Source organism: Hippopotamus amphibius, chromosome 3, assembly GCF_030028045.1.
Source record: "Hippopotamus amphibius kiboko isolate mHipAmp2 chromosome 3, mHipAmp2.hap2, whole genome shotgun sequence".
NCBI lineage: Eukaryota > Metazoa > Chordata > Mammalia > Artiodactyla > Hippopotamidae > Hippopotamus > Hippopotamus amphibius.
The window spans coordinates 45,721,792-45,793,880 of record NC_080188.1 but is presented as its reverse complement, the minus strand read 5'-3'; the positions used below and the strand labels follow the sequence as shown (position 1 = coordinate 45,793,880).

Here is a 72,089-nt window from a genome sequence, read left to right as displayed (position 1 = left end):
GGCAGGGAGATGGGAAAGCGCTGGGGGCGGATTAGTGAGCCCCCCTCAGGGGTGGCGAGATAGTTTTAGAGACACTTCTGTTTCTTTAGTTATCAGACCTGGGGGAATTAAAGAGGAGTAAGTGGGTAGATTTTGCTTAGCTGTCTATCCTCTATCTCTATATATTCTGTCTCTCTAAATTTCGAATTTTGCTTATTTCATACATGTGGACTGAATGCTCCCTGTCAAAAATACAGCCAACATCTCGGAATCCAGAGAAGAATGTTCGGCTTGTTCCTCATGTTGCATATTCTCAAATCCCGCGTAGAGTATCTTGGTTATGTTTTCCGTTTGGTGGGAACTGGAATCAGTGTCAAAAGTTGAATCCGGGGTTAATGTCAGTGAAAGCTGAGTGCTGTAACACGACCTAGTTTTTTGTATCCTGCTCAATTGCCTTCTCTCAGCAGTGTTGGAATTCCAAAATTCCCTGCAGATCTCCTTTTCCACGTATGAAGGGTTCAGAATTGACCTAAGAATATGATACCGGTGGTCACTCTGCGGGCGGGCTAGTCTAGGTCACCCCTTCTGGTTCTGTCCTTCGACAAAATAACACATGGACACCAGAGGATGGGTACCTGTTGCATAGCACCCTTACTCCGCATGTGCGCGAATGAAATACGAAACATCGAATCGCACATAAAATCCGGTTCCATTCACTGAAGGGGGACCTTCAGTGTTGGTCTTCCTTTTTCTTGACACAGTGACATGTCTCTCTTTCCTGACCAGGAATTTCAGTCTCTTTGCCTAATGCCTTTACCACTTTTTTCATCAAAAGTTTTAGAGCTCTTGCATTGACTCAACATTAAATCTAGAGGGTTTAACTGTAATTTTCCAGGTCGGATTCAGACTTCTTGGAGACATGGGATATGATAGGAGTGGGAAGAGGGGAAAGAAATGGCCTCTGGCCCAGGGATGGGTGTCTAGGGACCAGGCTCTGGGTAGCTCATTCAGTGAGTGAGAACTTGGATCCCACAGCTAGCCACGCCGCCTACCATGAAGCTGCTTGCATTTCGTTGCCACCTATTACCCGTACATTGCTGAATGTTTCTTTGCCTACTTCACGGTGATTATGAGAAATGAGTCAACATGTGTGAGAGCTGGCAGGGATTAAATGCCTTATAAGTGTTTATTAAATAGATAAATATTAATAGCTTTTTCCAACAGTGCCTAAACAGAAACTCTGCCTGTTTTGAATCCTTCTATATCCTCCTATAAAGAAGCCAGGAAAAAAAAAAAGTAATCGAAAGGTTCATTCCCAATTTTTCTCTTTATATTTAAAAAATTTCTGTATCGGGCTTTCTGAAAGGAAGGCACATCTGCAGTCAACTAGGAGATGTACTTACATATGATTTCAGTTCTGTTGTTGTTGTTTTTACTTTTGAGACCTACCACTGATTTATTTTTAGTCTTACTTTCAATCACCTTATCTGTTAGAAAGGAGTTTGAATTAAAGACTTTCCACCTTATTTATTGGAAAGGTTTTTAAAATGAATGACTGTCTTTAAAAATACTCTAGTGTTTTTCAGTATGACCCTGAGAGACACACTTGGGAAATTAAAGGGATAGTAACATTTGTATTAAGCAGTAGGAAATGAAAAATAATCTGAAGGCTATAAAATATGGTGACAAGCTCAGGAATAACTGAGAGTTTGTGTGATCCCTCCCCTTGTTATCAATGGGTTTTGGGGGGGATTTCATAGGAAATTGGCCCAGATATACAAAGTTAGTCTTTAAAAGTTCTAAGATGTATTGTTTTGTTTTCTAATTGTAAGTAATGCAGACTTGGTTTCCAAAGTTTATGCAAGTCAGAAAGGCATGAAGAGATTATTCTCCCTCTAATCTCTCTTAACTTTTGTTTGTGGAACAAATTTTAACAGGTCACTGAAAATTGGCTTTTTTCTTCAGCAAACATGGTACCTGACAAATTAGAAGAGTACACAGGGTTCTGAGTAAATATGAAAGCAGGGTTGTGCTGCTTCCTTTATTCAGTTGCCACATACCATCAGCAAGTTACTAAACCTCTGTACCCACTCCGAGGCGCAGCACGATGATTTTGTGCTAAATTCCAGGCTCTCTAAGAGTTTTACAAATATTGACTCATTCAATCTTCCAAACATCTCTGTGAAAGCATTTGTCATCCTTGTGGTACTTTAAGATTACAAATAAGGAAACTGAGGTGCAGAGAGGTTAAGGAACTTCCCTAAAGTCACCAGATATTGAACCTGGGGACTCTAACCCAGAGAGAATGGCTTTTAACCCTTGTGCTATGATAAAAATGCTCTGTGATATATGGTTAAAAATTGCCAGAAAGGGGTGATTTTTAAAAATCTGTTTATAATTTTACTAGTTGAATGTTTCAAATTTACTTATTCTAAAATGCAAACTCAGACAATGGTCATATACCTCCATAGTTTGGTTTCACTAACAGCATAACTCTCTCCTGTGGCATTGAAATAGCTTGTTATATTTTCTCAAACTGTCCAATTCTGAAAAAATAGTAACTTTCCCATAGAGAAATCTGGCAAAAGTCCCCTTATCCAAATGATGATGATGAAGGTTAATATCATCAGTGTGAGGTCACAGAGATATTGTATACCCTTGATATGATTTTGTGATGAGAAGGGCACTTCATCTCTTTGGTATTCTTTCCAAAAGTTCATAACCCCAGTCCAATCATAAGAAAGATATTTTTCACATCTAAACTGGAGAATATTAAATAGCTGACTACCATTCTCCAAAAATGTCAAGATCATGAAAATTGGGAAAGACTAAGAAACTGTCACAGCCCAGAGGAAAGTATAGAGACATGACAGCTAAGCGCAATGTGGTACCTGGATTGAATCCTGGAACAGAAGGAGGACAATAAGTGGGAAATCTAGTGAAATTCAAATAAAGTCTGGAGTTTCATTAGTAGTAATGTGCCTGTGTTGGTTTCTTAGCTTTGTCCAATGTGCCATGTAATATAAAATGGTACAATAAGGGAAACTGAGTGAAAGGTACACAGAAGTTTTTTAAACTTCTAAATCAAATCAAAATTAAATTAGAATCAAAATGTCTAAATCAAATTAGAATATCACTACAATGAAATCAGTGGACATGCATGCTTTACTTGGTAGCTTCCTAAAAAGGGAATTACATTTTTGTTGAGTTCATATTTGCTTAAATATGAAAATCCAAAATATTTGCTGCCCCATTTTGGACACTTCATCATGTTTCATAGGCTTAAATAGTTTGTCTTCAACATTAATTATGCTATCCAAATCTCTCATCTATTTCTTGTAACTGATGAAAAACAGAATGTGTTTGCTGTAATGGTCTCCAGACCCAACCGCAAACTGACATAAATAAAAGTGTTCAGGGAGAGTAGAACTCCAGTTTATCCATAGGAGCTGCCAAAAATAAAAAAAATAAAAAAATAAATTAAAAAAAAAATGAAGTAAATGAATCATGTCAAGAAGTAGCCAACATTTGTAGATCATGTAGAATTATATTCCTGAGAATGACAGTCAAAATCACTTGTTTTGGAAATGAAGCAAAATGGAAAGATTTCTTTTGTTGTTGTTATTTTCTCCTTCATATGCCACTTGAATTCCTGAGATCCTCATCAACTAAGGTGCAGAAATATTTATAAACAAAGGAATGTTTAGTCTAGTACAATAAATTTGTTTTCTTGTTTGAACAAGTGCTTCTTTAAGCCAATTACATTTGCAAAAGTTGAAGACCAGGTTTTTGTGCACAGTCTTTAAACCCATGCAAGCAAAGACTCAAAGAAATGGAATAAGCTTTAAAGTGGAAGCTTTGGTGGTGAAACTCCATTTTCCCTACAATCGTTATGAATCTTCTGGAATTGACAATTAGTAAGATCCAGAATGCTCACATCTTGTAGGCCCACTCTTTTACCCCAGTCATTGCTGCAGCAAGCAGCTGCAAGCAGGTGTGAACTTACGGCTCTTCACCTCGGCTCTACTTGCTGCACCATAGTTTCTTTGTCACTGCAGTGAAAAATCTCTTGCCCAATAAGAAACAGGAGAAAATCAATAAATATTTCCCCCCTTTTGCATGTTTTAGGCAGATATTCTGCATGCCTTCTCAAAGTGTCCCCAACAGCATTGGACCCTGGTTGCCCACATTCTCTTTTCCTATTTTATTCTTCCCAGTTCTCCAGGGAACATTTTCCCAAATAAATCTGCCTGCATTGTAGGCTGATGACTGAAGCTCTGCTTTTTGAGGGGAACACCTTGGCTAAGACACTGTTCCATCCTGAAAACTAACTATGCTGACCGGCAGGAACATATGGGCAGTGTGGCTTTACCCCCAGCTCGCTAAAATAACTTATTCCCTCTCAACTTCCATCCCTGTTTACCCTAGAATGATCTCATCTGATGTAATGACTCTGGATCTGAGGGGAGAAAAACAAAGATGCCTGAACATGATATTAAATTCCTGGATCCACTCCATCTCTACAGGCCAATGGCATTAGTGTGTACCAGCATCAAGGTGCAGGGGAGGAAAATGTTTCCCTTCTTCTCTTCTTGGTTCTTTGGCTGGCTTAATAATTAATTTGACATAAGACAGAGTAACAGGAGAAAAACAAATTTAATGTCATACACACAGGAATCTCATAAAAGTATAAGACTGAAAGAAGCGACCAAAGTAGGCAGCTTTTATACCTTTCAGACAAAAATAACAATCCATTTGTGAAGAGCTGAGAAGACAAAGGGGTTTGGGCTTGGGGTAATAAATTAGGGAAGAAGTAACAAAGTTTGCTGATATACCTTCTGGGCCCTAAAGTCTCTGTCTCTCATGATAAGAATGTCTCTTTTTCTCCTTGTATAGAAAGGGTGCCTTTCACATGGGAAATTTACTTCCTGCTTTCCAGGGAACAAAGGAGGGTCAGAGTGTCCTTCTTGCACCAGCTGTTTCTTAAGTAACTTTAATTCAAAGTAATCAATATGCTAATTAATCTCCTAGTCTTGAAAATAGATCAGTTCAGTTAAATATATGTGTCTCATTTCAGGAAGGGGTGATGCGGCTGGGCTCCCAAAGTTAGGTCTATATTGTGGGAGAAATTAGGTAATTAATAAGGCATTAATATGGAAACAAAAGAAAAAACAACAGTTAATGATTGTAGCAAATTGTAAACCAATTTCTGAGTTTTGAGGATAGCCAGTTGAGAATATTTCTGGATGCCAGGCTTGAAGCATCTTCAGATAGATTGAGGAGAGGCAGTGACAACATGACAGATTTCTCTGGTTTACAGTTTAGATGTTTCTGGTGATCTTTCTAAGTGGTACACACAGCAACAGGCACGAAGACTGTTTATATGGGAGCTGTTGTGGGGATTTCTCTGAAGTTTATGTCAGGTTGTTCAACTTTAGTTTGTATGGCTCTGTTTTTGTTTTGTTTTGTTTTGTTGGTGTGTGTGTGTGTGTGTGTGTGTTGGCCAGGCCATGAGGCTTGCAGGATCTTAATTCCCGACCAAGGATTTAACCCAGGTCACGCCAGTGAAAGCGCAGAATCCTAACCACTGGACCACCAGGGAACTCCCTTGTGTGGCTTTGGAAAAAGGGCAGTTTTACTTCTCAATGATTTCAAATCAGAAGGGTGGGAGAAAAATTGGAAACATTAGTTTGGATAGCTGTAGCCAGATATTGGAGGAACTAGAAGAATTCAGAATCCAGTTAGTTTATAGGTAGAAAAGAAAATCTCAAAGGTAATTAACAGTACTAGAATCTAATATCCATAAAGGTGTATTACTGCAACATAATTTTTCTCTCTGTAAACATTCCAATTTTTATCAGAGATAACTAGTTTCAATAAACTTGGCCTGAACTTATTACATAATTTCAGCAGTAGTAATTGGCTATATAAGCTCTTTTATGTTTGCTTTGCCGGAACTTTTCGTAAAGAATCTCAGATTGGACTTTTAAAATGCCTCTTGAGGCTAGGAAGCCAAGCTGAAGACTTGCTATCAGGTTTCAATACCTATAGATTTAGGTTAATTCCTCTCTTCTCTAGGTCCCCCAAATATCCCCCAAATAGATGAGGTTCCTGTATCTGCCAGGGAGTGCCCTTCCTTACTTACCTGATAAAGCTGCTGTGAACCCTGTAAGCAAGTAGCAGGCAGATTTTTCCAAGGAAATTTATTGGCTCCATGAAGTCAACCTTAGTTCCTTAAAGCTGTCTGGTCATATCTGAGTCTATGTATATCTCTCCCAAATATGTCATTCTAGTCGAAGCCTTGGTAATATAACCAATGTATTCAGTTGTGTTCTGTTCAAAGGAGAATAGAATCTTAGTGAACTTATGCTGATAACTATATTGCCATGAACCTAAAAATACTCACTGAAAGTCACTTAATTCTGGAGGAATAAGGTAGGGAGAAAAAAAGAAATGTTTCATCGTTGTTCACAAAAGGACATTTTACTAAAGTTCTGTAAATCATAGATAGCTTAAGAGGAAAGGTTTCCTTATATCTGGAAAACAGAAGATTAAAGAACCAGCAATATTTTTTAAGTCATAAAAATTAGGATACATCTTTTCCAGTCCTTTCAGCCCCATGTAATTGATTCTTGTTGATCTTGATATTTTGTTAGCAGTGTTATGAAGCCATCAGTTTTGTTTTGTTTGTTTGCTTGTTTCATTAGAATTCTGTAATTTCTTACCCAGTTAAGTGGTATATTCTTAAAGACATCAGAAACGTGTATTCTAGAGTATTCATCAGGGTCCTTTCCATGAATTTCTTTGAAGATGAAATACTTCTGCAGGAAAACTTTTGCAAAAGAGTCAGAGTAGAAGAGTAACTGTCTACACATGACAAAAGACTTAAAAATTGTAATGGTTAAAGATCAGATGAGAGTTTATTACAATGCAATTGACAAGGAAATTTAGTTATTTCTGTGACACACAAAGTCTTAGGATAATTAGAATTATAATAACATTATACCAGGACATATCAGATTTTTTTGGAATTTCATGCAATTTCTAGAACACATATTAATAATATTCACCCATACAATATAACCGGAGAAGGTTTATCATCACTTTTTTGGCAATGCTTCTCATGTAATTTAATGTACCAAATAAGCCTAACAAATGTAATATCTCTCTCTCACTCTCATTCTCACTCTCCCTCTCTATTTTGATATGAAGAGAAAATAAATCTTTAAAGATGTTCCAGGGGCCCTCTGGAAAATCCCAAAGTTAGGTTGAGGTCAAAAACATTTTATTTAGAATTTGATTTGAGGAAGTTTGTCAAAAATATCAAAAAGTTTTGGGCACTTGACTAAAAAGGATCACAGATTATTATGAAATAGTATCTAATTATCCATTTAACCAATAAAACAATAAAACATTTCAAAGGCAAATCTAGAAGGTTACATAATTCTGAGCAAAACTTAGCTCTTTTAATATTGAGAAGACTTTGTTTATTTAAGTGATCAAAGACTAATGATAAAGATAACATGATGCAGGGGAAATTATTTTGAAAAGAACAAATTCTTTGTTTTCTAAGCAGATCATTTAAAAGTTAAAGAAAAACCTTTCATAATCTTATCAAGAGCAGAGCAATAGTCCAAGAAAATTTGTCCTCTTAGCAGATGAAAGAAAATCAAGTTCCAGTTTTACGTAAGTACACTATTGATATAAAGTTTATGTTTAAAAGCCTTACAATGCATTCATTTAATCTTATCCAGCTTGATCACACAAAAAATTCCTTTCCTAAGATTCCCCTTTTACAAACCTTCTATAACTTTGTATGTTCATTTTAATTTGTCTCTTGTTCTCTTTCCCATCCTGAAATAATCAGCTTTACTTTAGGACAAAATTATTTTCCTCAACAAAATGCATCTTCAGTCTTCATACCTTTTCTTACCAAAACACACATCTTATTTTTCTGGCATACAGTAATGTTTCCTTTATTTCTAGTAGTTTTAATTACATATATTAATTAGAATTGTTAACCTTTAGAAACCTTGATTTCTAGTGAAAACTAAGAGGTAAGCAATTGTGAATGGTTTGTTATACCAGCATTCTGTAGACTGGCAAATTTGTGAATACATTTTACATTTTTTAGTAGCATACACTTCCTCACAATATAACAATTTTTAAAAATGTAGCACAAGACATGATTACTAAAAGACCCAAATATCTTTAGTTTTTCTGTAATAAGAAGCCAAAAGTGGACAAATTTTAAGTTTAATAATCAATGTTTCTATATTTTATCTTACTTGAAAATGATCTAGACAGTCAATGAAATTTCATCATTTAATTTAACATAGCAAAAGTCTTAATAGTGGAAGTAATCAAAGAAATGAGTGATTATTTTTTTAAATAAATTAACTTATTGGCTGCATTGGGTCTTTGTTGCTGCATGTGGGCTTTCTCTAGTTGCAGAGAGTGGGGGCTACTCTTCGTTGCAAGCGTCTCAGTGTGGTGACTTCTCTTGTTGGGGAGCACAGGCTCTTGGCACATGGGCTTCAGTAGTTGTGGCATGCAGGGTCAGTAGTTGTGGCACATGGGTTTAGTTGCTCCACAGCATGTGGGATCTTCCTGGACCAGGAATCCAACCCATGTCCCCTGCATTGGTAGGAGGATTCTTAACCACTGGGCTACCAGGGAAATCCTGAGTGACTTTTTTTTTTTTTTCTATCTTTATTGGAGTATAATAGCTTACAGTGTTGTGCCAGTTTCTGCTGTACAACAAAGTGAATCAGCTGTATTTATACATATATCCCCATAGCGCCTCCCTCCTGAGCATCCCTCCCATCCTTCCTATCCCATCCCTTTAGCTGAGTGACTATTTTTAAATAGGTATACCATAGGACAATCATTGCTGAAAATTTCACCAAAAAACTCTCTCAAATCTGTTTAATTTTTTTAACAATCATATTTAGATTACTCCCAAATATATCATGGCTCTAAAGCAGTTAGCCATCATCTTAAGTGTTTAGTTTTGTTTTTTGTTTTTTGCTGAAAAATTTTATAAGAAAGAGAACATGAGCTTACTTGACTTTCAGTAAACCTAAATAGAATAAAAGTATTACAACTTAATGCTGATTACTATAAGAATAAGCCTGTGTTAATTAAGCTAACAAACTCAAGCTACCTTTTGTTTACTGAAAATTATCTTAGCTCATGTGAACTTGAAAAACATTTGGATTTTGTTTCCGCTAATTTCTGAGATTTAGAAATACCTAATTCATAAGTGCTTATTTTTAAGCTAATTAAGTAGAGCTCTTTATGAATTAATTGTAACAATACTATCCAGAGGAAGAAAAATAATATATCTAAACATACATACATAGACATATGTAAATATACAAACAAAAATCCCATATCTTTCATTTCAAAACTTTAGTCATAAATCAGGTACAATAAAAAAGCTTACTACTTTATAAATAAACATGTCTCTAGCAGACTGAAAAGTTAAGGTATCAGCTTAAAAAACTTTTTGCTAATATTTGTCGACAACTTTTTAAGATTTATATTTGTCCTTGACATGTAATCTTAAGGAGGCTATGGTACAGAGTTTGTGCAAAAAGCCTTTTAAGCAGTTGGTTTTAAAAACCAACCCTCACCAACCCCTGTTTTTTCTTCAGGCTCTGGTGAGTGTGGGCTGTGCTTTGGTTACCTCCTGGGGTGTTTACATTTCAAAGACATGGTAAGATTTACATCTTCAAGGGACAGAGAAAGAATGCCAGGTTTTCATTGTTGTTTGCTGTTTTTGTTTGTTCTTTTCCTCAGCCTTTTAAAATTTGGTAGAATCTTCTAAAATGGAAGCAAAAAGACTTTATAATTTAAGAGATTCATTGCTGTCCAGGGGACGTAAATTCTTTGTGGTGGGGATCTAGGGTATATCCACAAAGGACATTGCTTAGGAAAGTCTGAAGCTGGCAAAGCCAGATTATAGAACCCAGCAAAGCCAGCCTTACTGTCCTTCCCAGGGGCTTCTGCTAAAATCATTTCCTGACTTTTAGTATTTACATGAGTAACCTGTATACTCTGGGGATTAGACTGGACCAGTCTCTGTATTTCTTGTAGCAAAAGGGAAGCAAAAACAGGCAGCTGGACATCTAAGGGGTTTTCTGGGGAAGGTGGAGAAATTTGAGGCCTTAAGGGAATTTGCTGAGGAGATGGGGCTGGATTTTAAGAGGGGGAATTTACACTGACTGTGAACATTAATTCTGTTTTAAGATTATTTTTTGTTTTTTGTTTTTTTCATCTTGTTGAGGGAGTCGTAAGGCTCGGAATTCTTTATATCTATTTTTAATATGGTCTTCCACAGGGAGCAATAAGACAATTGTTTAGGATGAGAGCACTCTAAATTTTTCTTTTCAAATATAGAAGTTTTTCCAATTCAAAAGATCCATTGTCTGGCCATTGATGAGTGGGATATATTAATCTCAATAGTGACTCAAACCAATAAGCCTTTTTGTGGCTTAACCAAGGATACAAGAGGCATTCCACAGTAGAGTGAAAAAAAAAGATGCAGCCCTTACAAGATCCAGAAAATTAATTCTGTTAGCCTAAAAAAGAGAAGGCCTTCTTTGTCACAGGTGATAAGAATTATGTAGTGAAAACAGTGTCTCTGGTCATTCCTGGGAATGTGAGATGTCTCCAGCCACAGACCTATTAATCTGTGATGCTGGGCCGGTGCTAACGGAATGGGACTTTTCCAGCACTTAACAAAACAATGAACGTTGAGACAACAAAGGCCCCTTATGGACTGGACCCCTTATGACAAACTCCTGACAGCTGCTTGTGACTTCATGTCTTGAAATCCCAGTCTATTTGACTGGTTGCCACCTGCACACTGGTATACCAGATGGCAGAGGCCAGAGACAACATTCTCCATGGTCACAAAGCCATGTTCTTAGGGCACAGAACACGACGAAAGGAAAACCTCATCCAGTTTGTACACAGAGGACCCACATCAAAGTTTGTGTAAACAGATACTGGTGTGGTGAGAACTGTGAACTCACCACTCTGCGAGGCCAACTCCAACAACAGGCTTATAGGACCTATGCCTGCCTTTGCCTTAAGGTTTTTCTCCTTATGACAAATGGAGCAAAAGACAGAGACTAAAGAAAACACTGACCATCTCTGGGAGGAAAAGGGTTAATAGAAAATGAGAGTGCTCCTAACAAACCTTTATCAGAGTTGCTGTGTTTAAGTAACTAATTCAGGCAAATATTTTCTCCTGCTAATCTAAATTTAGAAAAAGAAAAGGACTCTCACCCCTCTTGCTTCCACCAGGCTCTACAGGCAGAGACTTGCTTCCACTCTTGCTTCCACCAGGCTCTACAGGCAGAGACTGAGAGGCTGGCCTAGTAAGACGTCTTACCTTCTGCTGACTCTTGTCAGTGGTCCCAGGATCTCTCAGCTACAGCAGCCCTGGAGCGAGCAGTGTCCAGCCAGGGAAGGGCTCCAAGTTGGGCACCAAAACTGTAGAAGAGGAAAACTTTTCCCTTTTCCCCTTCTTGGCTCTTTGGCTGGCCTAAGGATTAAATTGACATAAGACAGAATAACAGGAGAGAAACAAATTTCGTACATACAGGAGCCCCATAAAAGTATGACTCAAAGAAGTGACAAAAGTAGGCAGTTTCTATACCTCTCAGACAACACAAAAGTCCATTTGTGAAGAGTGAACAAGACAAGGGGGTTTGGGTGTGGGGTAGTAAATTAGTGATGAAGAGTTTTGTTTATACAGCCTTCTGGGCCCTAGATTCTCTATCTCGGATGATAATGCCGTCTCTTTCTCTTCTGGTGCAGGAAGGGCACTTTTCACATAGGCAGTTTATTTCCTGCTTTCAGAGGGACAAAAAAGAGTCAGAATGTCCTTGTACTGGCTGTTTTTTAAGTAATTTTAATTCAAAATAATAAATATGCCTAAGTGGCATATTTGGGGGCATCCTGCCCTGAACCACGTGAAGGGTCAGCCTCTCTATTCAGTCTCCCCAGACACTGCATGTCTGGCTCCGCTTTTTCTTTCTTCTGGCAACACACCCTAGATTTACTCTGTTCTCAGTGCATGGGGTTCAAGTGCGATGACCCATTTCTCAGCTCCTTCCTATCAGGGCCTAACCCCCTATTCTGCTGATTAACTCAGAGAAGGGCAAGTGACCTAAGCCTGGTCAAGTAAGAAACACTCTTTAGAATTTTTGTTGAAACGATCGAAAAAGAAGTTTTTAATTCTTCCTGGGGTTTCTAAACTGGTAAAATGGGGCTTAGACATGAGCCAGTGAGTGCTTGGGGAGAGATTTCCAGAGAATGAAGTTGGCCCAGAGGAAAGCACTTGAAACGGGACAAATTACTAAGGATCTTGTTTGAGCACCTATGTCTCCTAAGCGGCTCTGATTTATTCATGGTCGTTATGTAGGCTAACAGATTTTCTTTTTCTTTAAATTTAAATTAGATGTATAGCTCTTGCCAGTGAAATAGTCTGCCTTAATACCACCCATCTATCACATTTCTCCTACAGATAACTTTCCAACACAAGTAACTCTGTTTTACTCTACTTAATCTGTCTATTCATTTATCTCTCCAACATTTATCTATCACTCATAAGCTAGGAACTAAATTAGGTTCTAAATTAGTTTACATAGAGGAAAAAAAAAAAAGTAGACCCTGCCACTACCAAACTCAGTCCATGGGAGTAGAACAGAAAGATATGAAATTGTCTAGGGGTCCATGATACTCAGTAATGTACAGACCTTTATAGGCACTCAGAGGAGGGGGGCATCTGACTCCCCGTTCTTGGAAGGGTGGGAACTGTCAAAGAAAACTTGTTAGGGGAGGGTACTACCTAAGGAGAGTGGGGAGGGTACCCATTCCTGACAAAGAGGACCAAATGAGCAAAGGCATGGAAGATGGAAGCAGTGCAGTATGACTTGAGAACAAAAATAAGCAGTTCATTTTTTTTACCCTGGAGTTTAACATCAAGGCAGGGATGCATAGAGAGCAGGAGGCTAGGCATGGCCCAGACACTAGAGGTTCCCTTGTCACTCAGGAGCTATTTCAAACATCACCTCCATCAGAAATCTCATATCCCATCTAAGTGTTTACCTTGGCCCTTGGATGCAGATCACATGGTAGGGGACCATTGGTTTACATGCTCCCATGCTGGCTTATGTACTCTGCAAGGAAGCTGTCATATCTTATTTCTCTTTTCAGCCCCATCTCCCATATGAGTTGGCTTCATACTCATACTAAGCATTCAACAAATGTTTGTTGAAATAATGCCTGAATAAATGGTTTCAGGTCACTATTCCATAACCAATGTGTCCTGAGAGTGGGACACCAGGAAATTGTCCTTGAAGGATTGCAACTGCCTAGATTTTCTTACTTTCTTTTACCTATTTTGACCACGCAGCATTTGACCACTCAGCAGTTGAGTTTGACCACTCTGGCCATCTGGCAAACCCAAAGGGGCCAGAGTTTGAATTCTAGTATAAGAGCTGGGGAAAAGGGATTTCCCTGGTGGCACAGTGGTTAAGAATCTGCCTGCCAGTGCAGGGGACATGGGTTCCGTCCCTGGACTGGGAAGATCCCACACACCACGGAGCAACTAAGCTCGTGTGCCACAACTCCTGAGCCTGTGCTCTAGAGCCCATGAGTCACAACTATTGAGCCCACGTGCCGCAACTACTGAAGCCCCGAGTGCCTAGAACCTGTGCTCCACAACAAGAGAAGGCACTGCAATGAAGAGTAGCCCCCACTCACCGCAACTAGAGAAAGTCCCCATGCAGCAACGAAGACCCAACTCAGCCAATAAATAAATAAATAAATAAATTTATATACATAAAAAAAGAATACAGCAAGGGAGGTCCTGGTTAACTGCCACAAATGGAGCTGGAGTATGTTTGCCCCTTATGGGCCATCAGTCTGGTGGTGAATGGGAGGGGCCAGGTACTTAGAGGCACAAGGTCTGGATAGAAAGTGAATGGATAATAGCTACTCATGCCATATACTTTCTTATTCATCTGTGTGTATAAGACAGTAATAGGTGTAGTAGGAGGTGTGAAGTTGGATAAAGTCCAACTTCTAACATAAAATTCTATGTATTTTCTTCTGCAGTGCTAGATCATTTATTTTTCTGTCTCTGGCATGATAATCTGATGATATGATCCGTCTACAAATACTTAAACTCATTCACTTAACACTGAAAACTATTCAGTGTATTAGCTTTTGGCAGGGTTTTTGTTTGCTTGTTTCTTTGTTTGAGGTTTACTGGTTTTTAAAAATGTTTTCATAAATTTCTTTTTATCTCTATTTTCTTCAGATTGTTTCCTGAACTTTCTGCAAGTAGTACTCACTAGATAAATGACAACAGAATCATATAGTATAATGAGAAGAAATACAGGATTGCCCAAATTGCAAAAGAATAAGGAAATGATAAAACTTTTCTTAGAAAGAATCATACAAGAAATTTGTTTGGGAGATGAAAACATCATTATGAAGTTATGGTATTATGGAAACAAAATTTAGGAAGTCGAAAGATGAATGTATAAACCACAAAAGAAAATAGCATGCATAGCAAAAAGATGCAGATTTTAGCTAGGAAAATTATGAATCATAAAAACTTAATATTAAGCGTAATGTCCACAGTATTCTCCAATGTTATTTCCTAATTTTTTAGCCAGAAATATTTTTGTTTTTACTTTTAGTTTCTGGGCTTTGTCCATACATTCAGGCAGACTTGGAGGCAGAGAATTCTGAATAATACTTATTTCACAGTGATGGCTCTGCTAGTGTATGACCGAGTTAGTTCATTGATTGACATTTTTGAAGTGGTTGATGAGATTAAAGAAATTGGAGACCCAGTTAGGTATGGTAGAAATTATGGTGGAGGAAGAGAAAGTATGGTGGTGTTGTGTGCATTTTACATATGTGTATGTTATACATCGACTGTGAATATCTATGATCAAATGATGTTTAATGAGCATATATTACAGCATCTGTGTGTGACTGAAGGGTGTAGATGGACAGTTGAGGGGAACTCTTACAGATTCACTCATAGGTACAAATGTGACTCTAACAGAAAAAATATACAAATCACTTATTGGGCAAACGCATGAGTGTGTTACAACATCTGTGGATAGTTTGGTGAAATCTCTGAGCTTAACAAGGTCAGGGGTTGGGAAGAGAGGCTTTAATGTTCAACCAGCTTTCTGCTGGCAAGGTGCCTTATCCAGCACCCAGCTGCACCATCCCGTCATAATACTAACCGTGTTACTATTGTCTCATGTGGTTAATATCTGACAAACATTTATTGAGCACCTACTCTGTCAGGCATTTTCTGGAAGCAGGAATGAAGAGAGGTTAATCAGCATGACACTTATTCCCTGATCTAAAGAAGGAAAACAGATAATCACAGAGCAGTCTAATTGTTACTCTAATGGGGGTGTGTATAAATGGATCCTATTATCATCCCTGGAGTTACCGCAAAAGAGAGACCCTTTCTCCAACACAGCTGATGAATAAGAGCTGATTGTCCCAACACTGCTCATTGACTGCCCTGCTTTCAAGTTTCACTACCTCTCGCCACAACATAGGCTGGTGATAGCCTAATCCTCATGTTGTGTCTGCCTCAGCAAAGAAATGCATATTTGACAAGGTTATACCCAAAGTTTATTTCTTTTCCTTGTTTTCTTTACTAAATAGACAGTAAAGCCAGGCTCCCAATCACCAGAGGTCCTGTGGATTTTACAATCTTCTAGACACGCTGGTTGATAAACATTGTGGTTTCGTTGTTTGATTTTATTTTAGTTGTTACCATGAAGGGGAAATACAGCTTGTGTCTATCACGTTAAACTTTTTTTCTTAACTAGTTATCTGCACCCACACTTTGGGTTTTGGTTCTGTTCAGGGGAAGTTATAGCTTGTTGGCCATGTTCTTAATGAGTTGCTTGTTAGCTCAAGGATTGTGGCCACCACTGTTTGGAAATGATATGTGCTCTGGGGGTAAAACTCCAAAGAAAGGGAAGAAAAGTAACTTTTATTTACTAGGCTCCAATTTTGAGTCAGGCCCATGCTGACTCCTATTATAAGTGAGATTTACTCCTTTCCAGAGTCCTGTGGGGTGAGCATTACCGCCCTTGTTTGGCAGATGAGAAAACTGAGGAGACTCAGGGTCACACAGAGTCAAAGGATGTAACCCAGACTGTCTTGTGCAGAAGCTTGTTGGGCTAAAGCCAGCAACTACAGGGATAAGGAAGAACCATACAGGAAGAAGAAATAACTATAAAACCACTAATTAAATTCAGCAAATGTCTTTGCTTCTTTCCCAAGACATCTGAGAAAGCAATGTACTTTGGGGCCTCAATTCACTTTGCATTAGACCCCAAACTAAGATGCACATGGCTGAAGCAGAATGCACAGTGAATATAAGTAGGGGCACCCAGCTGTAAAGGACATAGAATCTCGATAATACAGGTAATGTCCTACTTTTTGTTACAACGTCCCCCTCAAAAGCTGCTCCTTATGTTGCAGGAAGGGAGACCTCTTCCAGGGCCTGAGAGGGAGCTCTTGTCTAACACTCGGAAATGAACTGTCCGAGGAGACACACGTGCTGACAAAGCAAGAGACTTTATTGGGAAGGGGTGCCCGGGCGGAGAGCAGGAGGGTAAGGGAACCCACGAGGACTGCTCTGCCACAGTCTCAGGTTTTATGGTGATAGGGTGGGTTTCCGGGTTGTCTCTGGCCAATCACTCTGACTTACAGTCCTTTCCGGTGACGTGTGCATCTCTCAGCCAAGATGGACTCCAGTGAGGAGCTTTCTAGGAGGTGGGTAGGACATGTGGACTGGCATATCCTTTTGACCTTTCCCGTATTCTTCTGGATGTTGGTGGCTTGTTAGTTCCCTGTCGTAAAATAACTCATGCAAATTGTTATTGTCTGCCTGGCCAGGGTGGGCAGTTACAATCTGTGTTTCCCCTAACACTTATGGCACTCCCAAAGATTCCATCCCCGGGTCAGGCCTGGAGATTAAGATTGAAGGCGGACCATAAATAAGGAGATTTAACTGTCCTGCTGGTCCCAAGCTTTCTGCCCCTACTGACTTGCCAAGCATCTTGAGAAGCCAATTAAAGTGTGGACTCCAACATGGAATGTCAAAACCTGACTCTTTAATCAAAAACAAGGTTTTTAAACTATAAGTTATGATCCATCACTGGGTTACAAAATCACTTTATAGGCTTGTGGCCAACATTTATTTTTAAGTGGATAAAATAGGATAGGACAGTATGAAGCAGAGCAGGACTCTGTGGGCACCCTCCCAAGTATAAATCCTTTCCATGCCCTCGATTCTTGTTTGTAGGAAATAGACTTCAGTCAGCCTCCTAGACCTTTCCTGGGCTCCAAAGGACAGATTCAAAGAGTTGTTTATCAGGGAAGGGAGGGGATGCAGAAACAAAGGAGGAGTAGTCAAGAAACAATAGTGCAGTCATGGGGCAGGGTCCTGGTTCTTCCTCAAGGTATATAGGTAACAAAATACCTTTGAGTTCTTCTGTAGGAATGAAGACCCCCACCCAGGTGGAGGATGGTAACTTCAGACTGAGCCCAAGATTCCTAGAGCACCACCCCCACTACTTCACCACCAACCAATCAGGAGAAAGTTTGTAGAGAGTGAAAGATAATGAGGACTCTGACCCCTTTCCCCAAATGATTCTTTCTCCCTTTAGAAACTTTCACGGTCATGCAGAATCTTCAGAGCTGCTTTTTGGACATGAGTCCACCTTCCCCCCAGGTTGCCAGCCTCCTTTCCTTTTCCAACCAACACTTGCCTCTTAAATATTGGCTTTCGAGCAGTGAGCAGCTGAACTTGAGTTCTGTAACAAGTATACAAAACAAAATAGCAAAACATAATACTTGACAAAACAAGTATCAGTATTGTATTTTAAACATGTTCAAGGCCTGTGTCCCTATACATACACACATACACACACAGTGAATATACACATATACAGTCCCTATAAATGTATACTGGTCACATGGGTTTGATATTATTTCTCTGACCAAGTAAAAACTTACTTTATTACCCAAACTTGGAATAGAAATGTTTCCTAATTTCAATGCACTGAACCAATTACTGTGTTCCTTTTATGATTGTGTACAATGGTATTTTACTGAAAATTAGCAATTCACCTCATAACTATATCAAATGACTAATATTTTAAAAAATGAAAAGAACATTTTTGAGTAGTGAAATTACAGGGTTTTCTTGTTTCCTCCTTATTTCCTCTATATTTCTATGTTATCTGCAGTGAGCATGCATTCATTGTCTTTTATAATGAAAAAAATATAAATATATCTTTACAACCAACAAAGATCTTAATACCCTATGCATTGAAGAGGAAACTGTCTTTTACCACAAAGTCCTTGGGCGGGGTGGGCGGAGGGGGGGGAAGCAAAAATTAGAAAAATGTGGAAGAATGTCCCAGAGCAAAATACCCTTTAGTGGTTTTGTTTTTTGATATGGCCTGTGACTATGCAGTAGGCTTGTACTTTGTGGACATTTTTTGCTGACTACTTGCAGCCAGGAAAAAAAAGAAGAAGGAGGAGGAGGAGAAGGAGGAGGAGGAGGAGGAGGAGGAGGAGGAGGAGGAGGAAGAAGAAGAAGAAGAAGAAAAGAAAAAGAAAGAAAGAAAAAAGTTCAAGTTAAAGTACATTCAATCTTTATCATTCCATGAATGTTTGAACAGCAGGCAGCTACAGTAAATTGTTCTCTAATTTAGACTTTTCTTGGCAGGAAAGTCCTCTCCCAATGCCATTGCTGATAAAAAACAGCAGCTTGAAAGCATTCTCAGGCTAGTTAGCCAAAGTAAGTCTAAAGGGAGGATTTACAAGGCACGAGCGTTTGTTGACTTTGCAAAATTTGTTTTGGTCCTTTGGCCCTTTGAGTCACACCTAGGAATTATTGAATCCAACGAAGTATATTGTTTGAGGCAGGCAATAAAAGGAAAATAGGCAAAAAAGTACTGTACCCCATTTCCAGTGTATTCTCTCTCAAAGTTCATTTGGTTTGAGAAACTTTTATTGCTAGTGCAACCGTTTTTTGTTTTTGTTTGTTTGTTTTGCTACTTATCACCAAGAATCACTCTGTTAAATGTCTTACTCAACACTCCAAGCTAACTGACTAGAATTGTGTGTTAAGAGCTATATTGACAGAAAAAAAAAAGCAAAAATAACAATTAATAGTTGCTCATTTTTAAGCACAGACTGTATATGAGGAACTATGCCAAGTGTTTCACATAGGTCATGTATTTAGTCCACACAATAATCTATGAAGTAGATGCTCATCCACATTTCACAGATGAGGAAACTAAGGCACAGAGGGACAGAGGGGAAGTGAGTATAGCACATCCTATGTGCCATACTAAGGAATTTGGACCTTGAAGATAATTTGGGTGAAGATGCGCAAGGTGGACTGAAAGTGAAAAAACACCAAATGGGTGAAAACTCGTTGAGAGACCCTTCCCCGTGAACACACCAGTTCTGCAGAATGACACACGTGCTGAAGACTTAATGATCTTGTGTCTTTCTACTTTGTTTTCTTGTGGCAGTTTCATTCTTCCCTTTGCCCCCAGCAAATTCCTACACCACCTCCAAGAGCTGGTTTTGGGGTCAGTTCCTCTCTGAAAAACTAGTTAACATGCCACTGGTTTGTGTGAAAGCAGCACAGCCTGAAAGCAAGAGCTGGGAGTTGAAAGTCCAACTGATCTGCTCAGCCTTTAGCAAACTGGTCTCAGGAGACGCCTTAACCTTTCTGAGACTCTTACCACAACTCTACAATGGGAATAATATTACCTAACATGAAAGTGGATGTAGGAACTTCCTTGGTGGCTTAGCGGTTAAGAATCCGCCTGCCAAAGCAGGGGACACAGGTTTGATCCCTGGTCCTGGAAGATCCCACATGCGGTGCGGTGGGGCGGGGCGGGGGGGGCTGGTGCAGAAGGGTGGCAACTAAGCCCAGGCGCCACAACTACTGAGCCTGTGCGCTAGAGCCAGTGGGCCACAACTACTGAGCCTGCATGCCACAACTACTGAAGCCCACATGCCTAGAGCCCATGCTCTGTAACAAGAGAAGCTGCTACAATGAGAAGCCCGCTCCCCAAAACAAAGAGTATCTCCCACTCACCACAACTACAGAAAGCCCATGCTCAGCAATGAAGACCCAACACAGCCAATAAATAAACAAATATATAAATAAATAAATTTATTAAAAAAAAAAAGAAAGTGGATGTGGAAATTTAGATCATACCTTGGCACTTCATAAGCCTCTATAAATAAAGTCTATATAAACAGTTTGTTATCGCAAAGCCTCCTCTCTTTCCCCCACCCCAGGCTGAAATGACTTTAGCTCATGGGTAGAGGTCTGTAGCTTTTTCCTGCCTCAAATAGATTCTGCCTTCTTGCCACTATGGTAGGCTGAATAAAGATTACCATATCCTAACTTCTAGAACCTTGTAAAAATGTTACCTTATAAGGCAAAAAAAATTTCACAGATATAAAAGAATCTTGAGATTGTAAGATTACCTTGGATTATCCAAGTGGGTACAGCATAATCACAGGGTCCTTTTAACAGGTAGACAGGGTATAAGAAGAAGGGTCAGAGGTGACAACAAAAGTTGAGTTTGGAGTGATTTGGTTTGAAGATAGAGGAAGGGGTCAGGAGCTGAGGAATGCAGGTGGCCTCTAGAAGCTGAGAAAGACAGGACATGGATTCTCTCCTAGAACCTCCAGAAGGAATGCAGCTCTGAGGACACCTTTACATTAGCCTGTAAGCCACTTTTTGGACTTTTGATGTCTAGAACTGTAAGATAATAAATTTTGCATTGTTTAAGCCATTGAGTTTGTGGTACTTTGTTACACAAGCAAGGTAATTAACACACCCATCTTTCAACACCATCTTTTCTTCCCAAAGTATAGTAGTGTTTTCTTAAAGCATAAATGAAAATACATCCTGCATCTCTCCTAATTTCCACAGCTGTTTAATACACAATTTCAATATCTCCAATGCTAAGAGATTCATGGAACAGTGGTAAATTGCAAATAAGTTTTTGCTGAACCTGAGAATACTGAGGAAAAAGCCTATTAAAGACATTTTCATGCTTAGAGCAAAATTCATGGTATATAAATGGAATGTAATATGAACCAATTCTGTAAGTTTGCCAAATGTGGGATTTATTATAAGCAGTAACATGAGTACAGGAATTGCTCTTAACATTTCATTTTTGTTAAATGTCAGCACTTTCAAAGGACCAATAAAGAGTACAATATTTTAATGTGATGCTCGGGAAAGTGTCAATATATTTCCATTAAGTAGTAGAGAATTCTAGTTTCATTTTTATTAATTTTCTATACTTGGGTACAGTATAAACCTTAAGGTGATAAAAGCAGAGTCTGCTTTATTTATTTATTTATATATATAAAAAACCAGCCCAGAAAGCTTAAATGCAATTAATATTTATTGGCAAAGCTAATTGTGATATTAATATGTAAATAAGTAGTTATTAAGTAATATAATCATGGAAATATGCAAATGTATATCAGCCAACATACAACATCAAGTAAAACCAGTCTTTATTTACCAAACTTTTCAAAATATACTTTTGCTTTAAATTCTGGAGACTTTTCTTTATATGAAATTGTGATATGTCAGCATTATTTCTTTGCTCTATTAAGGGATATTTACTATACCATAACTTGGTTTATTTTATTTCTGTAGGATTTCAAGGATAATAAAAACATCAGATGATTTTCCCACAGTTAGATTGAAAAATAAAAAAAAGAAGAAACTTTGTATAGCAAAAGTACAGATTTAGGCAGCTGTCTCTTAAAAAGTACAGATTTAAGAGCTAACTCTGTAAAAGTTTTCTGATTATTTTGTTATACAGAGGATTCTGCGGGTCCAGGCAAAGTTTCCTCCCGTTCTTCTGCGTAGCTCTGCCAGGGAAAGAGGAGGCGTGCCTTTCAGTCCTTGGATTTGAGTTTGGGGTTAGGCGGGCGGGGAGGCGGGTGTAGAGGGGCGGTAGGAAAGGGGAGAGGTGGAGAGGGTGGGCACGAAAGAAGCAAGTACAAAGACTCACATCAGTTGGGGGCTGGGGCAGTGGAGTCCGGCCCCGATCACCTCCAGGCTGGAAATGAGCTTGGGACGGACTGCAGAGGTGGTCTTCATACACACGCAGCGCAGGTCTCCATCTCCAGCTTCAGGGTCTACTGAGGGTGGGGCAGGGATGATGGGGAGGGACGACTCTGTGAAGAGCCAAAGGTACCTTAGGGATCTTCTCACCGCGTCTGACCTTCATTTCCTCATCCACAAACCAGACCTCCCACAGAAAAGGGTACCGGGGACTAGGTGGTTAAAGCCCACCGGGCAGCACTTGACAAGCGCTCGGTAAACCACAGCTGAGATCCTGGACGGCTACAGACTCCGCCCCAGCCCCGGGGGGCTCCCGGACTCTCTGCCACCGGTCGCCCCCGACCTCTCCACCTGTCGCCCCCGACCTCTCCCCGGCCCTGCTTCATTCAGCGCTCACCCTGGGCCAGGGCGATGGCCGGCAGGAGCAGCAGCCCCAGGAGCAGCGGCCCGACGCTGGGCCGCGGGCGGGAGGCGCGGGTGCTGGTCGTCAGGCTCATGTCGCAGAGATGCAAGCAGGAGCCTAGAGCGTGGGGGCAGCCCGAGCTGGCGCTCTGCAGACCGGTGGTTCCCGAGACCCTCCAGGCCCATTTTATCCCCGCGGTGGGTCAAGTTCATCGGAAACCTGAGGTTGAGGGTGGGGAACTGCGGTGAGGAAGCTGAGACACTTCTACTGAGTTGGGCTCTGGACAGCCAAGATTAGAAGGGGCGGGGGGCGGGAGGGGGGTGCGGGTGGAGACGGGGATCAGTAGTCTTGCTGGGAACTGGCCGCAGGATCCAACCCCCACCCTGAATTCACATACGTGCACATTTGTGCAGTTAGAAACGGTACTTGAGCCTTATAAAAATGTATGTTTGCTTTGTTATGTGCAATTAGTAGAATTCTCTGTAGTCACCGTGTTGCAATTTGCGCAGCATAAGACTTTGTTTCCTTCTCAACTCCCAACTGCCTCATCAAGAACTGCTCTTTCACCTCTGCCTTTCTTGTTGATTACCATTGAGTAGAATTTGGCAGCTGCAGGGCCTTCAAGATGTGCAGTTTGTTATTGTTTTCAGCTACTGAAAAGTTGAATTTGGTCTCTAGGTGATGACTTGGTCCCAAATTTCACATAAATGTGGAAAGCTTCCTCAGTCTCTTGAATGGGATCCACCTGGCTCTACCAACCATCATCCAATATACTCTAGGAAGCAACCTCTATTATCCTCATTTATTCCCTCATTTGGAGAAAAATTATAACAGTAATATTTGGATGCATTCTTTCCGTTGAAAACTTGCTCCCTGGATGTTTCTCCATTCTGCTCAGTTAAGAAGAGAGGGCAGGAGAGTTTTAAGGCCACATCTCCCAGTGCCTGCTGTCACCTGGGCCAGTACTAGTGACAGGGTGAGATGGGCTGCACCGTTGGCAGGAGCAGTGATGCTCTCAGGAGGACACGGAGCATCTGGGAGTTGAGTGTGGAAAAGATGCAACAGAATCCTGCACAGGAAAGGTCCAGAGATCAATATAGACCATCTTCCCTTCCCTGAAAAAAAATGACTTTGGCTCTTGATCACGACAAAGCACACCCTCATCTCAAAACCCAAGGCTCTCTGTCACACTGATGAACAGTGGTGAAGGGCCTCAGGAGCTCATTGCATGAAACTAGCTGACCTCTTAATGCTCAGCAGGACCAGGCTTCTGCAGGGATATGGAATTTAATTCCTGGGCCTGAAATGTGCTTTCTCTTACTCTCCTGCCACCTGTCCTTTCAGCTGGCTAAGTTCTATCCATATTTCTGGTGTCAGCTTAAACATCACCTCCTCAGAGGGGCCTTCCCTGACAACTAAACCTGTTGTTGCCGTGTAACACCCACTACTTTACCTATTTCTCATAACTCATACAAACATATGATATACACACACATACGTATATATTTAAATGTGTTTAAAATGGTTTCTCTTCCTAAATGGAAAGCTCCATGAGGTGAGAGATAGTACTGTCTATCACTATTCTAGCTTCCAGGAAGGAACTCAATATAAAGTACTACATTAGTGAAGATGATAGATGTTGGAAATGACAATGTCGAGGCTTTGCCATGCTCACGCCTGCTTCTTTGCGCAGCTGGAGCATACCTCTGCATGAGCTTGTGGTTGTGATTATTTGTCAGCCTGTCTGCCTTGCCCACCAGACAGTAATTTCTTCAAGGGCAAGTCTCTTGTAGGTCTTTGAATATCCAGCACCTGCACAATGGCTGGTACAGCATGTGTTGTAGGTCATACATGTTTACGCAACTGAAACTTGAGATCCCATTGTTGGGTTAGCGCAGAGGGAATGTGTAGGAGGGGTGGTTTGGCATATGGGTGGGCAACGTACTGGATTCGTACAACCTTCCCCCCAGATTTCAATATTTGCTGGGTTAAGGAACCCAGGGAGTAGTGACAATTAATTCATTCTTCCTCTGCATCGAAATAGAATAATTCAGGATATGCACACAGAAGTAACAGACATGTGCATTATACAGAAGGTATTAGCATAGTATAAAAACTGTGTCATGTCTCAGGAGGTGGCCCTGTTGGATTTCAGTAGGAAACCATTAGAGAAATGAATGAGACGCTGAGCTATTTTAAATTATTGGAGAAAAACTGATGCCCAGGACTGCAGTCACCATTTACTGCTTTACTTATTACATGTTTATTCATGTATGTTATTTGTTAACTATTACTTAATAAAATTATTTATTTTGTAGTCAAAACATTTAAGGCACTAAACCTATAATGGTGAGGAGATAATAAAAGGAAATCTAATAATGCAGAGATTGTGAACTATATGCTTAATACACGAGTGCTCCCCAACGTCCATGTGCAGGTTTGGGTAGATGCACTGTTATCTTCTCCTATAACCATCATAGTATGTGCTGTATGCTATTTATGTATCAAGTCCTATTTTCCCTGTCAATAACATTATGTGATATATAATGTAATCTCTTCATTAGAGAAAGAAAAGTCAAGCAAAGTGATATGGTGTGATGGTGAAGAGCACAGTTTCAAATCACCATTCAGTCACCTATTCAGTTATCTGATTCTGAGGCAAATTTCCTAATCTCTTTGAACTTTGGTTTTCTTCTCTGTAACACTGGGGATCTAATAATAATAAATAGTAACTAATATTGAAATAGGGGTTATCATGTGACATTCATTATTTTCAGCACTTTGAATTTATTAACTGTTAATTTTTACATCAGCTCTATGAGATAAGCAATATTGTTATGCCATTTTAGAGATGAAGAAACTTAGGCACAGAGAGGTTATGCAACCTGCCCAAATTTACACAGCCAGCAAGTGGTGGTCTAAGTTACCCTCTCTTTAGAGGATGTGCTCTTAACCAGATCATAGCTATCTTGTAAGAATTATTTAATTCTTAGAGAACAATTATTTTGTCTGGAATATTAATCTTATTATTAATATAACTCAATATTACTAGTTATTAATAAAGTTTAGCTATTGCTATAGTACATTAAAAATAGCATATATCATCAGCTAGTGACTTTTGTTGGCCATATTGTTAAATACCAAAGTTTAAAAAAAATAAAAAGATTATTAAGGCTTCTTCCTCTCATAATCTGTTAAAAGTAATAATATATAACAACAAAGCAATAATAAATTTGATTTTATGTTAATATTTCTGTAGGAATAGTATGGGTGTAAATTTAAGGAATTAGACATGAAAGAAAGTTCTGTTGATTGTAAAATAATAATTAGTAGTCTGGTAAATCTTAAGTTCTCTATTGTATTTATTTGCAAGGCTGATTCTCACACTGAAATTGTAACCGTGTGGATACTAAGTAAATGCAAATATGTACAAACGTGTCAGGGTAAAACATTCAACACCAAGTAGAATCTGTGTTATTATTATTATTATTGAAAATACTATCATATATTATTGAAAATATATATGATATAATATACCATCATATATTTTTTGCTTTACTGGTATTAAATACATCCACTTTTTTCTTCATTTTTTAGGCTCTTTATTGGAATATAATTGCTTTACACTCTTGTACCAGTTTTTGAGGTACACCATAAATACGTCCACTTTAAAGTAAATAACCACTGCTTACAAGACTCACATTCTACAGCTTTGTTATTTTTAGGATTTGAAGCCTAAAATAGACATTAGAAAAATCTCTCAGAGAATGTTTTGAAACAAGACATCCTAGGACTAAGACAATGAAAATTTCTATTAAGTCCCTAGGTATATTCATAAACATTTATTGAGCAAGTGCTCCATGCTGGGCCCTGTGTGGTTCCTAATCTTATTACTGACCAGTATAGAATCATCATGGGCCTGTCTAGTCTAACAGTACAGTGGAACAAGATAAGTTAACACAAATGTATTTGGAAAGAAATTTTTACAGAAAGAAATGCAAAACACAGGACCACATTTAGCCAAGAGTTAGGGAGTAAACCATATATTTTGAAACTAGCCTTGCGTACTTCTTTTATTAATTTTTAAATTTTTATACAATTTTTAAAGGTTATTTTTCATTTACAGTTATTACAAAATATTGGCTCTACTCCCCCTGTTGTACAATACATCCCTGAGCCTATCTTACACCCTAGCCATGCTTACTTTCATCTTCTCTCTGTCATCTATTAATCAGCCATCTCAGAACAAAATGTGACTTGCCAAGACAGAACGGAAAACATATCCAAAGTTTAATACAGCATGACTAGGTATCCTGGATAAATAAGAATTCTAGAAAGCCAAGACTTCAAACTTCTATCCTTTTTGGGAGATAAAATGGTTTGACAGAAGGTGAAAAGATTAAGCAGCTGACCCACCATCTTCCAATATTTTCTGGACTATTTTCTTGATTATGGGAGCTTCTGGGTCCAAGCAGATTTTCTTCCCATTCTTCAGCGTGGCTCTGCAAGAAAGAATAGTATTCTCTGTGAGCATCCTGGCACACTATCAGAAGGGATCCAACAGTGTCGGTAGGGACAGAGGTGAAGGGTTTCCCTAACAGGGCAATACTGAAGAAGCAGAAACTTACATTACTTCGACTGTGGCGCAGTGAGGTCCTGCCCTGATCACCTCCAAACTTTGGATGTTACTGGGATGAATGCCAGAGATGGTCTTCACACACGAGCAGCGAAGTTCAACATACAGCATTCTATCCATACTTTTAACTAGGGTAGAAGGTGTGATTCTATTAGTGGTCGTGATCATCTCAGGGATCTTATCTATTGATGGGTACCTCTCTCACAAGGCCATTGTCGATATGATTGGTAAACCTTTAGGAAAGCTCCCTAGCAGAATTCCTGGCACATGTTAAGTGCCCACGAAATATAGCTCCTCCATTTAGAGATACTCACATAATGCCCTTCTCCAGCCCCAGGAACATTGGGACAGTCCTCCCTCCAGACACAACTGCAGCAGAAGCAGCCTCAGGTACAGGGAAACAGAGACTCCAGCTTCAGCTTTCCCTAAGTTTCTCTTACGTTTTCCGACGGTGGAGGGAACCAGCGTGGTCAGGAGCAGTGACATGGGCAGCAACACCTGTAGGACAGGAAGTGGGCTGGCCCTGGTGCAGGAGGAGGTGGCGCTGGGTCTGAGGCTCATGGTGGAGGAGACTGAGTCAGAGGTGTTCCTAGAGCCAGGAGGGTGAACTGCTGCTGGGAGTCTGCAGCTGAGTGGCTTTTCACGGTCTCCTGATGTCTTTTATACACACTCCCTTAAGGCCAATAAGGAGAAAAAGGATAGGGATGGGGGAAGTGAGGGAGTGTGGTAATATATGTGTAAGAGTGGTCAAGTTGTGCCCAACCCAGATAAATGCCAGGCAAGTCAAATTCCTGCTAAATTTCATTTTAAGCACCCCTGCACACTCTCACTCCCCCTTTCTCAATACCCATCTCCCTTACACATAGTTAACACTCCACTTAGGCAAGAACTAGACTGAAATATTACATATATTTTCTTTGTATAATTAAGTAATATGCCCTGCCTTTCCTATAATGCAATTTAGAGAGCTTATATACACTTTATGTGTATCTGAAAGCATAAGTATGTGGCCCTCGGAAAAGAGAGTTATCTTCCCTCTCCAGTTGCCAAGGAAAGCAGATGTTCCTATCTTGGTTGTGGATGAATGTTGGGATTCCTTTGGAGTATGTGGATAAAACAGGAGCCAATTACTTTGCATACTAGTTTATGGGCTTCTTTCTGTCTTCCGAATGTATTATCTTTTGTAATTTTATCCAGAAGCTAGAAGCAGACTCACCTTCCTTTTTTGTTGTTGTTGCTTTTTTTTGTTCGCTTGTTTTGTTTTCTTTCTATTAATAAATTTATTTATTTATTTATTGGCTGCATTGCGTCCTTGTTGCTGCACGCAGGCGTTTCCTAGTTGTGGCAAACAGGGGCTAATCTTCGTTGTGGTGTGTGGGCTTCTCACTGCCGTGGCTTCTCTTGTGCAGCATGGGGTCTAGGTGCACAGGCTTCAGTGGTTGTGGCTCAAGGGTTCAATAGTTGCATCTCACGGGCTCTAGAGCCCAGGCTCAGTAGTTGTGGTACACAGGCTTAGTTGCTCCGTGGCATGTGGGATCTTCCCCGACCAGGGATCAAACCTGTGTCCCCTGCATTGGCAAGCGGATTCTTAACCACTGGGCCACCAGGGAAGTCCAAACTCATCTTCCTTTGTGTTACAAAGTAAACTAGTTTTTTCTATCATCACAGTATACCCTAGAAAACAAGACCCAGCAGCTTTATTTTTCCTTTTATTGTTAACCTAGCAGAGAAATGTATCATACAATTCACTGTAAAAGATTCTCAACCTGCAGATGTATGTGGGATAAAGCGTGCAAGTTCCTCCTCATCATTACTCTACACTCCCTGTCGCCGACGGTAACCATAGGTAACAGTTGGACATTAGTCTTCTATTCTGTCTACATTTATATAAACACACATCCATATACATAGAGCCACACACATAATATTGGTTAACTTTTTGGCCAACCCAATACACAGAGATACGCATATATAGAGAGGTAGACATAGATGTTCTTTATATAAATGGGATTACTATATAGCTTTTGTCCTTTAAAAATGTCTTCAAAATCCTTTCCCGCTACCTCAATGTCATTTTCCCCCATTCTTTTCAATGTCTGCATAACATTCTATAGCATGGGCAATTGTTGTCCAACCTCTGTCCCATTGGTGACCTTGAGGGTGTTTCCATTTTTGCACTTTTATGTGAATTGCAGTGACATCTTTATTCTTCAAGTCTCAGACTCTAATTAAGGGTCTTGATCTCATACCCCACACGATATAGACAAAGTCCCAGAGCCGCACAGAGGTGGACCTGCACATCACATACTGGCTTGTATATGCTACTGTCTGCATCTCTGTCCCATCTGTGAGACTTGCTTCCTCGACAGGACTGTACACATTTTTTGTTAAGGTTTTTAAAATAACATTTATTTCTTAAAAGTTTTCTTAAAAGTTAACATGTGCATAAGGAAACTGAAAAACACAAGAAGCAAAAAACAAAGTCAGCCATAATCACAGTTTACCGTTTGATGTGTCCTTCTAGGTGTCCTTTGTGTATCTATACAACTAAGCATCCATTTTTATGTAATTCAGATGAACAGTTATGTCTCATGCTTTTTCAGACATTATGAACATTTACCATTTCAAAGTCCCACAGCTATATTATGAGTATTTTGATAACCAGGAGTACACGACACCAGCTCAATCTGGAAGGAAAAAAAATGTAATCCTGCCTTTCTTGGCGACAAAAATTTCACAAAAGACAAAAACGGCAACAGGCCTCTAGACAGATGTTGGCAGAGTTCTGATTAAAATACTACATTCCCTTAATGCTCAATTAAAAATGAGACATAATGCAACAGAGTACACAAAGTATAATGCTTCCAAGAGGATTCATTATTTGATCTAAACTATTAAAGTATTAGCAAGGAGGTATGTTTCCATTGAACTACCTAATAATGTATTCCTATAGCGCAGCCAAAAGAGGCACACGTACCAGTGGTTATCATCAAAATACAAATATGAACACACCCACACACATCCTTCCCTTTATACTTCCTTCTGCCCCTCTGCTGCCAAGCCAATGAACAAGTCCTGATGTACATTTTTCAGAGATGTTTTAACAATTCCACATCCAAGATGCTGCTTTTTTTTATCAATTATAATAAAGATATTTACAAATTGATAAAGCTCTACTTTTTATCATACATTGCCACCTCGGGACATCTGAAAGGCTCAGATGTTGCAAAGTAAAAACTTAACCTTGTCCACAATAAACATAGGTACTTTACAAAAATGCACATATAGACCTATGGTTATAACCTAAAACTGTCTTCTAGATATGGAAATATTAGTCAAGAGCCCTTCCCTTCACCCTTCCTCTCACCCTCCCCCAGCATTTCAACAACTAAGTACAGAACTACATCTAGCTCCAGGAGGTGAATTAACATAGACACTCCCAGAAGACAGATCCCTTCCTAAAAACCAACAAAAGGGCATTTATAAAGAGATTATTCTACTACCTTTACTTTCAATATACTTTGGGCATTAGGACTTGCTAATTCTTTAATGCACAGCAATATTAAGTAAAGTGCATAAGTAGAACAGTAGTTAGACAATCTGAACATCTAGACTCATAGGCACAGAATCCTCCTCTGTACACTTTACTTGTTTTTCAATCTTTATTGGAGTATAATAGCTTTACTGTACACTTTGGAATGCAGAGGCATGTCCAAGTTTTCTTTGAATGTCTCATATCCTATAATATGTAAGATAACACAATATACAGTAGGTCTTAGCTAAACAGTTCTAGTGAATAAATCAACAAATATATATCACTAAAGGAAAATTTTGTTTTCATTTCCAATCAGTCACAATTCTCAAACTAGACTTCACATGGCCCAAAGTACCTGTGGTATAAAAAGGCTAGGCAAAAAGGATGAGGCCCCAGACACAGGTTGTCTTCCTCTTACAACTATGTACAAATCTTACACAATATTCGAACTTCCCATTTTCTTTTTTGCTTATTTATACCTTTAAAATTTTAGAAGAAACTCTTAAAACATTAAATGTATAAGGTTACTTTTTATGAAAAGAATGACTACAGTAATTTTCCCCAACTTTTTAAAAAACTTTAAGCCAATTTTTCCTGTTGTTTAGCAGTTACTGACTATGCCTACGTAAGTTTTTAGTTCCTGTTTTACAATGTATTCCTTATTTTTCTCCACCTCATTTGTTTTTGTCTTATAACTTACAGTCTAGCAGTAGAACATATTAAATTAACATGATTTTCCACCTCTCCCAACCCCCAAAGTCATAGTCTAGCAGGTAAGCGTAAGGAAAATCTTTAGCTGAAAATTAGTATCCCTCTATGACTTGACCATGTGAAGTGAATTATAGAGACAATTTCAACAGGAAACAGAATCAGGAGAGCAAACTTCCTTCTGGTTCTTCCTGGGTGAAGACTCTATAGCCTTTTCCCATTATTGTGATTAAAATATTGCTAGTTCACAAATCAGATGTGTTTGTATTCAAACATATGCTCAAAACCATTTCCACAGAAAGATATAAAGGTTTTTGGCATTACTCGTAATACCTTTCTTTTTCTGTCCAACACACCTCTCCCCTCTGCAACACACGCTGTGTACTACATTTATTAGTTTCACTGTACACTCCCCCCACCCCCCCCACATACAAACACTATCCACATTTCCTTCCTGGTTCCCTTCGTAAAATTAGTCAAAAGGTCATCATCCTTTTGGGGAAACTATATGGAAAGTCTTCTGAGCTAATGATGCTACTTGAGTTAGTGGATACCAGGAAAGAGGTAGGCATGTAGCACAGGATCCTCAGCTCATTGTCTTAATCAACAAGTGTATTTTGTCACAAGAGACACATCGTCAGCAAGGTTTGTAAGGAAGTATTAACACAGTTCTTGAGTCACTAAAATTTCACAAGCCTATTAGTCAGCATTTGTGGTGAATAACTTTTTGCTAGTTTTCATTTATTCAATAAATATTGATAAGTATCTACTATGTGCCAGGCATTACAAAGCCTCTTCATTGTGTGACTTAGTTATTTAACTATTTCTTTTTTAAAAGTGAGACCTCAAATATTTGTGCAAAGCAATGGGATATAAATACTAATTTATTATTACGACTACTACAATTGCTAACTGCTATTACTGTCATGTGCATAATTTTCTTTGATTTCCATGAAGAGAAACTTAATACTGACACTAATAAACTGTACAGAAATGGGTAAAAAATATTTTAGAATCAGTTATTCAAGCAAAAGAAGTTAGCTCATACAAAGTTATAACTTAAAAGATTGCTAGAAAATTAGTGTCAGAGGTTCTTGGGTTTAAAAATAACTTGATAGCTTTTTATGAATCTTACTTTGTCACCCTGGTTTTCTGGTTTTTTGTTTTTTGTGGGGTTTTTTTTGTGGTAAGTTACGTTATCTCTTTTTCCTTTAAGTCACTGTATAAATAGCAATGCCATTCCGGAAACTGGAAAGTTTTCTAAGACTCAAAACATAACTTATCTGTTAGGTATTTCAAAAGGAAATATCTAGAGACACTGGAGGAACATTAGCTTTTAAAATTAAGACATATATTAATTCTGCCTTATGTAGGATGTTTTGAACTGACATCTCTCAACTATGAAGGGACTAAGCTGTTGCCTACAAATTAGTAATAAAACAATTGGTACAGAAGATCCTAGAGATGATAAAATGGAGGGTCAGTTTGTTAAAGCACTTTAATCAATAAATTGAAATACTAGCCAACAAAAGATTTCCTGTAAGTGCTGAAATCTAATATGTTTTCTGTATAACTCTGAGTGGACAAGAATGAGCCACACCTCAAATACTCTGGCATTAATTTAATTGAGGCTGTATCCTACTCAGGGATGAGGTATGATGTGGGAGTGGAGGGAGAGTGGGGCGGGTGAAGGAGTTGAGGCGGAATATCTTGGGTGTTATTTTACAGGAACAATGCAAAGTTTTGCAGGCCTGTGGATTTTTATTTTAATTATGTTGACTGTTATCATTTGTTGATCATCAGAAGCACGATGACCCTTTTTCGATCCTCTTCTGCTGCATCACAAGCCAAACTCCAACTTAGTGACTGAAAACAACACTTTGTAATTCCTGATAACTCCGTGTGCTAATAAGAGGTTCTTTTGCTTTCATCTTGCCTGAGCTCACTCCAGAGAGTGTGGTCAGAGAGCAACCGGAATGGCTGAAGAGTCCAGCATGGCCTCATTCACATGGGAGGTGGTTCCTGCTGGCTGCTGGCTGAGATTTCTGCTGGGGCACCTTCATCCTCCTGCTCCTCCTCCTCTTTTAATTAAGTATATTATATTTCTCATATCTATATTATATTCATTATATAAAAATGAAAGATGAGAAATTAAAAATGAAATGAGAAAATCATTGTATTTCTCAGGAATAAATAAAGAAGGAGGAAGGAAGAGCGTGGGGGTGGGGGGGGAAGAGGAGAGTAGGAAAGGGAACAGAAGGAGAGAAGACAATAAAAGACAAGAGCCTTCCACTCTCCTCCCCCCTCCCATGCCCTTTCCTTTCCCTCCTCTCCTTTTCTCCTCCTCCTGCTTCTCCCTCTCCTCCTTTCCTTGCCCCTCACCAGCCCCAGATACCATGATGCACCTCCAGGACACCCTTTCAGGGCCCTCTGGATGGTGCACCATGGCTTTCTTCCATTGCTGGGAATGACAACCGCAGACAGCGCAGAAAAAAAATGTCCTCTCTGGGCATAGCTCACCACCTGAGGGTGCTGTCTCACCCAAAGCTATGCCCAGTGCCCAGGGACACCCCACATCTAATGGCTGGCCAATGGTCGGATTCAGAGGTCTGCCTCCCTGCCCCAATTCAGAATAACTGCAAGGCCATCCCAGCTCCAGAGCTTCTCATAGGGCCACCTGAATCTTCTGTTACAACAGCAGCTCTCCCTCTGCTTACTGCTGCTTCCTTACTTTCTGACAGATGTTAATTTTTGGAGCAGTCCTCAATAAATTTCCTGCACGCAAGTCTCTTCTCAGAGTTTGATTCTAGGCAGTGCCATCTAAGGCACTATTTCTCTCTCTCTCTTTAGAAATATCTAGTTCCTTTCCATTCAGCTTTCAAGAGAAGCTTTGCCAGAGAAAACTCTGAGTAAATTTGCTGCCAAAAGACCTTAATTTAGGTTGGAAACTTCTCCTCTTTGTAATCTCCATATCATAAGGATCCTGCACAAGATCCCATACGAAACAAGATTATTAATAAATGTCAATACCGATATTTAATGGATGAATGTTTATAAGATGGGAAATACATCATACATTTTTATAATGTTGCCACATAACTGACAGAAAATAGAGCTTATCCTGAAAAAGACTTGTAGGAAAAAAAGATTTCTTAGAAGCGCTAAAAATTAACCATTCACACATAGGTAGAAAGAATTGTAATAAATGTGAAAAAAATAAGGTGCTTAAATGACTGAACCCTCAGTTTTTTCATTTAAAGAGGAGTTTGAATTAGGAGGCTTGAGAAAGGAACTAACATTTATCAAGAAACTATTTTGTTCCACGTTAGTCTTTATTGCCTGAGAGACAGATATTATTCTACTGATTTTACAGATGAGAAAACTGAGGGATGGAGAGGTTAAATAAATTGCCAAAGTCACATAGCTAAAAATACTCAAAACTAGACTTGAAATGCAATTGCTCTGACTTGCACTTCACCACAAACTACAAAGAAATATCACTGGCCTCTCTTGCTGGAAGTGAATCAAATCAACTATTTTTCTCTTTGTCCAACACAAGAGGTGGGTCAGACATAATCATCATACATTTATGTGGTAGTGGAAACGCAATCAAGAACACAGATTTTTCAGAGGGCAGGGAACATTCTTACAATTTCTCAATGTTTAAGAAACTGGACTCTAGACTTTGTAAAAACAAAATTTTAAGCCAAAACTCTATGTTTTTCTAGGTCATTATTTCACTCTACACACTCTACACACTCTACACATGAACAATGCTTCTCAGGAATATACTATTAATTTTTCTGGTTAAAAGCCACTGGGGACCGTCAGCCAAAATTAGAATCATGTGCAGTCTCCTTGTCTTCTGTGATTTAGTCAAGGAGGCAAATCAAAATCCCCATGTTCTGTCTGGTAAATTTCTCAATTTGTAACATCCAGGAAGGAGTTTTACAGTTATGAACAACATGAGAATTACCCACAGCAACTCTTTTCCTTATGCGAGAATTAAAACTATGATAGAAAAACAAAGCCACTAGTCATATTTTATCATAGATCTTGTCATATCTTCAGGAATTGAAGGATTATGTGAATGTGTCACACCCAGAGGCAAACAAGAAAGTCTGGTAGAATGAAGGGCACTGATGGCACATGAAATTTGTCTGGATTGGGGGAATAACATAGAGTAAATTTTAGTTGAGTGTTTGTTCAATTCCCAGTGATTTCATATGTGAGAGTGAATTTCAGAGGGATAACAGAGTGCATATAGTATTTAGGGATCTGTAGGAAGAAAATACAAGGTATATCCTTAGAAGACATACATTAGAATAATTTCCCCAGGATATGTTAATCTTTGAGTTGCTAGTGGCAGAATCAATAGTAAAAGCAGGATTGGTGAGTAGTAGCTGTCACTGAGGTTCTTGCACAGGTTATACTTTGGTAATATACTGTGATCTAGTTTATTTGTAGAACAACCAGTTATGGCATGGGCATGACAAATACAGTTTCAAGAATATTACAATGAGGTCTCATCCTATGATCTATAAACAAACTAAACTTATAAATCTTGCTTCTGGGAAAAACAAAGATCTTGAATTATGATAAAGAAGTAAACAGTGATGTTTATTTCTTCACATAACTTACATTTTATCCATCCAAAAGACATTTAATATGCTTTCATTCGTTATTATCCGGCACTTAATGAGTACTTTGGAGCTGGTACAGTAGATCAGGGATTGTTTAAAACACTGACATTTATAATTCAAACATTTATAGTAACTTGGTTTTTTTTGTTTGTTTGTTTGTTTTAGTGTGTCCTTAGGATTAGTATATAACTCATGGGTTCAAAGGGGAAAAAATGCTGTTTAAGAGAGCAATAAAATACCATAGAAGTTTAATAACTCTTTAAAAAATTTGAGGTATTTTGTGGTTTTTATATTGCTGAAAAAAATTGTCAGCAAACTCATCTCTTTGAATCTACTTTAGGTTTTTTCACATCCTTGTATCTCTCTGTTTCTCTCACACACATTTTTTATTATATAGATATATTAATATGTAATACTAGAACATTTATTAATCTAATTGATATTATATATATGAAGAGAGATGAAAAGATGTAGAATAACAGGTTAGATATAGATATATTGATAATATATTAGTATATACTAATAAATACAAATACATGTTAATATAAGCATATATAACATAGTAATTCAATTGAGGGACATGTGTATGTATACTAATTGGATTAGTCTCTTTCCTTTTGTTTTCTTGCTTTTCCTCAGAATGAGCTATTTGCATGAAACTGCTATTTTAATACCAGAGAGGCAGTGACACTTGTTTGGATCACTCATTGGTTTAAGCACCTACTATGTGCTAGGCACTATCCTAGGAAGTGAGGTGAGCATGAGACACAAACATGGCCCTGCCTTCACGGAGCTTACAGTGAAACTGGAACAGACACTAAATAAATGACCACATGTACACAGTCCCTGTAGACTCTATAGTCATGCTGGTGACAAAATGTTATGAAGGAAAAGAACAAAGTTCTATGACAGAATATAAAAGGGACTTTAATCTGGCTGAGGGAAGATTGGGGCTTCAGAGAGGCCCCAAATGACAGGTAAACAGGCCTTGAAGGAAGGATGGAAGTTAGGTGAAAGTGAGGGCTTGGTGTCGTAGGTTGAAGGGACTGCACATGCCAAAGCTCTTGTTGGATTACTTGTAGACAAGAAAGAGAAAAGAGGGTAAAGGAATTAAAATTTATTCGGCACCTGCCATGGGCCAGGTGATTGATTTTGGACACTATCTGACAACCTGAGTTTTAGGATAATTTGTTAATTCATTAAAGTCAATCTGTATCAGGTATTGGGGATGCAGAGATGAATGAAATATGGTGGATGCTCTGGGAGAACTCCTAGTAGAGTAGGGTAAAAACCATTATAAGAAAATAAAAGAATGCAATATTGGCTTCTCACATAAATTCAAATATTTAGAAGATACTATGGGAACAACAAAATGGAAACCACAAGTTCTTCTGGGAGTGCCAAGGAAAACTTCAGAAAGAGGTATTATTGAAACTGAGCTCTGAAGGATGAATAAGCTTCCTCCTATAGGCAGAAAATGGGAAGGCCCTTCCAGGTAGAGGTCCTACCAAATGCAAAGGCGTGGACCTGGAAAGGAACACGCCCAGTTAGGGAACTAAATTCTTGACTGCAAAGATGCTAGGGAAAAACGAAGTTGCAGTAGTAATCAGGAGTCATGAGACAACTTTGTCACGCTTTGCAACTTGCATTTCATGTCTAGGAAATAGGGAGTCAGTAAAGGACTTAAGGTAAGGAAGTCTTATCTATTTGTGTTTTCTAAAGAACCCAAAGGTTGTTGGTGCTGTGAAGGAGGAACTGGAAGGGGAGTGAGATTGGAAATAGGTTGAAATAATGCAAGGACATTGGGAAACGAGGTCCTCTCTGCTAGCCAGAGAGGAGCATGGTTAATTTTTACAATAATGTAGAATTAAAGAGGAATGACATTTTTGTAAGAGTACAATAAAGAAAGAACTTGAATAAATTTTATAAATCTTTATTTTTTCCCATAGAACAAAGGAAGTAACATAAACCATTGAGACACATTTAAAAAGTGCAATTTTAAGATAGTAAATGTGATGAATATTCTTTGTAAGACAACAGTCAAAAACTTAAAAAGATACAGTATAAGTGTCTGCAAATCTTAGCAGTGCAGTGCATTTTTTTTAAACTACATGATGAGTGTATAATCAAAAAGCTCGAATTTTTTTTCAGAACTTTCAAAGTATAGATCATTGTTAAGTTTGCCTTTACTCTTAAAAAACTAAAAGGATGTATTTTTATAAAAACTAGAAATAAGGAATTTACCTAGTTCCTAGCTTCTTCATCAATCTAAAATATATATTTAGTGGCTAGAAATACAATACTCCTAATAAAATAGTTAATAAATACCATAAAAATCAAAAGTTTAATGAGTAAGTCATGACATTATGCCATACGAAGAAGACATCAAATGTCTAAATTTATAGGAAAAGAATATATTAGTCCTCATAGAACTCATACATTTAGAAATTCTAAATAAGGAAATATATTCTACACAGATATGTGTCTACACGTATAATACATCCAGATTTCTAATGCAATATAACTTAAATAGTTAACCAGCCTCAAGAGTAAGACAATTTTCAACATATCCTCCAAGAAACAATGCTAAAGCAGTTCCTATTTCAGGAGAGAGTGAAGATAACAGTTTATCTCCATATACAGCATTCTAATGAAATATCATTCACAGATTAAATGCACAGCTTTTTCCACAGCACTAGGAGAACTGTGTTCTAGAAATACAATAGTCACCTTGGAAGATTAACAACCAGTGATTCTTGATCCACAATTTAGTCAATTGCCAAAGATTCCAATAACATAGCAGATAAAACAACAACAAATAAGGAGCAGGAAATATTATGCTAAACACATCATAAACTGAGCAGAAAGCTGCAAGGACAAATATAGTTTCCCTCCTCCCATCTCTCTCTCATAGTGGGGAATTCATACAAAAACCTAACTCATTGGGGAAAATCGGCCCTTGCTTCTTGTCTTCCTAGGTCCAGAGATCCCAAGAAAACTCTTCTGCTGAAGAACTGCACAGTTTTTCCAATGCGTGGTCCTTTCTCTTAATTTTTCTTTTCACTGTTGAGAAAAGAATTTTATCAATTTAACCAAATTTCCACACACCTGTCTACCCCAACTTGTTTTCAAAAGGTAGTTTAGGACCAATAAAAAGCAAAGGTGGACTCAAGGACTCTAGTAACAGCAACAACAACAAAAATACATCTCATTAATGAGTTCTGTGTAACCGCGTAGGAAATTACACGTGAGATTTGTGATAAGTTTCCCTAGGACATTATAGAACAACTTTCCCCTCTTCTCCTGAACCTCCTTTTTATTCTAAGCATGATCTGGAGTGGTTGCCAAATCCCACGCAGAGAATGAGGGCATTGAGAAGTCCACACTCCAAGAGAGATTAACAAACCAAACAGATCAAGGTGACAGGTACCTGTCCAACATTTTCTGGATGACTTTCTTGATCAAAGGAGCGTTTGGGTCCAGACAGACTTCCTTTCCGTTCTTCAGGGCGGCTCTGCAGAGAGAAAACGAGGATGCACCTATGAGCTGCGGCGGCTGAAGACCCAGGCTGGGGGGACCTCCCTTTTGCCAAGGTCACAGTGGACAGCGCCGCGCATTAGGACTTACACCACTTCCACCTTGGAGCACTGCGGTCCTGGGGCGATCACCTGCAGATTACTGATCATTTTGGGATGAATCCCCGGTGTGGTGGTTAAACACATGCAACGTAGCTCTCTCACTATGGCCGCGACAGGACCAGCTGGGGTAGAAAGAGAGACACCGTTATCGGGCAGGTTGCTGGGAGAGCTCTTCCCCAGCCAGCCTGCGCGGGACACTTCCCCACGCCCGGGACGCCGCGGCCGCGCCGCGCGCCCGGTGCGTCCCGCCAGCTGTGAGCTCTCACCGCTGGCGAGGGGCCCCGGCGGCGTCAGCAGCAGCAGCACGAGCAGCGCGCACAGTGAGCCCGAAGGGCCAGGGATGCCGGCGGCGCGGCTGGTTAGGAATCTCATAGTGGCGAAGAGAGCACGGCGAGAGGGGTACAGAAGGAGCGAGAAGGCGCGGGATTTGCAGCTCTAGAGCTCTGTGACTTCCTCGGATCCTCGGCATCGCTTTTATCTGCACTCACCCCTTCCCCCAGGCAGGAAACTCAATCTTGGAGATGCTTGGGAAATTCCCTGGACTGAGGCGGGCGGGGGGGGGGGGGAGGGGGGGGGAGGGGACAGGGGGGAGGGGGGTTGGGCAGTGAGGTTTGAGGAGGGTGGCTGGGAGGAGCTGCCTGAGCCCCTTCCGCAATGGACGTGTTAGCTCGCCCCGCGGTGTGTGCAGTTGTTGCACCCGCTGGAAGTCCTGCGGAGATTTCATCCCCGGGGCCAGCCTGGGCTAGCGAAAGCCAGCTTCTCCTGGGGGAGAAGAGGTGCACCTCGTCTCCATCTAAACAGGAAGACTGGGAACAAAGTAGCCCGGAGGTTTGACTTTAGAAAAATTTCTGAACGTCCTTTATTATTATTATTATTATTATTATTATTATCATCATCATCATCATCATCATCATCCAGGAAATGTAAGCTGTGATTAAAACTGCACCAAACTGAAAGATCTTGCACTCCTGCTTGCAGGCAGACCATTCAAGTTTCCTCAGATTAGTTTATAATTCTCTGGACTTCAGTCAGCATTAGAAGCCAAGATAATATGATGACAGTGTTTCTTCTCCCACTTGAAGTCAGTGGGAGGAACAGGCTCTGAATCAAGTCTACTTACTGGAATTTCTGCACTTAGTTTTGCAAACATGAATATCAAGGTAGGTTAACAAAAATCTTCAAAAATCACCCAGCAAACTGCCCTGGGAAATGATGCCTTGCTTTTGGCAATTCAATACACTGTGGAATTGGAAGATTTATGGTCTTGGTTGGGGTGGGATGGGGCAGGGTGAGTGCAGACTAAAGCAATGCCAGACTCCAGACCCTAACTAGATGTGTAACTGACCCAAACTGGAGAAGCTGTGGAGTCTGATGAGTTTAAGGGGCTCATCTAGAAGTTTGGTTCTAGGGATTTGAATCAATTTGGCAGCAAGACAGCACCCACTCTGACTTCATTCAAACAACTTCATGGGAGGGAAGGGTGACTCACACACACAAGCTTCTAGAACCATCCAGCTTCATAATCAGTGGTGTGACCAAGCCTGTTTCCACAGTCCTGCTCTACTCAGAGTGAGCCCACAGCTGCCCCCTGAAGCTGAGGGTGAGGTAGCTTCCAGCTTCCTCTCTCTCTCTCCCTCCCTTTCTCTCTCATTCCTCTGTGGAAGCAGCTAGCACACTGACGTTTTAATGGCTGGGTCTTTCATATGTCTAGCTCCATGGCAGGCATGGCAGTGATGTTGGAATGGCATGTGGGCTTTCTTTCATGGAAACCTAACTAGATTCTAGTCTGGGTTGTCCACAAGACTCTTGTCCTCACAATTGGCCAGCAAGGCCATCGGTAAACATGACGGCAACCAGAAACCAGTCATGGAACAAAATTCTTTTCCTTGTCTCTCGTGACTCCGGACAATCTTCTTAACTCCTGCACACATCTTCCTTGGCAGGACATCACCTCCACTGGTGAGCAAGGAGGAGGTGTCATAGACTTTTAGTCTAGAAAAAAACTTAAGAAATTCCCTAGTGGAAGAGGGCTGACAGGTTTGACCTCACTTTGTGGGAAGTTAAATGGGAAGCTCTCTATCCTGCACAGCTTCCTGACCCCATCAGCATCATACCTGACTCAACTAATGCAATTAGTTCTTCATCCTTCTGAGGAGTGGTGATCTGGGAAAATAGCCTTCAGATTATTATTGGGTTGTCCAAAACGTTCATCTGGGTTTTTCCGTAACATCTTATGAAAAAACCCAAATGAACGTTTTGGCCAACCCAATATATTGCCTTTTCAGACATTAGACTGTATCTAAAGACAAAAGCCTCACTGATGTGGATAAGATAAAACTTCAAACGTGTAACTTAAAAGTCTTGGGCAATTAAATTCAACTGCAGGGAATAAACCACAGTATATGATTTTGTGGGAGAAAAAAATGTTTAATGACTCAAATAGGTTATTGAGTTTTTATAAGTGTGTGTGTATGTGCACACATATGCACGCACGTGTGTGTTTAGGTTCCAAATAAGCTGTTTTAAATATAAGGAACATATAATTAGTTTTGGCACTAAATGGTAAGATCATAGAAGGGTCAAGAGATGTGATTTCCAGTTCCTCTGGACACTCTTACGTATGTGCATGCTTCACCTGGTTTGTACCCTGAATCAACTTACCATGGGTTGTTTACAGAATATAAGGCAAAATAAATATTTCTACAGCTGGCAAGCAGGTAATAGGAAGTCCCCTCCAGAAACTGGCTGTTGGGCTGCCCAACCTAATCGGGAAGCAGCAGGTAACTTAACCTGAGTTCTCATTGAAATCATTCCGGCACATGGAGCATGTCTGGCCCCGTCTAGGCATCCCTGATGTAGACCTTGTGCCGAGACAGATAGGAATATGGATGGTCCAAAGACTTCCTGCAGTTGACAATGACACCATTGTCAAAATACCATAGGAGACAGAGCTCTTCAAAGGTAATTGCTTCTTTATTGCAAGTCTAAAGGGAAGCTATTTGCCCTGCCTGCACTGTGTCCAGGTAGTAGAGAAAGGCACTGTGTTATTTTTGTCCCAAAGTATAACAAAACAATCCACAAAATGACATCCTGATAGCCTGAAAGGTTGATTGTTTGTCAAAAGCAGTCCAATTTTAGTCATATTACCATAGAGTAATGTGAGAGGAATTAAAACATCCTTGATGGTTTGCAGGTCTCAAAGCACTTTCATGTTCATGATCTTTTGAGCCTCATATTGATTCTTTGAGGCAGGTAAGAAACATTTTCCTATCCTCATTTTTCTGCTTGGAAAAGGAAGGTCAGAGAAAGAGTTAAAAAGTAGAAAATCCAGGGTTGGAAGTCAAGCACTAGAGAATCCACCCCAGGAAATTTTTAATGGTTTCCAGATCACAAACCACTTTCTTCACAGTATTGGAAAACACCCTGTGGCTCTCCACATCTGGTTAACCACTTTACTTTATTGCCCAATAATCATTTAAGCTGTTGAAATCCACAGTCTATCTACTCCTGGCCTTTGAGGTCACAATGATGTCAAAGATTCAAGAGGCTTTCGGGTCAATCAGCCTAAAACTGTCACCTGCTTTCTAAGTCCTTCTCTTTCTTCAAGACCAGTGCAAAGTCTTGCCTTCTCTGAGAAGGTTTATTCTGACAAAACCAACTGAAATTTATTCCTTCCACTTTTGGTCTTTGAACAATTAATGTACTTGTAAAAGCTATCTCCTGAGACAAAGTTGATTATTAATTATTTTATAATTTTTCTTTCATCTCTCCCAAGTTAACCATAAACTTTAAAATCAGCACTGATGTCTTAGATTTCTCATATGACCTCCCATAAGTTCCAAGTTCAGTAGCAAGCAGTCTATGAATGTTTGATGACAAATAATGATAATTTTTATATTTTGTAGTGTCCTTTATATTACAAGTGGATCTTAAAGTTAAGGAGGAAAGAATAGGGTAGTTTACTGTCATTAATCATTTGAACCTATCTATTTTGAATTGGATTTTCCCAGTGTTGGAAATTGATTCTTGACTATCCTTAGGGACTGTTCAGATGATATTTTCAGTGTTTGGAATTTGAACTATTCAAAAGAATGTTCAGAAACCAGCAAGATATTTGATATTAAAAGAAAAAATATATACAACTAAAGTATCAACAAAAATACATATTTTATGTGACTTAGAGATTGTTGGAGATAAGTGATAAGGGAAAATTCTGATTATGTTATATTGTGTTGAATGTTAACAGTGTGGGAGTGTTATTCAAAATTGATCTCTTCCAACAAATCAGAGAGGCCTTTATTGATGTGATTTAGCATATGACTTAGGCCTTTTCAAATATTTTTCTAAGTTTCTATTTTCCTTTATATCTACTACTCTATTAACTTTAAGAAGTGGTATATATTACAGTAAGAAAAGATGTAGACATATCATTATCAGGTTAAGCACATCAAAGATATCAGTATAAGAGTTTATCAATCAATAAGAGCTTAAGTGGAAAATAGAGTTACTTACTTGCATGCAAAAGAAAAGGGAAAAGCCAGTTACTTTTGGGTGAACTTTGCAATATCACTGCAGTCTGTCTCCATCTGTATTGGGTTTGGCAGTCCAATGAAGAAAGAGCATCAATGAAGTTTGCTTCAAAGTTGCCCCAGATTTACTGTGATATGTCAGGAATGTTTCCCCTGTTTTGTTTATTATCTAGTTTTCTTGCTACCCATTTAAGATTAAGCCTGCTTGAGAAAGGAATAAATGAATGAACTTTGATTGAGTCTAAACTGAGCTAGGCTCCAGGTAACCACAGGTAGGCTTTTCCTTACCACCTCCTGGGTATATGGGGTAGCTAGTAATTTTTGTTCAGCTGTGCAAGCCTGGTCTGCAAAAAGTTTTTGTTGACAAGAGATGATACATAGAAAACAACAATAACACAAAAGATGAGCATTAAAGTTTTAAATGCTGACAAAAGACTTGGGCTTCTCAGAAATGGGAAGTATTCATTACTCTCTTCAGAAATTTGGTCTGGGCTCAGCAAGAAAAGAAAATCTTTGAAGGGATTAACTATTTTAAATAACTTTTTTTGAGAAGTTGTTTGTCTGATACTAGAGAGGTCCTTTGTGGAAGTCAGACTTCTAAAATTGTGCTTAATAATGAGCATTTACTATACTGTTTTTGACCACCATTATCTTCATAACTTTTTTTTTAGGAGAATATCCACTTCTACATGAACCTACAATGTCTTTCATTCTCATTTAACATATGTCAGAACATAATTGATTGCTGTTTCAATAAGAATAATTGTGATGTGTTTATATGTATGTGATTTATGTACTTCCTGGAGAATTGAAACTCTCTGTTGGCCTCCCTGGTCACTACTTGAACAAATAACAAAGATTCAACATTTGACAGGTATCTAAGACAATGTTCATGAACTTAAAAATCAAACACACACACACACCACCACCACCACCACTACCACTGCCAACAAAACAACAATGCTATGGTCTGAATGTTTGTGCCTCCCCCAAAATGTATGCATTGAAATCCTAACCCCCAATATGATGGTATTAGGAGGCCAGGCCTCTAGGAGGTGATTAGGACATGAGGGCAGATCTCTCACGAATGGGATTAGTGCGCTTATAAAAGAGGCCCCACAGAGCCCCCTCACTTCTTTCTACCACGCGAGGACACAGCAGGAAGGCACCAGCTATGAACCAGGAAACAAAATCTCATCAGACACTGAATCTGCCAGCATCATGATCCTGAACTTCCCAGTGTCCAGAACTGTAAGAAATAAATATCTGTTGTTTATGAGCTACTTAGTCTATGGTATTTTGTGGTAGCAAGCCAAATGGACTAAAACAACAATAAAAGCTTCAACAAAACAAAGTTCAAAAGAGACAAATAGGAATAGAACATATAGTGAATTTTTTGCCACAACATTATTCCATAAATATAATTATGAATTCCCAATGAATAACCAATTTTATGCATTTTAAAAATATTATTTTCATAACAATTGGTAATTAGGAAATTGATTCCAGTGACATAAGAGATGTTGCAATGCCAAACCAAAAGTCACAAAATCCTAGAAATTCTGGCTAATGATGGATTATGAGTAGCTTACTAACCCATTGGGATTTTAAAGCATGACTTCCCCTGGAGAGTAAATTGACCAGGCCATTCAGAAAATGTTCTGCTTTGAATCATTTTGGTTTTAAAAAAAAATTCAGTGTTAGTAAATCAGACTAGAAGTAATTTTCTTTGGAACAGAATGTTCCTTGGGAACAACTTTTATTTTTCCCTAATTTAAATTTAAAAACTAGGCTGGTGAAATCTATTGACCAAGGATCATGTCATAGAAACGAGAAAAATAATAGTGGCTAATGTATTAGAAATAGACCAAAGCTGGTTTTGCTCACAATGTGATTATGCACAAGTAGTTTTTTAAAATAATAATGAAAGTTGTGAAAGTTTTATATGAAGGATATCCAATTAACTTTCCATGATGGTTTGAAAATAAAATCATAACTTAGATTGAGGGAGTAAAAGCTATGAAGGAAAGAATTGACAAGCTGGACTTCATTAAAATTAAAACTTTCTGTTTGGCAAAAGACACTATCAAGAGAATGAAAAGTTAAGCCACAGACTAGGAGAAAATATTTGCAAAAATCATATCTGGTAAATGACTATTGTCCAAAATACCCAAAGAACTCTTAAAACTCAACAATAAGAACAAAATAACATGATTAAAAAATAGGAAAAAGATTTTAACAGACACCTTACCGAAGAAGTCATACAGATGGCAAATAATAGGAAATACTGAATATTATGAAAAGATACGCTACATTATATGTCATCAGGGAAATGCAAATTAAGAAAACAAAAAACGACCCACAGTGAGATACCACTGCACACTTATTAGAATGAACAAAATCCAGAACGCTGACACCACAAAATGCTGATGAGGATGTTAAGTAACAGGAATTCTCATTCATTGCTCTTAGAAATGCAAAATGGTATAGCCACTTTGGAAGATAGTTTGGCAGTTTCTTACAAAACTAAACATACTCTCAGCATACGTTCTGTCAATCGTGCTCCTTGGGATCTACCCAAAGGAGTTGAAAACTATGTCCACACAAAAACCTGCACACAGGTGTTTAGAGAAGCTTTATTCATATTTACCCAAACTTGGAAGCAACCAAAATACCTTTTAGTAGGCAAATGGATAAAGTATGATATATCCAGACAATGGAATATTATTTAGTGCATGAAGGAAATAAGCTATCAATCTATGAAAATATATAGAGGAAACAAATGCATATTATTAAGTGAAAGAAGGCAATCTGAAAAACCATATATACTGTATGATTCCAACTATATAACATTCTGGAAAAGGCAAAACTATGAAGACAGTAAAAAGATCACTGGTTGCCAGGGGCTTAGGGGATAGGGAGGGATAAATAGGAATAGCACAGAGGATTTTCAGCGCAGTGAAAATACTCTCTATGATATTGTAATGACGGACACCTGCCATTATACGTTAGTCCATACCATAGAATGTACAACACCAAGAGTGAACCCTAACGTAAGCCAAGGACTCTGAATGATGATGATGTGCTGATGTTGGATGGTCAGTTGTAACATATGTACCACTCTGGTGGGAGAATTTGATCACGGGGGAGGCTATGCACGTGTGGAGGCAGGGCAAATACAGGAAATCTCTATATTTTCCTCTCAGTTTTGCTGTGAACCTAAAACTGCTCCAAAAAATAAAGCCTATTTTTAAAATTAAAAAAATTTTTTGAAAAAAAATGTTTTTTCAGCCATGAATTGTTGGCTTATCTAGATTCCATTTATTCCAAGGCACTAACTTTCCGTGAAATCTTATCACTTTTTTAAAAGAAAATATCAATACCATTTTCTTTTCCATATGACAATTGAGAGGAACAAACTGGATAACTATGAAAACTTTTTATTTTTTATGTTTCAAATTGAGATAAAATTTACATCGTGAAATGTATACATCTTAAGTGTACAGATCGATGAATTTTGAAATATGTAAACAATGAATCAAGACATAGAACATTTCATCTCCTCAGAAAATCTGTGCTCTTTTCCATTTAATCTCTCTTTTCCAGAGGAAACCACTATTTTTATTCTTGGTTTTGCCTATACTTGAATTTTACATAAATGGAATCATTCAGTATGTACTCTTTGTGCCTGGTTTCATTTGTTTAACTTAATGTCCGTGAGATCCATCATGTTATTGTCAATATTAGTAGCATATTCCTTTTTATTCAATTGAATAGTCCTTAAATAATTCAAATGAGATTCAATCGTGCAAATGTACCAAAATTTGTTCATCCATTCATTTGTGCACATTTGGGTCATTTTCAATTTTGGACTAACAATTTGGCTTTAAAAGTGGCCGTAAACATTGTATAAATATTTTGTGTGTTCTCAGAATAAAAATGGCCCTAAATTATTGACATTCTTCACATAGAAATGTTGCATCTATTTTTCATACCCTTGAATCTGAACTTAACTTCTGTGAATGCTTTTTCATTTATTTTTTAATTTTTAATTTTTTTATATGGCCGCGACCCATGCCATGTGGGACCTCAGCTCCTTGATCAGGGATCAAACCTATGTTCCTGCAGTGGAAGCATGGAGTCCTAGCCACTGGACCGCCAGGGAATTCCCTCTGTGTTTTTGATCGATATATTTTGACAGAAGGGATGCTGTGTGACTTATGAGCATATATCTGTAGCATCCATCTTTGTCTTCTGGAATGTTTGCTCTTGGAATCCAGCCACTATGCTGTGAGAGGCTCAGACTATGTGCAAAGACCACATGGAAGAGAATCCAGGCACTCCAGCTGATATTCCCAGTTCAGCTCCCAGCTAAAAGCAAGCACCATTGACATCCATGTAAGTGATTATCTTGTGCATTCCAGCACAGTCAAGTTTCAAAAGGCTGCAACTCCAGCTATATGGAGCAAAAGAACCACCCAGAGGAGTTCAGTCAATTCAGATAATCCTGAGACAAAAAAAAGTTATTGTTTGAAGCCACCAGGTTTTGAGATATTTTTTTACACAGGAATACATGAATAGAAGAAATATTTTTATTTTTGGATAAGTATGCAGGAGCAGAATTGCTAAGTCATAGGATATGTGTATATTTAACTTCATAAAAACCTCTAAATTGTTGTCATATTGCCACCAGCAAAGTGAGACTGTTCCGGTTATTCCATATCCAATTATTTTTTAATTTTAATGACTTCTGGGGGAGACATTTAGTGATAAATCATTGTACTTTTAATTACTATTTCATGATTATTAGTGATGTCAAACACCTTCCCATGTGCTTTGTTATTTGTAAATTCTCATTTGTGAAGTATGTTTTCAAATATCTTGCCTATTTTGTTTTAAATTGGTTTGTCTTTTTATTATTGATTTATAGAAGTTAATTATATATTCTAGTACAAATCCTTTGACTAATTTAGGTCAATGTATTGTGACAATTTCACCCAGTCTTTAGCTTAAATTTTTATTTTCTTGAGAGTGTCTTCGAGGAACAAAAGTTTTAAATTCTGATGGGATTCAATTTACCACATTTTTCTTCAGTGATTACTAATTCTTTGTATGTCTTCTCTAAGAAATCATTGTCTACTCCAAGGTTGAAATATATTCTCCTGTGTTTTCTTCTAGAAGCTTTACCCTTTTAGCTATTTACTTTATTTATTTATTTATTTTTGGAATATAGTTGATTTATAGTGTTGTATTGTAACCTTGGTAACCATAAGTTTGTTTTCTACATCTGTGACTCTATTTCTGTTTTGTAAATAGGTTCATTTGTACCATTTTTTGATTCCACGTGTAAGTGATATCATATGATATTTGTCTTTATCTGCTGATTTATTTCACTCAGTATGACAATCTCTAGGTCCATCCATTTTATTGATTTTATTGTTTCTTGTCTAATTCTATTGAATCATGCTTGTATTCTTAGGATAAACTACAAGTAATCAGGATTTTTTTAAATTAAATTTTTATTGAAGTATAGTTATTTACATTGTAGTTGATTAAATTACATTTTATTGAAGTATAGTTGATTACTGTTGCATTAGCACCTGCTGTACAGCAAAATGAATCAGTTATACATATGCATATAGACATTCTTTTTTAGATTCTATTCTCATATAGGTCATTACAGAGTATTGAGTAGAGTTCCCTGTGCTATTCGGTAGATGCTTATTAGTTATCTATTTTATATATAGTAGTGTGTAAATATCAATCCCAATCTCCTAATTTATCCCTCTTCCCCTTTCCCTCCTGGTAACCATAAGATTGTTCTCTCCATCTGTGACTCTATTTCTATTTTGTAAATAAGATAATTTGTACCCTTTTTTGATCACTTGACATATGTGATATCATATGATATTTGTCTTTCTCTGTCTGACTTATTTCACTCAGTATCACAATCTCTAGGTCCATCCCCATTGCTGCAAAAGGCATTATTTCATTCTTTTTTATGGGCTTTTATGTTTTGGTATATGGACCATGTCAAATTAAATTTTTATGAATTGTTCAAAGTAGTGGTTGAGATTTATTGCTTCATTTTTGTTCCCATGTAGGTATCTAGATATTTCAAAGTTTTTTGAAAATTTTTCCCATTGATTTCCTAGGAACCCTGATCAAAATTCAATTAATGGTATGTGTGTGTCTATTTCTATACTTTATTTGGTTTCATGAATCTATTCTTCTTTCCTTACACCAATATCACAGTGTCCTTATTAATGTAGCCTTGTAAGTCTTGAAATCAAATAGTGTGATTCCTTCAACTCTGTTCTTTTTTCAAAAGTGTATGCACAATGATAATTCCTTTACTTATCTACATAAATATTATAAGGGATGTGCCAGTTTCTCCAAAAGGAGCTTGCTGGGATTCTTGTTTGACATTACACTGAGTGTACATATCAACTTGGGGAGAATTTTTATGTCCATAATACTTAGTCTTCTAATCTATGAATATGTATGGCATATATATCTTTTCATTTATTTAGATCTTTTCTTTTTTTCTGTCTGCTTTTGTTTTATAATTTACAGTACAGAATTCTTGTACTTCTTTTGTTAAATTTATCAAATATTTTATGATTTTGATGCTGTTATAAATTATATTTAAAATTTAAATTTGTAATTATTTGCTGCTGGAATACAGGAAAACTAGATTTTAATACACTGACTTTGTATGTATCCTGAAATCTTACTGAAATCACTTATTAGTTCTAGTAAATTTTGTAGTTTTGTTTCTATTTCTCATTTTTTTCTGTGTATTAGATCCCTCATATTTATCTTATAACTGGAAATTTGTGCCTTTGGACCCACTTCCTCCTCCTCCCAAACCATGATAACCACCATTCTACTACTTCCATGAGTTTGGCTTTTTGTAGATTCCACAGATAAGTGATATCATACAATATTTGTCTTTTTCTGTCTGACATTTCACTTATCACAATCTTCTCAAAGTCCACCCATGTTGTCACAGATGGCAGGATTTCCTTCCTTTCTTATGGCTGAATAATATTCCTCTGTGTGTATGTGTGTGTGTGTGTTTACATATATATCACATTTTCTTTATCCATTCTTTTGTCAATGGACACACACTTAGGCTGTTTCTAAGTCTTGGCTATTGGGAATAATGCTTCAATAAACATGGGTTATGCAGATATCTCTTTGAGGTAGTGATTTCATCTCCTTTGGCATAAGTGGGATTGCTGGATCATATGGTAGTTGTATTTTTAATTTTTTGAGGAGCCTTCATACTGCTTTACATAGTGACTGCACCAATTTACATTCACACCAATAGTGCAAAAGAATTCCATTTTCTCCAGATCCTCACTAACACTTGTTATCTTTTGTATTTTTGGTAATAGCCATTCCAACATGTGTGAAGTGATATTTCATTGTGTTTTGAATCACATTTCCTTGATGATTAGTGATGTTGATCATTTTTTCATGTATCTGTTGGCCATTTGTATGCCTTCTTTGGAAAAAAGTGTTTATTCAAGTCCCCTGCCCATTTTTGCATTAGATTATTTTTTTGCTGTTGAATTCCTTATATATTTTAAATATTAACTTCTTATCTGATATATGATTTGTGAGCATTTTCTCCCATTTTATAGGTTGCTGCAATTTTTAAAAATTGTTTTAGAATTTTCTACATAAAAGATTATTCAATCTGCAAATAAGAACAGTTTTACTCCTTCTTTTTCAATATTTATGCCTTTATTTCTTTTTCTTGCCTTCTTGCACTGGATAAAACCTCCAGCATAATGTAAGATTGAAATGGTGAGAATGGACATAATTGTGTTGTTTCCATTCAAGTAGGTGAGGTTGGTTAACAGTGTTCTTCAGAAACCTGTATACTGTATTTACTGATATTTTTGTCTACTTTTATCAGTTACTGAGTGGCATTAAAATCTCTGACTGAGATTGACGATATGCCTGTAATCAGTTTTATTTCATGTAATTCAAGCCTCTGTTATTAGGTGCATACGTATTTAGAATTATATTTTCTAAATGAATTGACCCATTATTATTATAAAATGTCCTTCTCTATCTGTGATATTTCTGTGTTAAAAAAAAACAAAAAACTCTTTTTCTTGAAGTCTATTTTGTCTAATGCTAACAAAGCCACTCTAGGCTTCATATGCTTACATGCTACATGGTGACTTTTTCCATCCACTGACTTTCAATCTATATGTATCTTTGTATTTAAAGTGTATTTTTTGTGGACAACTTGTAATTTTGTCCTGCTCTGTTTACCCAGTCTGACAATATCTGCCTTTCTAATGAGATTTTTAGTTGACTTAAATGTATTACTAATGTGGCTAATTTTAAGTGTACCATGTTGCTTTTTGTTTTCTAAGTATATTTTCAGTTCTTTGTATAGTATCTGTGTCCTACTTCTTATGCCTATTCAATGACATTTTTCATTTCCAATGTTGTACTTCTTAGTCCTAAAATTTCCATTTTTTTTTTTTTTTTTTATTATTATTTTATTTTATTTTTTTTGGGGGTACACCAGGTTCAATCAATTGTTTTTTTTACACATATCCCCATATTCCCTCCCTTCCTTGACGCCCCCCCCTCGATTCCCCCCCACCCTCCCTGCCCCAGTCCTCTAAGGCATCTTCCATCCTCGAGTTGGACTCCCTTTGTTATACAACAACTTCCCACTGACTATTTTACAGGTGGTAGTATATATATGTCTGTACTACTCTCCCGCTTCTTCTCAGTTTCCCCTTCACCCCCCGCCTCCCCCCATACCTCGAGTTCTCCAGTCCATTCTCTGTATCTGCTTCCCTGTTCTTGTCACTGAGTTCATCAGTACCATTTTTATATTCCGTATATGTGAGTTAGCATACAATATTTGTCTTTCTCTTTCTGACTTACTTCACTCTGTATGACAGATTGTAGTTCTATCCACCTCATTACATATAGCTCCATCTCATCCCTTTTTATAGCTGAGTAATATTCCATTGTATATATATGCCACATCTTCTGTATCCATTCATTTGTTGATGGGCATTTAGGTTGCTTCCATGTCCTGGCTATTGTAAAGAGTGCTGCAATAAACATGATGGTACAAGTTTCTTTTGGGATTATGGTTTTCTTTGGGTATATGCCCAGGAGTGGGATGACTGGATCATATGGTAGTTCTATTTGTAGTTTTTTAAGGAACCTCCAAATTGTTTTCCATAGTGGCTGTACCAACTTACAGTCCCACCAACAGTGCAGGAGAGTTCCCTTTTCTCCACACCCTCTCCAACATTTGTTGTTTCCAGACTTTGTGATGATGGCCATTCTGATTGGTGTGAGGTGATACCTCATTGTGGCTTTGACTTGCATTTCTCTGATGATGAGTGATGTTGAGCATCTTTTCATGTGTTTGTTGGCCATCTGTATGTCTTCTTTGGAGAAATGTCTATTTAGGTCTTCTGCCCATTTGTGGATTGGGTTATTTGCTTTTTTGGTATGAAGCTGCATGAGCTGCTTGTATATTTTGGAGGTTAATCCTTTGTCCGTTGTTTCATAGGCAATTATTTTTTCCCATTCTGAGGGTTGCCTTTTAGTCTTGTTTATGGTTTCTTTTGCTGTGCAAAAGCTTTTAAGTTTCATGAGGTCCCATTCGTTTATTCTTGATTTTATTTCCATGATTCTAGGAGGTGGGTCAAAAAGGATGTTGCTTTGATGTATGTCAAAGAGTGTTCTGCCTATGTTTTCCTCTAGGAGTTTGATAGTGTCTGGCCTTACATGTAGGTCTTTAATCCATTTGGAGTTTATTTTTGTGTATGGTGTTAGGAAGTGTTCTAATTTCATTCTTTTACATGTTGCTGTCCAATTTTCCCAGCACCACTTATTGAAGAGGCTGTCTTTTTTCCATTGTATACTCGTGCCTCCTTTGTCAAAGATAAGGTGCCCATATGTGTTTGGGCTTACTTCTGAGTTCTCTATTCTGTTCCATTGATCTTCCTTTCTATTTTTGTGCCAGTACCATACTGTCTTGATCACTATGGCCTTGTAGTATAGTTTGAAGTCAGGAAGCCTGATTCCACCAACTCCATTTTTCCTTCTCAAGATTGCTTTGGCTATTCGGGGTCTTTTGCGTTTCCATACAAATCGTAAGATTTCTTGCTCTAGTTCTGTGAAAAATGCCATTGGTAATCTGATCGGGATTGCATTAAATCTGTAAATTGCTTTGGGTAGTACAGTCATTTTCACGATGTTGATTCTTCCAATCCAGGAACATGGTATATCCCTCCATCTGTTTATGTCATCTTTGATTTCTTTCATCAATGTCTTAAAGTTTTCTGCATACAGATCTTTTGCCTCCTTAGGCAGGTTTATTCCTAGGTATTTTATTCTTTTGGTTGCAATGGTGAATGGGAGAGTTTCCTTAATTTCTCTTTCTGCTCTTCCGTTGTTCGTGTATAGGAATGCAAGAGATTTCTGTGCATTAATTTTGTATCCTGCTACTTTACTAAACTCATCAATGAGTGCTAGCAGTTTTCTGGTAGAGTCTTTAGGGTTTTCTATATATAGTATCATGTCATCTGCAAAGAGTGATAATTTTACTTCTTCTTTTCCAATTTGGATTCCTTTAATTTCTTTTTCTTCTCTGATTGCTGTGGCTAACACTTCCAAAACTATGTTGAATAACAGTGGTGAGAGTGGACACCCTTGTCTTGTTCCTGTTCTTAGAGGGAATTCTTCCAGTTTTTCTCCATTGAGAACAATGTTGGCTTTTGGTTTGTCATATATGGCTTTTATGATGTTGAGGTAATTTCCTTCTATGCCCATTTTCTGGAGAGCTTTTATCATAAATGGATGTTGAACTTTGTCAAAAGCTTTTTCTGCATCTATTGAAATGATCATATGGTTTTTATCCTTCAATTTGTTGATATGATGTATCACGTTGATTGATTTGCGTATATTGAAGAATCCTTGCATCCCAGGGATAAACCCCACTTGATCGTGGTGTATGATTTTTTTAATGTGCTGTTGCAGTCTGTTAGCTAGTATTTTGTTGAGGATTTTTGCATCTATATTCATCAGTGATATTGGTCTGTAGTTTTCTTTTTTTGTGACATCTTTGCCTGGTTTTGGTATCAGGGTGATGGTAGCCTCATAGAATGAGTTTGGGAGTGCTCCGCCTTCTGCAATATTTTGGAAGAGTTTGAGAAGGATAGGTGTTAACTCTTCTCGAAATGTTTGATAGAATTCGCCTGTGAATCCATCTGGTCCTGGGCTTTTGTGTGTTGGGAGATTTTTAATCACTGCCTCAATTTCTGTACTTGTGATTGGTCTGTTCATGGTTTCTATTTCTTCCTGGTTCAGTCTTGGAAGATTGTATTTTTCTAAGAATGTATCCATTTCTTCCAGGTTATCCAATTGATTGGCATATAGTTGCTTGTAGTAGTCTCTCATGATGTTTTGTATTTCTGAGGTGTCCGTTGTGACTTCTCCTTTTTCATTTCTAATTCTGTTGATTTGCATCTTCTCCCTTTTTTTCTTGATGAGTCTGGCTAATGGTTTATCAATTTTGTTAATCTTCTCAAAGAACCAGCTTTTAGTTTTATTGATTTTTCTTATGGTTTCTTTCCTTTCTTTTTCATTTATTTCTGCTCTGATCTTTATGATTTCTTTCCTTCTGCTCATTTTGGGGTTTCTTTGTTCTTCTTTCTCTAGTTGTTTGAGGTGTAAGGTTAGGTTGTTTATTCGATCATTTTCTTGTTTCTTAAGGTAGGACTGTATTGCTATAAACTTCCCTCTTAGAACTGCTTTTGCTGCGTCCCATAGGTTTTGGGTTGTTGTGTTTTCGTTGTCATTTGTTTCTAGATACTTTTTGATTTCCTCTTTGATTTCTGTAGTGATTCCTTGGTTGTTTAATAGTGAATTGTTTAGCCTCCATGTGTTTGTATTTTTTGCAGTTTTTTTCCTGTAATTGATATCTAGTCTCATGGCATTGTGGTCTGAGAAGATGCTTGATATGATTTCAATTTTCTTGAATTTGCTGAGGTTTGATTTGTGACCCAGGATGTGATCTATCCTGGAAAATGTTCCGTGTGCACTTGAGAAGAAAGTGTAGTCTGTCGTTTTTGGATGGAAAGTCCTATAAATATCAATTAAGTCGAGATGGTCTAATGTGTCATTTAAAGCTTGTGTGTCTTTATTTATTTTCTGTTTGGATGATCTGTCCATTGATGTAAGTGGGGTGTTCAAGTCTCCCACTATAATTGTGTTACTGTCGATGTCCCCTTTTATAGCTGTTAGCATTTGCCTTATGTATTGAGGTGCTCCTATATTGGGGGCATAGATATTTACCATTGTGATATGTTCTTCTTGGATGGATCCCTTGATCATTATGTAGTGCCCTTCCTTGTCTCTTTTAATAGTCTTTACTTTCAAGTCTAATTTGTCTGATATGAGTATTGCTACTCCAGCTTTCTTTTGACTTCCATTTGCATGGAATATCTTTTTCCATCCCTTCACTTTCAGTCTATATGTATCCCTTGGTCTGAAGTGGGTTTCTTGTAGGCAGCATATAGAAGGGTCTTGTTTTTGTATCCATTCAGCCAGTCTGTGTCTTTTGGTTGGAGCATTTAATCCATTTACATTTAAAGTGATTATTGACATGTGTGTTCCAATTACCATTTTCTTAATTGTTTTGGGTTTGTATTTGTAGGTGTTTTCCTTTTCTTGTGTTTCCTACTTAGAGAAGGTCCTTTAGCACTTGTTGTAAGGCTGGTTTGGTGGTGCTGAATTCTCTTAACTTTTGCTTGTCTGGAAAGCTTTTGATTTCTCCCTCAAATCTGAATGAGATTCTTGCTGGGTAAAGTATTCTTGGCTGTAGGTTTCTCTCTTTCAGGACTTTCAGTATATCCTGCCATTCCCTTCTGGCCTGCAGAGTTTCTGTAGAAAGGTCAGCTGTTATCCTGATGGGTTTTCCCTTATATGTTGTTTGTTGCTTTTCTCTTGCTGCTTTTAATATTTTTTCTTTGTGTTGAATTGTCGTTAGTTTGATTAATATGTGTCTTGGTGTATTTCTCCTTGGGTTTATTCTGTATGGGACTCTCTGTGCTTCTTGGACTTGGTGAATTATTTCCTTTCCCATGTTGGGGAAGTTTTCCACTAGAACCTCTTCAAATATTTTCACAGACCCTTTCTTGTTTTCTTCTTCTTCTGGGATGCCTATAATTCGAATGTTGGTACGTTTAAGGTTATCACTGAGGTCTCTGAGGCTGTCTTCTAGTCTTTTTATTTTTTTATCTTTTTCCTGCTCTGTGGCATTTATTTCTTCCATTCTATCTTCCAACTCACTTATTCGTTCTTCTGCCTCAGTCATTCTGCTGGTTAGAGCATCTAGAGTATTTTTAATTTCAGTTATTTTGTTATCCATTGCTGTTTGTTTTTCTGAGTTCTTATGAACTGTTTCTTGTACTTTCTCTAATTTGTTATCGAGATTTTGTATCATTTTTACTATCATTACTCTAAATTCTTTTTCAGGCATTTTTCCTATTTCCTCCTCATTTATTTGGTCTTGTGGGTTTTTTTCCTGCTCCTTTGCCTGCATGGTGTTTCTTTGTTTCCTCATGGTTGTCCAAGCTTTTGGGGTTGCTTGTCCTGGTGATAGAGGTGTTTATAGAAGACTGTCCAAGCCTCAGACTAATGTCCAAGTATTGGATTAGACGAATATTCAGTCTAGGAAACACATACATGTATAAGACACACAATTATTGAATCCGTTAGGACATAAGGCTCTAGAAAGACCTGACAGAACCCCAGTGTGCTATCAGATATTCAGAGAGAAACCCAGCAGAAATTGACAACTGAAACAGAACGAATCAGAGACAAAAGCAAAAGCAAACAAACAACAAATAACACCCTACACATACAAACATCAATCCAGGGAGATTTTGTAAGCTAGGATCAAATATAGAAAAGAGCTGGAGTACCACCAGAGAGAATGGAGATTCTCAGAATGTAATTAGACAACTGTACTAAGAACTAAGATAAAGACAAAAGCCTAATATTAATACCAAGGCAGTGCATCATCTGGAGAATAGAGCAAGGAGTCTGAGCAGACCGATAGTGTTGCTTATAAGTATGTTAAGATAAAATACACTTAAAATGGCTGGAAGAAAGGGGAACAGAAGAGCGTAATGTGGTTGGAAATATGCAAAGAAAAAGAAAGGAATAGAAGTGTATAAAAGAAAGGGATGAAAGGAAAGTAGGAAAGATATTTTGTCCGTACTACCAAAAACTTAGCTAGATATAGAAGTATTTTAAAAGGCAAAAAAAAAAAAAAAAAAAAAAAAGAGTGAAAAATATCCTTGTAAAATTATGTTGTAAAACTTGTAGATCCCTTAGGGCTAAGATCGTATTTAATAAATCAAAAAAAAAAAAAAAAAAAAAATCCAGAACTGATCCCCGAATGGACCAGTTCAATAGGTATTGATACTACTATTTCTGTTTCCTTAGCGTCTCAGCTGTAAGTGTCCTTTTCCTTGCCTTGGGTTTTTTTTTTTTTTTTGCGTTATTCTGTGACCAGCAGAGGTTCCTTTATTGTTCGTCTGTAAGCCTCGGTGTGTGGGGAGGGAGAGGGTGCAATAGTGGCTCCTTCTCCTGGGAGGGAGTGAGCAGTGGCGCACTGTTGCTTCAGTCAGGCTTGGAGGTGCCTGTTGCATAGAGCGCTGGTGGCTCAGGCGTACACAGAAAGTCTTAGAGTTGGGCCTCTCTCGGGGTTTTTTCTTTTTGATGCTGGTTTTTTTTTTTTTTTTTTCTTTTTTTTCTCTCGGCAGCCTCCCTGCTGCTGGCGTTGCAAGGAGTTTTAATCTAGCCCCGCCCGAGCGCCTGAGGGTACTTGTTATCCCTGAGCGCCTTATGTGGCCCCGCAGGGCGTCTCTCCGCTGCCTGTTGCAGAGGCGCAGAAAGAGAGGGAGAGGCTATGCGCGCGGCTCCTCCCCGCCGCCCGGGAGCCTGCAGCCTCCAGCCGCCATCATGGCCGGGCAGCTCTCAGGGATCGGCACTCCTCTCCGCGGACCTCCTCCCTCCTGTCCTCTCGGTCCGTCACCCTACCGGCAACAATGTTTCTCCCCCTGAACCAGCTCTCCGGTTCCCACGCTCCCGCTCCTGGACCCTCCGTTCAGCCGCGGATCGATGTCTCGGTCCGGGAACGCTGAGCTGCGCTGCGGACCCTCCGTATGTTTCTCACTCCCTCCCGTCTGCCACAGCTCCGCCGCTTCACCCTCTTTGAGCCCTCGTAGATGCCTCCCTACCGGCTATGTCAGGTTCTCCGCAGCCCTTTCCGGTGTCCGAGGCCGTCTGCTGGTATTCAGCTGGTTCTCTGTGGGAATGACTGCCTCCTTCCGTGCATTCCCAATGCATCTGTGGAGAGGGATGCACTCCACGTCTCTCTACTTCGCCGCCATCTTTTTCTCTAAAATTTCCATTTTTTATGCTTGCCATTTTCTTACTAATATGTCTCATCTGCTTACTTATTATGGTTATATTATCCTTTAAAACCTTGAAAATGTTAATAATAGGTGCTCTAAAATCCTAGTCTGCTGATTATAATATCTGATTCACCTTAGGCCTAGTTTGAATGACCTCTTTTTTTTCTTTTCTCTTGGTTTTAGGTTACATTTTCCTGCTTCTTCATATGTCTAGTGATTATATGCAGAACATTGTGTATGAAATCTTGTCAGGAGTTGGAATGTTTTCTTTCAAAGGGTATTAGCTTTTATTCTGGAAAGTATTAGATTAGTGTTAGATTATTTTGGTCCTTGTAGGATGACTTATTTTTTTATTTGAGCTTGAATTTAACCCTAGTGTATGTCCTTTACTTTAAGGCACATGTTACAGGGTTTTTTGTTTTGTTCTGTTTTTTTGTATCTCATCTAAACACTGGAGAAATTCATCAAGGTCTTTTTACCCCTTCCAGGCCAGAGCTGCAGCATTCTTAGCACTCTATGCCCTCTGCTATCACTATCCAGCTCTCAGTCACATAGCAGGCCATATTTTCTAAGCCTCACAGAGTCTCACCCCGTACCTGGATAGCCCAGCCTTTGGCCAAAGAACTACAGTAATTCCTATGCAGTACTCCACTTTCTCCAGTACTCTGTCACACTGACTTCAGCTCTTTCAGAAGTCCATTCTTTTTGAGCTCTATTTGGGTTCCTCCTCCTTGCACGTTGAAGATCCCCCAAGGCAGAATGTCAGGATGGTTGAGGAGCTCACATCATGTGTTTCCCTTCCCTCAATGATTATAATGCAATGACTATTGTACAATGCTTGAAAACCATTATTTAATACATTTTGTTTAGTTTTTAATTGTTTTTGGCAGAAGAACAGTTGCCCCATCATGGTCAGAAAAGGAAAACCTGGAAAGCTTTTTATAAAGCCTAAAGAGCTAGGTAATGTAAAATATTATTGCTAATATTACTGTGCTTAGTAAAGTTAAATAAGGTGATATTCACTACTATATATAAAATAGATAACTAACAAAACCTATTGTAGCACAGGGAACTCTACTCAATACTCTGTAATGACCTATATGGGAAAAGAATCTAAAGAAAAGTGGATATATATATGTACATATAGATATAGATAGATAGATGTGTATATATATATATAACTGATTCACTTTGCTATACAGCAGAAACCAACATAACATTGTAAATTAAGTATATACCAATAAAAATCTATTTAAAAAATAAGGCAATATTTAAGGAAGAGTCTTACAGGGTAACTTTATGGACTCAGAAAGTTAATATATTCATTCATGTGGGAGTATACCTAAATATCAATTTTTTTTTCTTTGTCCCCTTCAATCTTTTTGTCGCTCAACTCTGTGTCCAAAATTCTAGGCAGAATGTCTCATTTCCTTGCCTTAAAACTTAAATCCTGTCACTGGCAAGAGATTTTTATTATATGCATAAACAGGCTTATTTCATTTTTCCTTCTTGCACATTGTACATAGACAATATGACACACCATGTCATGACTAAGGGTGAAGTTTTCCAGTTGTCAGCTATATTATGCCGGTGTAGGAGTTCTTGAATTTTATAACTGTTCAGGGTGCAAAATATTGAGTTTTACTAAGGAAAAAAAAATTGCTGTGTCATTTTGTAACAAGTGCTGTATTCTGTTGGAACCATCTAAAGGTCTTAAGAAACAAAACCACAGTGGACTAGGCCTTAAAAATGTGGGGATGTAGAAAAAGCAAACAGTTACAAGTAAAGGAAAAAGCACGTTTCTGAAAAGAAGTTACAAACAGATAATCACTAGGTCAGTGAAAAAGCATTAATAGAAATCTGTTTGAGAATAGATAAGAATTTAGATATTTAAAAGTTTGTTTCCTCAGTAAATTTTTTAAAGAACATCTTCATCTAACCTGAGTAACCACTTGGAGAATGTTTTTGTGGTCTGTGGTAATAACAGATTAAAAAGTGGTCTAGATTTCTTAAGCTATGTCCTTAACACTCTCCGTGATCCAAGACCAGTTAGAGGACAAGTTTATACATTAAAAAGTAAAGTCTTATTTATGGAAGAAATTATTCTAGGGAAAAAAATCCAGGGTTAGGTTGTATCTTTTTCTTCTGCATTGCATATCTGAGTATGCTATACCATTTGTTGTTATGCTAGCATCAGAGAATCTGTTTGAGATATAAAACTTTAATATAAAATATTTGTCTAATCAAATGTACTACAGAATTCTCTGTTGGCTCAAACAAATTCTTAGATTATTGGTCTGTATTTAATAAAAAATTGTAAACAAAGGTTTTTCTTTACCTTTTAAGTAATCTGCCTAGAAAACAAAAATTTTGTGTCTTGTCAAAAATTATTTACTGTTTTTCATGTCTTGTCAAAAATTACTTTCTGTTTTTCTTGTCAAAAATTATTTTCATGTTTTCATGTCTTTGATTACTTGAGAAGGCTGAGTCTTACAACTATGTAACTGTCCATATCTGCCTACAAAGTCTGCAATTGTCATTTTGGTTAAATGAATAACTAATTATTCTTTTGTACTGTGACTTACGATCCTATTTGACCAAACCTTTTGATATTTTTTGACAAACTCCCTAAAATCTATTTTTCCTTATAAAAAAGGAGGTATTAAACTAATTAAGCTTATTTGATAAATTACATGGGAAGCATTGTCAAATAAGAAGTCATGCTAAGCCTTCTGTTTCAGAAATTACGTAAAATTCCTAGAAAATATGATATATCCTATATAAGGTTAACTCTGACAAGCACAGTTTTTCTGACAACTTAAAATCATAAGACTGAACTGGGTGAAAATTTCCAAGACTAATGGGAAAATTTGATTCAAGCAGAAAAACAATAACACAGGACTGGATAAACTGAGGACCTACATATAAGTGCCAACACTATATAACTCTTGGAAGAAAATGTAGATGCCCAAGGTGTTAGTCTTTATGACCTTGAATTAGGCACTGGTCCCTTAGATATGACACCAAAAAGACAAACAGCCAAAGAAATTAGATTAATGGGACTTCATTCAAATTAAAGACTTTTGTGTTTCAAGGGACATTATAAAGAAAGTGAAAAGACAACCCACATAATAGAAGAAAATATTTGCAAATTGTATGTATGATAAGCATCTAGTATCCAGAATGTATAAAGAACTCTTACAACTCAATAGTAAGGAGACAAATAATCCAATAAAATGGACAAATTATTAGAATACACATTTCTTCAAAGAAGATATACAAATGGCCGATAAACACATGAAAACAATGTTCAACATCATTATTGCTTTAGGAAAATGCAAATAGAAAACCACAATGAGATGCCACTTCATACCCACCAGGATGGTTATAATAAAGTCAGATATATCAGGTGTTATGAGGATATGAAGAAATGGGAATCTTTACACACTGCTGATGGGACTGTAAGTAGGGCAGCAGCTTTGAAAAACAGTTTAGCAGTTCCTTAAAATGTTAAATATAGTTACTATATGACCCAGAAGTTCCATTCTTCGGTAAATAACCAAAAGAATTGAAAAAAAATATTTTCACATGAAATATAAATATCCACTCAGAAACTTGTCCATGTATATTCACATCAGTATTATTTGTAATAGCACAAAAATAGAAACAAACTAAATGTCCACCAACTGACAAATGCACACACAAAGTGTGGTATAATCTAAAGAGTGGACTATTACTCAGCCATTAAAATGCTGATTTATGTTACAATGTAGATGAATTTGGAGAACATGCCAACGTGCCATGTGAAAGGAGCCAGACACAAAAAGCTTTATATTGTATGATTCCATTTATATAAAATGTCCAGAATAGGCAAATCCAAAAGATAGAAATAGGAGTGATTTCCAGAGGCTAGGCAAAGGGCAAAATGAAGAGTGATTGCTAATGGGTATGGAGTTTCTTTTTGGGATGATGAAAATGTTTTGGAGTTGGTGATGGTTGCACAATTTTGTGAACATATTAAAACCCACTAAATTGTACACTTTAAGAGAGTGAATTTATGGCATGTGAAATATATCCCAATAAAAAAATAAGTAAAAAAATCTTATTGGGCCCTGCCCTAGAATGATTAAATCAGAAAGGGGAGGGGAGTTGTTTGCTAGGCGTCTGTATGTCACAAGCTCTCCAGGAGATCCTGTGCACACTGTTTGAGAAGTGCTCTTTTAAAACACTAAATGATTAATAATAATAATAAAGACTCTAGCCAACTGGTGCTTAGAATGGACTTTCTGGCTTATTTCATCATGGATTCAGAGGATAGCTTTATAGAGCTTCATAAATAATAAAATATCAGTCTATAACAACAATAACAATAATAGCTACACGTGTCACGCAGATTTTAAAAAATCATATAGTCATTCAGATTACAGCACCGCACATTCTCCAGGTTCTTTCTGCTGACTCAATGCCATGTAAAGACTTTTATTTTTTCTTGGTCAGTTCTTTCTCCTGTTTCTTTCTCCTCTTCTCCTCAGCAGTAGTTTGAACTTTCTCTGGTTTGGTCTCTAAGTGCTCAATCTCTCTCTGTCTCTGGTAGAAAATTTCTCAGTTCGTGTCGTCTATCTTCAGACATTTATATTTGTACCTGGCTTTGCCTGGTTTCAATTCATTCATTCATATAATCAATTTCTAGTTTTTGAAAATCTTTGCTGTGCTAGGAGCTCCAATACACAGTGATGAACAGGGCAGTCCGCTTATAATCTAGTGGGAGTGGTCAAAATAAAACAGGCAAAGGAAAAAGACAAAGGTTGTGATAGATGCTGTGAAGAAGACAGAGTAACTTCATAATCTGATAAAAAGAACATAGGCTGTGAATGCTTACATTAGAGTAGTGGGCATTGAGACAGTAACATTTAAGCTGACACCAGAAGCATAAAAATTACACAGCCCTGCAAAGTGCCTAGAGGAGAGGGCTCCGAACAGAAAGCAATAAGGGCAGAGTTAGGAAAGAGCTTGCTATGTTTTAAATAGAGGCTGATGATGGCTGAAATTTAGTTATAAAGAGGGAGAGTGCTATGAGTGAGGCCAGAGAGAGAAACAAGAGCCAGGTCATACAGAAATTTCTAGGTCAAGTTACAGAGTTTGTATTTTATTTTACTTGCAATGAAAAGCCTCTCAACGATTTTATGTTGCAAGAAAATATGATCTGTTTTATGTTTTTAAAAGCCTCTGACTTCTGCATGGAACTGTAGTAGTATAAAATTTGGGCACAGAAACATAATTTAGAAGGCAATTCTAATGGTTTGCATGAAAGGTAGGCAAACTGTCATCCATGGGACTTTCACCTGTCTTTGTAAATAAAGTTGTACTGAAAGACAGTCAACAATGATTTGTGTGCATATTGCCTATGGCTGTTTTCAAGCTACAATGGCAGTATCTGAATAATTGTGACAGGGACTGAATGATCTGCAAAGCAAAAATATTCACTATCTAGCCCTTTATAGAAAAAAGTTTGTCTACCCCTGGTCTAGGTGAGAAGCTATCACAGTGGACTAGGAAGATATCAGTAGAGATGTCAGAGGGTGAAGAATACATTTCATGGACATAATCTTCAGAACATGCTGATGAGTCGGATCCAGACAATACAAAATTAACAATTATTCCTAGCTGTTTAATGAAAACAACTAAGTGTACCCTGATGCCATTTATTGAGATGTAAAAGACTGGGGAAGAAACATATTTAGATGGTGGTAAAATTAAGAATTCTCTCTTAAACATAACCAATTTGAAATGCCTGTGAAATATCCAAGTGGAATTGTCAAGGAGGAAACGGTATATGAGTGTGGAACTCAACGAAGTGGTCTGTGCTGTAGCTGTTGTGTGAGATATCCACATAGAGAATTACTAATGGAATCTACCTAGTGAGAGATGTGGAAAGAAATCATGGTCTAGAACAGTGCCTTGAGGACTCCAATATACAGTGGTCTCTGGTCTCAAGTATTTAAGCTCATGTTTAAGTCATTTCCTTCTTCCTGTATTACCCAGCCTTTCCCATCTTCTGTAGGATCTGGTTCATCACAGTACCAATTTCCTATGATTTTCCTAACAGCCCTGCAAAACAAATGTTATTATTCTTTGTATACATATGAGGATGAGGCAAAAATTATCTACACTCTGGCTGTAGAACTTATTTTAATTAACTTTAAGAAAAGACAAATACATTATTTTTGACATAATCTCCTTGGTTTTCAATACACTTTGTCCATCTGTCAAAAAGCTTTCATATTCCCTCATTAAAAAATGTTTTAGGCTGACACATGAGTCGTGAATGCACCGCTGTCTTCACTTCTTCATCAGAAGTGAATCTTCATCCTTGTAGGGCTGCTTTCAGGGGACCAAACAGGTGAAAGTCCAATGGAGCAACATCAGGACTATAGGGAGGATGCTTTAACACCTCAAAACGAAGTTTTTGCAGAGTGTCAACCGTGTGGGCAGAAGTGTGCGAACATGCACATCCTCAGACCACAAACAACGAATCACTGCATGCTGCTCTTCTTTCCTACAAATCACAAGTGGGGCATCCATTTTTGCTTGCACCACAGTTACAAATGAACTGATGTAACACATTCACACCTGCACAGCAGTGACTGGGGAGACAGTAGTCTTGAACAGAAATCACTAATAAGACAGTGTGGCCAGCAGAAGTTTAATATAACCGGAGAGCAAATAATTTTTGTCTCACCCTCGTATAAGGCAAAAAAAATGTCCCAGAGATGTTTACCAACTTTTTACAGCTCTTACAAATGATAGTTTCTGATTCCACTCTGCCACATTGCTTCCCAAAGAAAGTCTTTACGCTGATATTTGGTGAGATCCAGCTAGGGGTGATGTCAGGTACCACTTTTGGTTGCTGTTCACTCCCTCCTGGGATGCAATCTGCCCTACATTGTATATAAAAGCCTCACGAAATTGGCCTTTTCCAAAGATATTTTCAAAGAGACCTCATGTAAGCTGCCATGTGATCCTAACATCTTGCTGAAGACAATGATGTCATTAGTTACAAAGAATGAATAACAATATAAGCAAAAAAATAAATATATTAAAAAGATAGTGGGAGGCTAATAGAATTACCAGCAGGGTCAGAAGATGTCCATCAAGAACAATATCCAAAATTAAACAGCAGAGCGAGCTTGATGAAGACAACACAAGCTCCCCCACTGGTCACAGACACCATGGCTTGCATCACTGACAAACACTTACAATGCTGGAAAGTGAATGCTTTCATAAAAACTGCTGCAGCTGAAACAAGAGATATGTGCTGTCACAGCCATTACCTATTTCTGGAGTTGCACTACGTCCTCTAGCTGGGTCTCATTAGGTGCTGAAACTTATCAGGAGCTTCTAATAACATTTCCTGAAGCATCTATTTAAATGCATAAGAAACTCCACTAAGCAGATACAGTGGGTTTCTCCTATTTCTCATCACCTCTTGGTACGTGGTAATAGCATCTCAATTACGAACACTAATTTTGTAGCAAGCTAAAAGATTCATCTTGCTTGGCGTGGGGGCTAGCTTTTTGCCTAGCCTTAGACAGACAATTAAGAGTCTCATACTCAACAGTCATTCACATACTTTTTCCCCAGACTTCTTTTTCAGTTGGTGAGGCATTTGGATCATGGGATCCTACAATAACTCTCTGGCCAGCTGTTAGCCAACAGCTTCATAACAGATGTCTTTAGATCACTAATGTCTAATAAAGCAGTTATCCAAGATTTATTCCAACATTTCCATGAATCATTTAATATTTTGATGTCTTGTTTGCCTTGTGAATAGCCAACACTCATTTCCTATATCGAAAGTACAGTAACTGTAGCTATGAATTTCCCTTCATTATATCCTGCTATCCACAAGTAATGAAACTTTCTTCAATTAAAAGCTGTTCAGACTCAATTAGTAGGGTCTTCTATAAAGATACCCAAAAGAAAAAGGAATTATTAATTCTTTTCTCCCCACCTCTAGTTTCTAGCAGTCAAGGTGATTAATTTTAACTAGACTACTCTCATGATAATGTACCAGGACTTTAGAGAAGATAAAAATAGTCTTGTCAATGTCACTACTACTACACTTCACCTTGAATTCCCACGAAATACAACACCCATGGCCATCTGTTCCTTTCATGTTACAATTTCACAATTTCTTCAAAGAATTTCAACCTCTCCATAATGTACCCTAGGCTTAAAAAGCATCAGGACTCAAACCACAAAGGCCTATTGTTGTTAATTTATTAATGTATTTATTCTGCAAACATTTGTGATCACTGACTCTGTATGAGAAGCAAGAATGTTCCCTCATAATATTTAGTGAGAGGCGGGGCAGATAATAATCAGCAAAGTTCTTTAAAATGATCCTTCCTTCTATCCTCGGTTTGTTTTCTAACTGATAGAGGCTTATCTGTCAGAGAATATACTTCAGTAGTTCAGAGTCAAGTTTGTCATCAGGAGACTAAAGCTCTGTACCATTTCTATCCCTATGGCACTTCTCTGGCTGGTACTAAGAGGACATGTTCTTAGTGGTTCCTCTGGTAGGTAAGTAAGTTGCCTCATGGTGGTAGCAGAGATACAAGTATGCCACTAGACTTTTGTCTTTCAAGGACTGAGTATAGGTGGACTCAACTTAGGGAAGTAACCCTGGCTACCCACAACCCTCAAAGCTTTTAATGTGGAAGGCATACCTTCCACATTAATGTCATGACATCAGAACCTATAACCAAGGTATTAGCTGAGATCCCAGAGCTGACTTTGTGGTTGTCTCTTTTCATCCCTATTTTAAGATTCTAGTAGCACGTCCCTCTCTTGCTTCTCCCCAATTCTAATTACTACCACTAGCAAAAAAAAAAAAAAAAAAAAAAAATAGGGTAATGGAGTGGTCACTCACATTCTCAGTTCACACATGTCTCCACAGAGGCACTTAGCTGCTGCTAGCATCTGTTCTCATATTTTCTTGGTGAACTTTATCTGCCAGAATCTGCTCTGTTGCTCCTCTCTCCACTATCCTCAGAAATAGCTTTTTTAGCGTCAGCACATAAGAGGTTTCTATTTCTCCCTGCCATTTGGTGGATATTTAAGAATTTAATATAAATATCCCTTCTTTTGTTCATTTCCTTTCTCTTCCATTTTCTTTCATTCTCTTCTCTAAATTCTAAATACCCATTCAATATACTTTAATACTCAGGCCAGAGTCTCAGAGGTATTGGTAATCTTTGGTCATTGAACGACCTCTGTAGGAGGTCTTTTTCAATAGATTTGCATGTATACTTTTTTGATTATTTTGTCTATATTAACCACAGTTTTTGATACATCAGAGATTCTGCTATGAACATTAGGACCTATCTAATCACTGGTCCTGAACTATAGCCCAGATTTCATAGAAGCCTGCCTAAAAAGCTAAGAAAAAGTTGAGGCTTCTAGCTAGAGAGAAAAATTTCCTCTTTTTGGTTTGTTTTTAAAATTCATTGATTGTTGTTACTGACTTATAGTTTAGTCCCAGAGATTCTCCTCCCCTGACACCTTGGACAGTTCCCACAAAATCTAGCCTCCCTCTCTTTCAAATATTACATATTCATCGAAGGGCTCTGATACAGGAAGAAAAGTGGTTTAATAGCTGCCCCATCATCTCTAGGTGGTGCTATCAAGACCAGCAGATATAGGCGGGGTCAATATGAACCTTTTAGCTCTCTCAGTTCATAGAACCTCTTAGGTCACGGTGTGGCAGCCATGAGAAAGATGCCCGCACTAAATCTATCTGGGGATAGTAATGCCTGAGATGGGGAAATGTGACTCCTCTCTCCTCCTCTCTCCTCCTCTATGCCTGAGACATTATGTGAGTCTGTAATACACAATGTTTAAAACCTTAAAACGTAAGCATCAAGGCCATAGTAGTCTAGGTGGACATTTGGCATGTTGGATGTTATTAAGTTACAAAGTCTGCTATTTCCTAGAAATGAGGAATGAATTTACATCCTCCCTTACCATTTTCAGGTGTGTTTGTTTCCAGGCAGTTGAGAAGTTGCCCTAGTTATATCTGCTTTTTCAGGATCTGGAAGAGCACTGCCTGAAGATTATCTGCTGTGGCAACATGTTTCCTGCTTGCCTTTGTCTTGTCCTTCCTCAATGTCTAGGCCAACACTTTGCCCTGCGAGAGGAGTTAAAGAGCACCAAAGTCTCTTCCTCCTTTTGGATCATCAAGGCGACTTCATTCACTTCTTTCTTTGCCTTCTTCTTATCTCAGAGAGACTTTCCTGAGATGTTGATCCACTCAGCTCTAGGGCTGGGGCCAGACCTCATCCTGCTGCATCCCCTGTTGGTTGATTTTTCTTTCATTTAAACCAGAGTTGCCCATCTCAAGGTGGGGTTGTATTATCCCTCTTTCTCTATGGTGGATGTGCTTAGAGGGAGACTTTCTATGTACTTCATTCCACCCATCTTCAGAGCAGATGCCTTTTCCCAGAGTCCCACAGCAGATGTGACTTAAATGTTGAATTTTACATTGAAACATTTGTTTCATGTTCAACAATGAAACTTACCTGTTTCAATGACCGACTTAAGGATTCATTTGTTACTGGTCAACACCTCGAATACTGGGGTTTGTGGAAAACCCCTGATACTTAATAACAGAGGCAAGAATGAGCTGTCTGTTGATTTAGCAGCATGAGATGTTGTAGTGCCAAATCAGAGAGTTCCAATTAAAAACAATATTAATGCCCAACTGCACACTTCCGTGTCTGTGACCAGTCATTTCTGAGAGACTTTTCACCAGTTTGGTTGCATTAATCATGTTGATGCCTGTGATACAAATCGTAGCACTTAATGCATTGGTACATATTAAAATTGTGAATTGACTCCAAATCTATTCAAGCATTCTTGTGAATCATAGAAACCTTATATGGTATGATTGGATGTGAGCTAATATTTAGGAGAAAAAATAGAAATAACAGAGTAAGTATATAAAAACATGTTCTAACAGATCTTTTTATTATTGTAATTGAATGTAGAAATAAAATTCTATATCTGCATAATGCTATAATTCATCTATCATTTCTCCAAATGCTGGGGTTATAAAGATATTTCTCACTTGTATTTTTCTAGACCATTTGATGGTCATATTGATTAAAGCAGGAGTTGGTTGCCTCTGGCAATGGTGCTGATGTTGAGTAAAATTAGCCTGAACTATCCTTATGCTGCTGGGAAACATGATACTGGTTAAGGGCCTACAAAATAACAGGATGTGGTGTAACATGATGCACTAAATCCTCTGCTGAATCAGCTTTTTTGTTTTTCTCAACTACCTTCCTCATTTCATCTGTCATTTGACCTGATTATGCCTTACCTCTATTCATGAAATCTAAAGGTCTAACTAGGTCAACACTAGAAAGTCTGTGACTATTGGTGTCCTATTTACCTCTTACTCTCAATAAGCACCTTAAAAGGGGGAGAAAGACCTTAGTTATCTAAATATTTGCTGCAGAGTAAGCCCAATGTCTTGGCTCTTCTGATTCTGTTATTTTCTCTTTCTTTCATTATCCTACCACTAACTAGCCCCATTCTACTATATGATAATAAACAACAGTTAATATTCAATGATAACTAATTGGTGCCCAGTACATTTCATGAATTATCTTCATTTAATCCTCACCCAAACAAACTCATTTAGTCCCTTTTTGGGTAAGTGTATAAGGGTTTGGAGAGGTTGACTGACTTGACTAAAGTCATATAGGAATGTGGTAGAACTGGACTTCAAAACCAGGCTGTCTGACAGCAGTCAATACAGTTTACACTGCCTGATAGTCTTCCTTGGCTCTCCTAAGGTTCACTTTCCATATGCACAACTTTGCCTGTCAAGGAGGGTGAGATTTGACCATATCCAATGGCAGGCAGGTGTGTCAGAGATGCCATTGTGAACTTTTCATGCTCTTGCCACCCATCCCCATCCATTTCTCCATGTCTGTCTCAACATCTTTTCTTTTTCTATGCCATTCATTCATTCATTCCTCAAATATTTATGAAGTTTCTACCAAGAAATTCTCCCATCACTGAAGATATAGCAATAAACCAAAGTTTCTCTCTCAAGGAACATTCTATTGGGAGTGACAGTGGACAGATTTTATATATATATATATATACATATATATATATACACACATATATATATGTATATATATATGTTTATACACACACACATATAAACATAGTTGACAAATTATATATATACACACTATATATATACACATATATATGTCACTCTATATGACATATATGTGTGTGTATATATATAT

General features: G+C 38.1%; 3 protein-coding genes across 3 annotated transcripts; all 3 read right to left on the bottom strand.

The window, feature by feature from the left end:
- Positions 1-21,814: 21,814 nt before the first annotated feature.
- LOC130848443 (platelet factor 4-like) lies at positions 21,815-22,677 on the bottom strand. Its single transcript, XM_057726925.1, has 3 exons — positions 22,578-22,677; positions 22,128-22,293; positions 21,815-21,984 (listed from the first exon to the last, which is right to left on the bottom strand). The coding sequence occupies exons 1-3, from the start codon at positions 22,675-22,677 to the stop codon at positions 21,897-21,899; spliced, it is 354 nt and encodes a 117-aa protein (XP_057582908.1). The 3' UTR covers positions 21,815-21,896.
- Positions 22,678-26,982: 4,305 nt separating this feature from the next.
- LOC130849620 (platelet basic protein-like) lies at positions 26,983-27,812 on the bottom strand. Its single transcript, XM_057728620.1, has 3 exons — positions 27,660-27,812; positions 27,212-27,347; positions 26,983-27,085 (listed from the first exon to the last, which is right to left on the bottom strand). Exons 1-3 carry the CDS (start codon positions 27,778-27,780, stop codon positions 26,983-26,985), a joined length of 360 nt encoding a protein of 119 aa, XP_057584603.1. The 5' UTR covers positions 27,781-27,812.
- Positions 27,813-38,022: 10,210 nt separating this feature from the next.
- LOC130849605 (C-X-C motif chemokine 6-like) lies at positions 38,023-40,212 on the bottom strand. The gene is given in 5 exon segments (XM_057728601.1): positions 38,023-39,168; positions 39,536-39,619; positions 39,733-39,865; positions 40,010-40,133; positions 40,135-40,212. Coding segments are annotated over 5 exon segments (435 nt in total). The 3' UTR covers positions 38,023-39,152.
- Between the last annotated feature and the right edge of the window lie 31,877 nt (positions 40,213-72,089).

What these genes read in the sequence shown, in the direction of transcription:
- LOC130848443 (XM_057726925.1), bottom strand. Translation starts at nt 22,677, where the DNA reads ATGAGCCTGACGACCAGCACCCGCGCCTCCCGCCCGCGGCCCAGCGTC. An exon ending in GGCCATCGCCCTGGCCCAGG is followed by an intron (nt 22,294 to 22,577) that starts GTGAGCGCTGAA and finishes GGCTCTTCACAG; the next exon opens with AGTCGTCCCTCCCCATCATC. An exon ending in TGCCCCAGCCCCCAACTGAT is followed by an intron (nt 21,985 to 22,127) that starts GTGAGTCTTTGT and finishes TTTCCCTGGCAG; the next exon opens with AGCTACGCAGAAGAACGGGA.
- LOC130849620 (XM_057728620.1), bottom strand. Translation starts at nt 27,780, where the DNA reads ATGAGCCTCAGACCCAGCGCCACCTCCTCCTGCACCAGGGCCAGCCCA. An exon ending in TCCCTCCACCGTCGGAAAAC is followed by an intron (nt 27,348 to 27,659) that starts GTAAGAGAAACT and finishes CTTCTACCCTAG; the next exon opens with TTAAAAGTATGGATAGAATG. An exon ending in TGCGCCACAGTCGAAGTAAT is followed by an intron (nt 27,086 to 27,211) that starts GTAAGTTTCTGC and finishes TCTTTCTTGCAG; the next exon opens with AGCCACGCTGAAGAATGGGA.